Genomic DNA, 72,089 nt, shown 5'->3' on the forward strand with positions numbered 1-72,089 from the left:
CTTATCAACTGACTTGCTATAGCTAGTAAACAGTGTTTCAACAAACATTCAGTAGACTTTCAATAGCCTGTATAACAGCAAAATAGGAGCTTATCAACTGACTTGCTATAGCTAGTAAACAGTGTTTCAGCAAACATTCAGTAGACTTTCAGTAGCCTGTATATAGATCTTTATTAATTACCTACTTACATTATTGTTGAGAACATCAGTTCATTAAAATTGTTGGACAAAACAATGACTTCTGTACATTTATATTTCTTTTACATACAGTCTATGTGCTGGTTGCAATGTGGTGCTGCTATTCCTGTGTGTTATTATCAGTTTTGTTATTTATCATCTGTTGATAGTCTGTTTAAAAAATAGGAAACATGTAGCAGTCAGTTAACCATATTCCTTAGATGTTCACTTTATTTTGATGGTCCCTAGGTAATTATAGATGAACATTTGATACTACCTTAAAGTAAAGTGACTCTGTACTGATAGGAAATTCTTATGCAACAAACAGTCAGTAGAGCATTTCCAGAAAACCTTTGGGTAACTAAAGGTGAAATAAGAAAATGAGCAGCATCACTGATCAAACTGATCATGCTTAAAAGCCTGTAAGTTCTACCTTCACCAACAAACTTGTTGAAATGACTGCTCAACGCAGACCTGCGTAGTAAACTTCACTGGCATATTTTTTTAGTGCTAATTTTATTCTAATGTGTTGCTGGTTGTCTTTGTAAAGAGCACCATTCATCATTTCAATGAACTGTATACCATTGCTTTGAGGTGTTGCTGATGCACTGGACTGTATTAAATTACAAAAACTTCAAAATATTAATCTTTCATTTTGATCCATTTTATTATACTGCATGCAAGTTAGTGAGATAATATGCTCAGCCTTTGATGATTTACCTTTATCTGGTTTCATGGTCACCTGAGCTTTTTGACGTGGATGTGTACTTTTTAGCGGTGAAGTTCTACCTGTCAATCAACCGCTGTGCTAAAACAAGATTTTTAAACATTGCTGGTCGTGTGCGGCTTTGAAATCATCGAAGTGTCACAGATGAGAAGCGCACACATCTCTAAAGCTCAGTTAAGACATTTACTTTGACATTTCTGCTCTAAACATAATGTTTGCACATAGATTAAACGCAATTATAATCGGCAGAAACGTTGTGCTGCTTTTTTTGTAATTTCTTTTTGTTATACTTTTTGGTGCTTTATTATCTTGCAGTAACACACTGATGTAATTATTGATGTGTACAGTCATGAATTCAGAGACCCTCTTCTCGAAATTCAAACACAACTGGTCAAATGAGATGCATGATACCAGGTGTAAATGGCAATGGTACCTGTTTGCATGGTTAAGAGAGTGGTTAGAAACTGATGCACTAGGTTAAAATGTTTTTAATTTTAATTTTGTATCTGTCAAAATGTACAGACCGCATTTGAAATTATTTGTCAATGTTTCAGAATTTTTGGGTTAATGCAACCCCGATTCATTTTGGATTAGACAAATGATTGTTTCAATGCCTACTTGTCATGACCATTGTGCCTGCTTTACTGGATTACCGATTTTGGATTACTGTTTTGCCTGGTTGGACTGATTACCTGTTAACAACTACTTTGCCTGCTTCAACGATTACGTCTCTACCTTGCGTTTTGGATTTGTATGCTGATTGTAAATAAACTTCCTGCATTTGGATTCTACCTTCGCCTCCATGTCGAGTCCCTCACAGAATACTTCGCCACCCATGAATCCAGCAAAAGTTTCTCAGCTCCAGGCTGCATTCACTTATCAGAGCAAACTTCAAGAGTTACCAGGAGCAACTGAACAACCTAAGAGCTGCAAATGAGAACCTCACCCACTATATCCGTTCTCTTCCATCGCCACAAGCTACACCGGTAAGATTCGCTCTTCCTGATAAATTTGATGGCTCGCCAGAGAAGTGTAAGTGGTTTTTACGTCAATGTAAAATATATTTCTCCAATCAACAAGAGTCATTCAGTCAGGAATCCAAGAAATGTGCATTTATGATGACGTTACTTACCGGAAAAGCACTAGACTGGGTCTCAGCTGTTTAGGAGCGTGACAGTCAGCTTCAAACATCATTTGATTATTTCACTTCCCAGATCCATGAAGTGTTTGAATACTCAGAGGGAGGTAAAGAGGTCTCTGTTCAGCTGCTTCATGTATGCCAGGGTTTACGTTCTGCAGCTGACTTTGCCATACACTTCAGGACATTAGCGGCCCAAAGTGGATGGAATGAGATCACACTCAAGACTGTGTTCAGAGAGGGACTGAACTACAATATGCAGGCCGAACTCACATGCAAGGGTGAGGATTCAAAACTCGCTGAATTAATTTCATTGGCAGTAAAGACTGAAAATATACTACGCAACTCACCATGCTCAAAGATGAGTTCCAAGTCACAAACATTGGTCCAAAGTCAAGTCTAGGCATGCTCCAACTCCCCTGAACCTATGCAGATCGCCTATGCCAGAGTTTCTGATGAAGAACGTGATCATAGTCATAAGGAGCGACTGTGTTACTATTGTGGTGAGAGGAATCATCGAAACTCTGCATGCCCTCACAAAGGCAAGAAATATCCAGACACTAGAACTAATGTGAGTACCAAGAACATTTCATCTCCCACACACCACAGTTTCTCCCTTCCCATTAAACTCACCTTTGATAAGTTGAAATGTGTTTCAGCACTCATCGACTCGGGGGCTGCTGTGAATTTGATTCACCAAGAACTAGTACAAGAACTCCATATCCCTACTATACCTTGTTTACCCACCATTAACATCACTACTGTGAATAATGCACCTACAGGCACAGGCATCACTCACCAAACTGTTCCAGTTACATTACGGATTGGATTATTTCACACAGAGGTCATATCTCTTTATGTCATTAACACACCTAAGCATCTTCTCATCCTGGGTCATCCATGGCTGGCTATCCATGATCCCATCATCTCCTGGAACCAGGGTGAGTTAAAACAAACTTCTTCTTTCTGTCTTCTGCTACTGTGTTGTACATTCAGAAATGCTTTTCTGCATAGCACTGTTGTAATGTATGTTTATTTGGATTACTGTCATCTTCCTGTCAGCTTGGACCAGTCTGGCCATTCTCGTCTGACCTCTATCATTAACAAGCCGTTTTCGCTCACAGAACTGCCGCTTGCTGGATTTTTTTTTTTTTTTTTTTTTTCTTCTCGCACCATTCTCTTTACACTCTAGAGATTGTTGTGCATGAAAATCCCAGGAGATCAGCAGTTACAGAAATACTCAATCCAGCCCATCTGGCACCAACAATCATGCCACGGTCTAAATCACAGAGATCACATTTTTCCCCATTCTGATGGTTGATGTGAACATTTTGTAATAAAGTTTAAATATATTGATTCTATATTGATTTTCAACAACTTAAATGAGATATATATATATATATAGATAACACACACACACACACACACACACACACACACACACACACACACACACACACAGTGCATCCAGAAAGTATTCAGAGCACTTCACTTTTTCCACATTTTATTATGTTACAGCCTTATTCCAAAATGGAATAAATTCATTATTTTCCTCAGTTCTACAAACAATACCCCATAATGACAATGTGAAAGAAGTTTGTTTGAAATCTTTGCAAATTTATTAAAAATAAAAAAATGGAAAAAAAATCACATGTACATAAGTATTCACAGCCTTTGCCATGACACTCAAAATTGAGCTCAGGTACATCCTGTTTCCACTGATCATCCTTGAGATGTTTCTACAACTTGATTGGAGTCCACCTGTGGTAAATTCAGTTTATTGGACATGATTTGGAAAGGCATGTCTATATATGGTCCCACAGTTAACAGTGCATGTCAGAGCACAAACCAAGCCATGAAGTCCAAGGAATTGTCTGTAGACCTCCGAGACAGGATTGTATCGAGGCACAGATCTGGGGAAGGGTACAGAAAAATTTCTGCAGCATTGAAGGTCCCAATGAGCACAATGGCCTCCATCATCCGTAAATGGAAGAAGTTTGGAACCACCAGGACTCTTCCTAGAGCTGGCCGCCTGGCCAAACTGAGTGATCGGGGGAGAAGGGCCTTAGTCAGGGAGGTGACCAAGAACCCGATGGTCACTCGGACAGAGCTCCAGCATTTCTCTGTGGAGAGAGGAGAACCTTCCAGAAGAACAACCATCTCTGCAGCACTCCACCAATCAGGCCTGTATAGTTGAGTGGCCAGATGGAAGCCACTCCTCAGTAAAAGGCACATGACAGCCTGCCTGGAGTTTGCCAAAAGGCACCTGAAGGACTCTCAGACCATGAGAAACAAAGATTGAACTCTCTGGCCTGAATGGCAAGCGTCATGTCTGAAGGAAACCAGGCACCGCTCATCACCTGGTCAATACCATCCCTACAGTGAAGCATGGTGGTGGCAGCATCATGCTGTGGGGATGTTTTTCAGTGGCAGGAACTGGGAGACTAGTCAGGATCGAGGGAAAGATGAATGCATCAATGTACAGAGACATCCTTGATGAAAACCTGCTCCAGAGCGCTCTGGACCTCAGACTGGGGTGAAGGTCCATCTTCCAACAGGACAACGACCCTAAGCACACAGCCAAGATAACAAAGGAGTGGCTACGGGACAACTCTGTGAATGTCCTTAAGTGGCCCAGCCAGAGCCCAGACTTGAACCCGATTGAACATCTCTGGAGAGATCTGAAAATGGCTGTGCACCGACGCTCCCCATCCAACCCAATGGAGCTTGAGAGGTCCTGCAAAGAAGAATGGGAGAAACTGCTCAAAAATATGTGTGCCAAGTTTGTAGCATCATACTCAAAAAGACTTGAGGCTGTAATTGGTGCCAAAGGTGCTTCAACAAAGTATTGAGCAAAGGCTGTGAATACTTACGTACATGTGATTTTTTCTTTTTTTCTTTTTTTTTTTTTTTTATAAATTTGCAAAGATTTCAAACAAACTTCTTTCACATTGTCATTATGGGATATTGTTTGTAGCACAGTTACAAACTGTTTGAATTTTGAGGAAAATAATGAATTTAATACATTTTGGAATAAGGCTGTAACATAACAAAATGTGGAAAAAGTGAAGCGCTGTGAATACTTTCCGGATGCACTGTATATATATAACATGAGATTGTAGTTCATTCCCTCATGGAATATGTTAAGTACACAGTCTTGTACCTTTTGAACTTCTCATACGTACTCATAAACTTGCAATGAATGTAATTTTTTTTTTTCAATGAAAAATGACATAAATGTCAAGTTGTTTCTCATTAAAACCTATAGTATGCTTTCAAAATACTTAGAATATGGTCCACAAGTCAAATGGACTACTTCATACTTTATGATACTTTTAGGTCCTTTTTGAAGCTTTAAAGTGAGTCATAATTCCATATTTAAAAGACGGACAGAGATATTCACTAAAACATCTATTGTGTTCCGTATAGAGGTCTGCACGGACCTTAAAATGAAACCCGAACCCAACCCGTACCCGACCCTACACGGCTCGAACCCAACCCGAAATCGCTTACTATCTAATTTCATCTCCTAGCAAGTACTGTTGCAATAGGCTGTATTTTATGTAAGCATATAGGCAACATTCGTAACAGTATTGAAACAACAAACATACAGTTTTAACAAGGCACGGCAGCCCCTTAGTACACTAGAGCAGAAGGGTTCAAGTTCAGTTAGCTTGTTTATTTTTTCATTAATTGCAAATCCGACCTACCCTAAAGTCCTGCTCGAAAAACTGACCCAAACCTGTCCCGAAACCCGTCGGGATCTCGGGTCCTGTCGGGTCTGGGTCAGGTTGCAGACCTCTAGTTCCGTATAGAAGAGAGAAAGTCATATTTGGAGTGACATGAGGGTGAGTAATTTATGACAGAATTTAAATTTAAATCATAACTATAGTTGATCATAAAAAAGTTCTGCACCATAATTGTAGTTCATTGTCTAATACAAAGTATTCACTGCTTTTATTTTCAGTCTTCGGCTCTGGCTTACCCTTGGTCAGAATCAACTTTGACCAAGCAATTAATCCTTGCTCAAAGCTTCCTGCTTCTGCAGGTTGACTCCTTGTTGCAATTAATCAGTCTCTTTCAGTCTCTAATGAGGGTCCCTGACATCAAAGTTACCCTCTCAACCTCATTAACCTGTCTGGGGAAGAAGGACACTGATAACGGTGGTCCCTTAATCTCTTTCTCTTACCCTCTCTTCCTTCCTCCCTCCAGCATCTGTGTATAAGCAGTGGAAAAGCAGACATACTTTGATATTCTCAATGATATATTTTTTTAGTCCATATTGCTGAACAACACTAGGATGACAGGCTTTAAAGGGATAGCTCAGCCAAAAATGAAAATTCTGTTGTCATTAACTCACCCTCATGTACTCACCCTCACTTTCTTCTGATGAACACAAATTTTGAAGACTGTGCTGGTCACTCTTTTCCATGCATTACATTGCATGGGGATTGTAGCTTACAAACTTCAAAAAACAACATAAAAGCAACAAATTTCATAAAAGTTGCCCATATAACAACTGCACTATATTCATAGTTTTCTTAAGTCATATGATAGATTTGTATGACAAACAAACCTTGTAGCTTGCTAGTAGTTAGTTAGTTTAACCTGTTGATGCTCATTGACCCCACCCATGGGTTCGACTTTGTTTAAATTAATTCACATTTACCATATAGTGTGCTGTTCAAAATTGTTCATAATGTTGACAAATTATACATCTTTATAATATGTCAACATTAACTGTTTTTTGACTACACTATATAGTATATGTGAACTAATCTAAGCAAAGTTACATCAGTTTTGGGAGAGGGGAGGGGGCATGCACATCAACAGGTTAACAAATAAACTCTAATTTAGTTAAAGTTTACCAGTAACTACAAACCAACATTTGGTCATAAACTGAATTTAATAGTCTGAGGGGCCGTTTACACAACTACGTTTTCAACTAAACTTTTTATGCGATTTGGCTGTTCGTTTAACCACTTGAAAACGGGTTTCAAAGTTCAAGTTTTTGAAAACGATGCCGTTATCGTCTCCGTGTAAATATACAAAAACGCGAATTTATGAAAACGATGACGTCAGGCTCACGCGTATTACGTGTTCAGTCTATAGGCATGCGCGCGAGTATTTAAAACAATGCGCGAGACATTCAAAACTACAATGGCGGACTACAGGACTGTGTTTGTGCTGCTCAAGATTTTGAGTTTATTGACGTTTCTCCAGCAAAATGAAGATTTACTGCATCACTACTACGACCAGCGATCGTAATCTTCATTGTTTGTATTCACCGCTCTGTGGAAGAATGCTTGTGCGCAGGCGCGTAGTGTTTCTTTACAAAGTGACATTGCCAACTACTGGCTTGGCATGCAGAATACAATATTACTGAATTAAACTTGGTGAATTTTTGTTTTTTGAAATTGAATGTTAAATATATTAAAATGTATTAATATAATAATTATTAATGTAAAACTATTAAATATTAACTAAATATTAATTTTATATATTTATAATTTAGTTAAAGATTACTCAAATCAATTTGAGAGAAAATTGTTATCAAATTGAAATCTGTAAGTCTTAAAAATAAGTCTAAATAACTTGTGTGAAATCAGAGGTTTAAACTGTATTCAGACATGTTCCAAAAATGACTAAAATTCAAGATTAGACATGAAAATTCAAAATCATGCATGTTCCAAATCAACAAAAAAAAAAAAAAAAATTAAGTTTGATTAATTAAGACCTCCCAAAGTAGACAAACAACCTTTTCTGAAGGTTAAGCACCTCCTTCAACTGATACTTTGAAAAAGAACAAAAAAGTTAACCCGTTTGGTACCTTGTTCATGGATAAAAGTATTTTAAACAAAGAGAGCAATATTTAGAAAGTGCCATAGAGCCACAGTCTTTATACTCTCCAATAAGTCAGCCTGATTTATTTGTTGTTTCTGCACATTAAACTGGGGTAGGAGAAAATATTTTAACTTAGAAAAGCTTACACACTTCACATTTAAGCTGTGTTATTCAAGTTACTTTCCACACATCAATGCTCACATTCACAAAATAGGCAAAGATGTCTTTCGATGACAGCAGTTCAATGGGCCATTCGGTAGAGGTTTAAAATATGATCAGCCTTATCTAATTCCTGCCAAACTTGTATGCTGAGACTGTCAGTGATAAAGATTTGATTTTACATTTGTCTCATGTTTCACACTGTTTCTGTGTGACACAGAGGTATCTAACAGCACATTTGGATACTTTCAAATTAATCACATGTATCTCTTACATCACATACTGAAGACATGCTTCTGACAACCTATGACAGGGAACCTCCATTATCAGATCTGTTCATGCAGAATGTTATACAGTATATGACTGGTGCATATTATCCCATCTGTGAAGAGCTTGTTCTTTGCAATTGTTAAACCTATGGTTGTTGAAAAAGCAACTAAATTGTTCACCAGTTACATAGCATAAATAGCGCACGAAATTCCCTGTGCATCCAATACAACCTTTCGAGCGAGGAAACTTGCTACACGAGTAAGGTCATTCTTCTGCCTTTGCTCGTGCAAACACCTTTTAATTTTGTCAGTCCTGGGGCAGGCTCTTGCTGTTTTGTTTGTAACATCAATTATCATTGTTATGTTTTTCCGGAAATCAGGGTTGTATTCCAGAAAGCAGGGTTAATTTACCATCACATATACCCTGAACTCTTGGTTGATTAACCCATTCCTTGCTTACTCTAGGTATGTTGGTTCCAAAACACCTGTGAAGGGTTAGTTCAATCAACCTCCTGTTGGTAACCCAGAGTTAACGTGCCCGCGCGGCGAGTACTTAAAGACATTTTCAATGGATCGCCGATTTCAGGAGTCACCATGGAAACCCAAGGAGAAAAAAAAACGAGCTGCATACTTAAGCAAAGTGGAGTTGGAGGTTTTAATGCATGCTTCAATAAAAAAAAAAAAAAAGAAAATAAAAATACTTTTGCATTGGCGAAGGACAGAGAGTTGGCTTGGCAAAAAAATTATAACAATTATAAATACCATTTTCTCTTTCATTATGATTCAAAATTGAAGATTGATCCTACTGGGCATGTTGTAAAAACCAACATTTAATAGATAAGCATTTACTTTTTGCCCTCCATCAATTTCTTAACATTGTACATACTTTAGTAATGTACATTGGCTAGTAATATATTGCCTTATTTTATCAGATGTAATCTTTCTGGAGCCAAAAGAACTCTGAGCCAAGTCAATGAAACAAACATTCTCCAAAAAGGTAATATTTCCTAAACTTCTTAAACTAATGTAACCTATGTACTAATTGGCCAACTTTTTATAGTAAGTTTTCTTTCTGTTCCATGTAGCCAATAAAAAGAAGTCTGAGGCCTGTAAAATGGGTGGCGGACCACCACCACCTTCACTCACTCCAGCGGAGGAGCTGGCACTGTCCCTTAATCAAGGGCGACCTGTGGTCGATGGGATTCCAGGGGGCAGTTCAGAGTCCGCTACTTCCATGATACAATTGGCTTAGTAAAATGTAGGTGTAGCATATTAGTACTTACAATCTAAGTATTCAGTTTTTTTTATTTTTTATTTTTTTATCCTTAAACCATCATTTTTTTTTTTTAAAGCATTCTGAATGCATATACTGTCACTGTTTCACTTGTGTATTATGCATAATTAAGTTTACTGCATATGGTGTATGCTGTAATATTCCTAATTGTTTATTAGTTGTATTTGTTTGAGAGTATACATTAAGTATTTTACTGGTTGAATTTTCTTGCAGTTGCTGATGGACACATTGTATTAATGGACCCTGCTGCAACAGCACAGCTTGCCACAGTTGTAAGTGATTATTGTTTTTAGGTATTGTTTCTGTTTGCTAGACTACACATCCTTAGTAATTTGCACTGTAGGATGAAGATGAAGAGACCACTTCTGCTGTGACAGAATTAGAAAATGAAAATGCTGGGAGGCCATTTTTTTTTTTAACAAAAGGGATTAAAACTTTGTCAATGTCCTGTTACAGAATATGGCTGGGGATTCCTATACAGAGGAGGGTCCATCTACCTCTACACAGAATCTTAGCAGTGTGATAGATTTTCTGCAGTTGTCTTTATTAAAATAATTGGTCTGTATATGTATTACAGACTTTAGCAATCATATTAAATTATCATTCGGTGTTGCAAAGGATTTTGAGCTGTATAAGGTCCATCTTCAAAGGCAAATAAGAAAGTGACATGGAGATGGACCTTATACAGCTTCAAATGGAGGAGAAAATGCTGAACATAAAAAAGGCCAGACTTGAAATTAAATTGCTGAAGCATCGGCTAAAGGTGGGAACTGTATTTGCCTAGTGATGATTAATCTGTCATTTTTTGTTGAATGGTAAAGCTATAAATACAAATGTCTTTTTATTACAGGAAATAAAGAAACAATAAAAACACTTGACTGTTCACTTTGTGCATTATTCATTTAATTTAAAAGTGATTTTGGCAGATCACATCCCATACCAATCCCATACCACCCTTCCATCTCTTTGGTCCACTGGGGGTTCCTCTTGACCACCCTCATCAAGAGAAGGGGAGGCCCTCTCGCCTCTTATTGTGGCAGTGTTGTGAAGAACCACACATGCCACTGTTGTCTCATGCCCTTTCTGGACTGACCCTGAGCCCACGCAGGCACTGAAACCTGGCCTTCAGGATGCCAATGGTCATCTCCACCTTGGCCCATGTTCTGCTGTGGGCCAGGTTAAATCGTGTCTGTGGTCCAGGCTCAGGGTAGGGGGTCATCATATAGGGCAGACAGGGGTACCCTCTGTCCCCCAGCAAGTTACCACTGAAGTTTCCTATAATAGTGGTTAGTTAATATCAAATTACAAAAAAATATTAGAATTAAAAAAAAAAAAAAAAAAAAAAAAACATACAGTATTGTGTCAGGCAAAACATACCTTGTTCAAATTTGTGGCACAACGATGACTCCTGGAAAATTCTGACATAGTGTACAGACCCTGGCCATTTGGCTTCAACATTTGTGATGAGTTGGGATGCATCACATATTACCTAGTTAGTGGGGACCAGTAATGAGTGGCATTTAATGGTTTAAATATTGATTTAGCCAATATTCAAACCAATATTCTATTGTTACCTGCACATTGATGCTATGGAATGACTTCCTATTAACAGTCTCCTTCACTGACTGAAGGAGCTTTAATAGGGATGTGGGTTCCATCAATGCATCCAATGACATTTGGGAACCCTGAAATTGAAAGTTAGATGATTAGATCAATTTGAAAATGATTGTGGATGTGTACATATGTACAGTATGGATGGATAGATGAAGTAGTGCTATATGTAACTAAAAAGGTCTCATAGAATATCATAGAAAGGACGAACCCGCCACTCTGTGGAATTCCTCTTTAATGACTTTCAAATGTTTGAGGCCAGGAAACTGCACAAAAGTGTGTAGGAACCGTTTGAGTGCAAGGCATATGTACAAATGGCCCTACACACAGTTGCCTTTCCCATATGCTCTGCATCACCCACATTATACAAAAAAACTCCCGTGGCAAAAAAACAAAGGGCAATGCACAAAATGTGCCCTGTGTTAAGCGCCGATCCACGATGTGTCACATTGGATATGAAAGGTTTCAAAAGATTCGTTAAATAAATTAACGATTCTCATGAAAAATGGTAACGCTCACGCAAATATTCATTTGGATACGAAAACACATCTATACATGGTCTTATCACCATCTCACGTCGGGAAAGATTTAGTACAATCTGTGCGTCCATGTCAACTGGATCTTCTTCAAAAGGGCACGCCGTGCTCCGTCAGCTCTCTGAAACAAACTAACCCTGGAACATACGTAACCTGCTCCGGAGCTGGTTATGTTCAGAGAGTAACTACTTACATACCCTGAAAGTTACCTCTGTTTTTGGAACCGAAAGCGGAGGTTATCGGTTATCGCTTATCCGCATAAGTCGGTCGCATAACCTGCTTTCTGGAAAACACCCCAGTTGTGTTTGGCTCCCTGTTAATACAAAGAACCATAAACTCGCCTGTGTGAGAGACATGGCTTTATCAAGGGACCCTCTGCATGTTAGTCATTGTTACCTTATTTCTTGCTAATAACAGGGCTGATTTAATGTATGCAAGTACTGTGTATCTTTGGAAGACACTTTAAAAACAGGTAGGTTACTAGCTAGCTGTTGCATTCTTGTGATGTTACTATATACGGTAGAACTTAAAGAACTGCCATGTATTTATATATAATATATAATCTGACTTTTGTCATTGCAGTTGTAAGACACTTTATAATTAACTGAAAAGTTGTGAGCCCAGGATAATAAATCATAGCCTTACTAACAGGATGCTGCAAAGTGTCTGCGTCTGCATTGGTGACTTTAATCCACTGATTTCAAAGTTGCTATTAGGGGACTATCTTTAATTTGCATAATGTATGTCGTGTCAGATAAAAAATACTTTTGTAAATTACTTGTACATATAAATAAGCATGCAATATACACATTTTAGAGAAAGCATTTTTTTTGTTTTGTTATCAGCCTAGATATTGCTGTCGTTATGCGTGGTTGATTGTGTTTTATATGCTTTTCATCCCTTGTACAAGGGTTCCTACCTACACGTCACCCACAGCTATGCTTTTAGGCCAGAATTGTGCCTAAACTGTAATTAATAGCTGTAGTATACTGCACCAAAACAAATTCAATTTCAAATTTTTTTAATAATGTTTTTATGTTTAATCTTACAGTTTCTCCCATGAAAATAACATGTTGAAAATAACATGTAAAATATATTATTCCAAGGTCTGTGGCCTTCTCACAGTATGCCATGATGCTAGATAAAGATGGTGAAGTAATATCAGAGCTTTATTCCAAGACATGACCTGAGTAATCTCTTTTGAATATTTTTGGAAGATATTTGGCCCACTCAGTGTTTTATGACCGGATCAAGCAGATGATCACACAAAACTAATAATGTTAAAATAAAATGTTAAATAACCAGCAGTCTATGTTCTCTGCACACACCTCCCCTGTTGATCAGCCATCCTGCGGAGTCTCGACTTGCCACTTACTGGAGTACTACAATTTATAAAAGATAGAACAATTTATATAGTTCTACCTAACATCACAAGAATGCAATAGCTAGCTAGTAAACTTACTGTTTTTAAAGTGTCTGGCAAAGATAAACATTATATCAGCCCTATTAAATAAAATAAAAAAATAGCAAAAAAAATAAATTAAAAAAATAATAATAATGACTCACATGCAGAGGGTCCCTTGATGAAGCCATGTGTAACGAATGAGGCTGGTATCCCTTCAGCCGACCACCAGAGGGAGCCCTCTCCTGAATACTGACACTGTACCATTTCTTCTATGGTGACTTCCGGTTTGCATCATATAAATAGCCATGCTTTTCCTTTGTTACTTTGTGAAGTATTGCCAGTTTCACTTCCTTACCAAGCATTATGCTCATTACCTGTTTATTGCATACTTGTTATGACCATTGTGCCTGCTTTACTGGATTACCGATTTTGGATTACTGTTTTGCTCTGTTTGCCTGGTTGGACTGATTACCTGTGTAATGACTACTTTGCCTGCTTCAACGATTATGTCTCTGCTGATTGTAATAAACTTCTTGCATTTGGATTCTACCTTCACCTGCATGTCGAGTCCATTACAGAATACTTCACCACCAATGAATCCAGCGGAAGTTTCTCAGCTCCAGGCTGCATTCGCTCACCAGAGCGAACTGCTCAAAAGTTTCCAGGAATAACTGAACCACCTAAGAGCTGAAAATGAGAACCTCACCCACTATATCCGTTCTCTTCCATCTCCACAAGCTACACTGGGAAGATTTGCTCTGATAAGTTTGATGGCTCTCCAGAGAAATGTAAGGGATTTTTATGTCAATGTAAAGTATATTTCTCCAATCAACAAGAGTCATTCAGTCAGGAGTCCAAGAAATGTGCATTTATAATGACATTATTTACCGGTAAAGCACTAGACTGGGCCTCAGCTGTTTGGGAGAGTGATAATCGGCTTCAAAAGTCATTTGATTATTTCGCTTCCCGGATCCATGAAGTGTTTGAATACCCAGAGGGAGGTAAAGATGTCTCTGTTCAGCTGCTTAATGTACGCCAGGGTTCACGTTCTGCAGCTGATTTTGCCAAACACTTCAGGACACTCAGCTGAACAGAGACATCTTTACCTCCCTCTGGGTATTCAAACACCAATAAAGTGATTTGGTTTGATTTGACATTAGCAACCCAAAGTGGATGGGATGAGATAGCACTCAAGACTGTTCAGAGAGGGACTGAACTACAATCTGCAGGCCGAACTAGCATGTTAGGGTGAGGATTCAACACTCACTGAATTAATTTCATTGGCAGTAAGGATTGATAATTTACTGCGTAATTCACCACGCTCAAGGATTAGCTCCAAGTCACAACCATCAATCCAAAGTCAAGTCCAGGCATGCCCCGAAGCTCCTGAACCTATGAAGATCACCTATTCCAGAGTTTCTGATGAAGAACACTATTGTCGTCATAAGGAGCGGCTGTGTTATTACTGTGGTGAAAGGAATCATCGAAACTCCATATGCCCTCACAAAAGGCAAGAAATATCAAGAGTCCAGGACTATTGTGAGTAGCATGAATATTTCACCTCCCACACAACATAGTTTCTTCCCATTGAGCTCTCCTTTGGTGATACACTGAAATGTGTTTCTGAACTCGTCGACACAGGGTCTAGTACGGGAATTCCATATCCCTACAGTACCTTGTATACCCACCATTAACATTACTGCTGTGAATAATGCACCTATAGCCACAGGCATCACTCACCAAACAGTTCCAGTGATACTACGGATTGGATTGTTTCATACAGAGATCACGTCTCTTTATCATCAACTCACCCAAGTATCCTCTCATCCTGGGTCATCCATGGCTGGCTATCCATGATCCCATCATCTCCTGGAACCAGGGGGAGTTAAAACAATGGTCATATTATTGTCAGTTATATGTCACAGTTACCATGCCATGTTGGACTTACCAGCATCAAAAATCCTGAGAAACAAGCTCAAGTCCAAGTCCAGGGAATATTCTGAATTCTCCAAGGTATTCAGCAAAATCAAGACTACACAATTACCCTCTCATTGTCCATGGGACTGCGCTGTTGAGTTATTACCCAACATGGCACCTCCTAGGAGCAAAGCCTATCCATTGTCAAGACCTGAAACCCTGGCCATGGAGACTTATGTCGAAGAGGCTTTAGCTTCGGGGTTCATTCATCCTTCCACCTCACCAGCTGCAGCAGGCTTTTTCATTGAGAAGAAAGATGGAGGGCTCTGTCCATGCATTGACTACCGTGGATTGAACACTGTGACAATCAAGTACAGGTCCCACTCCCTCTTGTTCCGTCTGCCCTGAAACAACTACGTGAAGCACGCATCTACACAAAACTGGATCACCACTAGGGGGCACCATGAACACCAGGTGATGCCTTATGGCCTGGCCAACGCACCAGCTGTGTTCCAGTCATTCATCAATGAGATCTTCAGAGACCTCCTCAACAGATGTGTCATCACCTACATTGACGACTTACTCATTTACTCTCAAGATAAAACACAATGCAAAGACTTTAAAATGGTCCTCTCCCGCCTGCTGAAACGCCAACTCTACATGAAAGCAGAGAAATGTGAGTTCCATGTTACCCATACAATGTTCTTAGGGTATATCATTAGCCATAGAGGTGTTGAGATAGATGACTCCAAGATCAAGGCAGTCACGGAATGGCCAAGACCCAACACTATTAAGGAGCTCAATGTTTCCTGGGTTTTGCAAACTTCTACAGGAGGTTTATCCGCAACTACAGTCTCATCTCTGCCCCCTTAACGTCTTTGCTCAAAGAAAAATCATCCAAGCTACCACAGAGTGACTCTGCTCAAAAAGCCTTCGACATGACAAGTTTCACGACCACCCCCATTCTCAAGCACCCAGATCCTAACCAACTGTTCATTGTGGAAGTGGATGCCTCAGACTGCGGCATAGAGGCGGTTCTCTCTCAACCCCACGGTAACCCTGGAAAACTTTATCCTTATGCTTTCTTTTCCCATAAACTGAACTCAGCTGAAAGTAACTGATGTTGGAAACAAAGAACTACTCTCCATGAAGGCTGCGTTAGAAGAGTGGTGCCACTGGCATCCATTCCAAGTAATCATCGACCATAAAAACCTCAAATACATCAAGGGAGCAAAACGTCTGAATCCACGACAAGCCCGATGGTCACTCTTCTTCACAAGGTTCCAATTCACAGTCACCCACCGCCCTGGCAGTAAGAAATGCAAAGCTGATGCTCTCTCCCATCTTCATGATCCCCTTCACAACACACCTCAAAATAAATCTGTACTCCTACCTTCTGTCATAGCACCCATAAGCTGGGACATCATGGAAGAGATCTAAAGAGCCCAACAAGCAGACCCTGCACCACCTGAATGCCCTCCAACAAAACAGCATGTACCACACACTCTTCGCCAAAGAACAATCCAATGGATCCATACCTCCCTCAGCACTGGACACCCTGGCATCCAGAAAGCTATAAGCCTGGTACGTAACTCATTTTGGTGGCCTTCAATCATTAATGATGTCACTACATATATTAAGTCATGTCAAGTTTGTGCACAGTCAAAGACCCCCAGAGAACTGCCAGCCGGCCTTCTACAACCACTGCCTATCCCTCAGAGACCCTGGTCCCACCTGTCCATTGACTTCACAGATCTGCCAAAGTCCAATGGGTATACCACCATATTTGTTATCATTGATCATTTTTCAAAGTCATGCAGACTAATCCCCATGAAAGGTCTACCCGCTGCCATGGAGACCACTAACGCTCTTTTACACCAAGTTTTCAGGATCTATGGTCTGCCAGATGACCAGGGACCACAGTTTACCTCCAGAGTCTGGCAGGCTTTCTGCAAACAACTAGACATCAACGTCAGCCTCACGTCTGGTTATCACCCTCAAGCAAATGGACAGGTGGAGAGGCTAAACCAGGAGATAGGCAGATACCTCAGGTCTTACTGCAGTCGTGAACAGAGGTGGAACGACTTCCTCCCATGGGCGGAATATGCCCAGAACTCCCTCACTCACTACTCTACTGGACTCACTCCCTTCCAATGTGTGCTGTGCTACCAACCTCCAATGTTCCCTTGGTCAGGTGAACCCTCTACAGTGCCAGCGGTGGATGATTGGATCAGGCGGAGCGAGCAGGTGTGGGACAGTGCGCACGTCAGATTGCAGCGGGCCATCCGGGCACAACGGATCCAAGCTGATTGACGGAGGCATCCCCACCCCAACTACCAGACTGGTCAGAGAGTCTGGCTATCTACACGTGACCTCAAGTTATGGCTACCCTGCAGGAAGCTCAGCCCCAGGTATGTTGGTCCATTCAGAATTAACAGACAGATTGATCCTGTAACTTATCGACTGGAGCTTCCTGCTAACTACCGCATCTCTCCTTCCTTTCCTGCGTCATTGTTGAAACCTGTCCACCCGACATCTGGCCCCGGAACCACAGATCCTGAGCCTCCTCCATTGGAGATCGACGTATCACCTGCTTACATGGTCAGAAAGATCATAGACTCACGTCATCGAGGGGGCCAGATGCAGTACCTGGTGGACTGGGAAGGTTATGGACCAGAGGAGAGATCTTGGACCCATTCTGGACCCATCATTGATCCATGACTTCCACCGAGTGCACCCGAATCGTCCTGCACCACGACCAAGGGGACGACCCAGAAGAAGAACACCGGGAGTTGTTCGGGGGTTATTGCCTACTTATGACCATTGTGCCTGCTTTACTGGATTACCGATTTTGGATTACTGTTTTGCTCTGTTTGCCTGGTTGGACTGATTACCTGTGTAATGACTACTTTGCCTGCTTCAACGATTACATCTCTGCCTTGGATTTGTCTGCTGATTGTAATAAACTTCTTGCATATGAATTCTTCCTTCGCCTACATGTCGAGTCCATTACACCATGTCTCTCACGAAGAACAGGTGAGTTTGTTATGGTTCTTTATAGTAAAAGGGAGCCAATCACAACTAATTTAGGGGAAAGGGGAATAACCAATGAAATTTGAGGTTACACACAAAACACAGAGCCCGCCCCATGATTGAAAAAATTAAAAGATTTTCACATGAGCAAAGGCAGAAGAATGGTTGTATTGCATGCACAGAAGATTTTGTGCATACAAGGGTGAAAATGAGCACGCAGGTTCTTCCTATTTCCTCGTGCAGCAATGAACTACCGTGCGTGAGTGTCAATGCGCTCAAGTGTTTAAAACACGTGCAAGTAGTACCTGTTTCCTCGTGTGCACAGGAAACAGGTATGTGCACAGATTTTTGGCACCGATTTGCCACCATAGTGTCCTGCCATTATTTCTGTGCAATGCAAAAGCAAAATCTTTACAGCCCTCTTTTCCATACAACCACAGTTAAGAGCCTTTCTAAGCCAATTGGTAGTTTTATTCAGTGTAAATCTTTCCCTTTGCTGGAGCTCTCAAATCTCATTGTCCATTCCACATTTGAACTGTCGTGCTGCGTTTATCACACACAAGAACCAAAGTGTTTTGGGTGACACACCATTTTTGAATATACCTTTGAGAATGCAAACACAAATGAGATTTCAGAGCTTAAGTGAAGGGGAACATTTAAATGTTCGTTCTTTTCCTTAAAGCTATTGTATGGTTTAGAAGACTTGGAGTGGACTGGACAATGGTTGTATGCACTACTTTTATGATGCTTATGTCCTTTTTGGAGCTTGACGTTGAAAAGAGCTGAGTTCAGCAGGTAAAAAAGCAGCATGCAGGTTTATTATATATTAATATTAGAATTTATATTTTTAGGTGAACTTTTCCTCTGACTTTAATAAGCAAATCCTGTCATCAAAAAAAAAAAAAAAAAAAAAGAGAACAAGGGTTTTAGAAAATTTTCACTCCATTCAGTATGCACTTGTTCGTTCTTGTTCTGCAATACAGATACCTTTTAGTCCATCTTTTATGAATATTGTAAGTCATCTCATTAAAACTAAATTCAGTAGGGTGAATTCAGGTAAATTGGCATCGTCACTGTAAAAAAAAAAAAAAAAAAAAAAAATATATATATATATATATATTAGTGTTAAAAACTACCTGAATTCACCCTACATTTATTTTGGTGCCTTTGATTAAACCGTGCATGCAGTAGATTCTAATTGTGATAGAAATAGCAACATTATTTCAAGCAAAAGAAACAAATTAGTCTTGATTGCCTCATGGACATCCACTGTAAGGATACTTCATGTAATTTCGCCAGTTTAAGCTTCTAAATAAATGTAAAAATGTCCTAAAGTAGCCCATTATTCATAGCTTCACTTGGAAGGTAAATTTAAGGGAAATTGTGAGTATGGTAGCTGGGTACTGAGATGTGTTAGCTAGATGCAGGTATTGATTGCAGACAGCAAAAATAGACCTTGGTTTTTGTGGCTGAGGATTAAGAGAGAGAACTGAAAAAGGGAAATATATCGGAGGTCACCAGAGCAGTTTGTTTCTACTGCAGGCAGTTCAGTTTTCTTTCAGAATTGTTTCTTTGAAAAGAGTCAGGCAGCAGGTAAAGACAGGCTGGTAGAAAGACGACAAGGATCAGGCAATACTTTTGCATGCCCTTATCATATAGGACTTAATATATTGGATAAAAGACTTTTTTTTAATTTTTTTTATATAAAGTCAGGGATCATATTAGTTTGTTTTATTACAGTATTACAATCAATCAGAATTTGAAATCTGTGGCCTACGGCTTTGATTTGAGTGGATGTTGACATTTTTGTAATATTCCATAACATGAAAAACTGGTAATTAAGAAATATACCATATGTCTCTTTATTTTGTTCTTTCTCTAATTTAAATGTTTCAAACAAAACATGTTTCTTTGGGAATATTGGTTAAAAATTTTTTACTGCTTTTTCCAATAAAGTGTTCTTAATTTATGTCTTCACTTTTACTCTGTTAGTCTTTTGTAATATCCATTTTAACAAACAAAGAGTATTTTCATCATGACATCATCTTCTAGGAAGTGACATAATTTTAGCTAAAAAACAACATCACAAACATCAGTATTTGCAAATGGGATGGTCAAAATTATCCATTATTTTCATTCTGTCCAAAGTATTACTATTCTATAGGTTCCATCCTGTTTCTTGCCATTGTGTTAATAAATCAAGATGAAATTAATAAAGTTTAAGTGCCTTAGCATGACCAGAGCATATTTCTAAATGTCTAGTATACTTTCTCGGAAATATTTTCATAAATTACAAAAAGCATATGCATTACAGAGTTCGAAAACTCAAAAAGAACTACAAAACAGAAATAAAAAAAATAAAAATAAAAATGCATCAAAACAAAAGAATGCATAAAATATCTCACAAAGCATCAACAAATAATCAAATTGTGCATGCAATAGTCAATAAAAGTGAGTAAAATGGAGCAGGAGAACTGAGACATTTAATATCCACAAAATCTTTTGGATGAGACGAAAGAAAAGAGCACATTTATTTTGTTTTTTTTTTCTTTTTTTTCGCTAGCCTGAAATTTGCCGAGACACCAGTTTTAAGTTTCTTTCAAAATCAAGACAAGCATTAAATGACTTATGAAAAGCACTTCAGTTACTGTTGCCATTGTTAAAATCATCAGCCTGTCGATTTGCACAGACTTTTTGCCTATCAACTTTGAATAACAGAGGCACTAAAATAATACTATGCAATTTTTAGCCATGCCAGATTCCACTTTATCACCTAGGACATTAACCAAATGGGAACCACCTGGTGTATTCTGATCATTGGAACATTTTGTATATGTTATGAATGGAACTTTAGAAACCTGCAATTTCTTACATCAAGATATTTTGTTCAAAAGGGACACTCGGCAGTTTTGAGAGACTAGTTTCCATCTTAGGGCGTTTTCCAAAAGGCATTTTTGCACCCTTGAAAGGGACGCCATTTGAAGGGTCATTCCAAAAGAAAGTAAGAAAATTATTTTTTTCATGAAGGGCCCTTTCACAAGACTGTTAGCAATGGTATTCATACAGTTATGCCATGCCACCTTTAGAGTGCCCACATCAAGCGCGGTCCTTCTGAGTGATGGTCACTTTTGATTGGCATTGGCCCATAGTCAAAAACTGAAAACTATGGCTGAAAATACGTTCGACCAAAAACAAAACAGGCTAAAAAATAATCATGTATAACCTTGTGCAACCTCGCATCTACATGTGTGGACATCGTATTTTGGCTTCGCTATATGTAACGCATAATTTAAATGAATTTAAACCGAATGAATACTGTTCGCAAGACTCTACACTGTCATTTAAGGGTTAAACTTCTGGCACATCACGTTACATGACACAACAGCATGTCGTTGATTTCCAGGAGGTGCTACTACTGGCGCAGTGCCAACAAAAGTGCCTCTGGTAAGAAGTTTTTTGATTGAAACTTATTTGGTTGTAAAGAGTAGCGTCTGTAGTTTCGTTTGATATGCCGCTTTAAAAAAATCCATTCATTTTCACATGCTGATAAACATGATGTCCACATATGTTGAAATTAGGACCGCGTTCCCTCAAAAGTTTAAAAAACATGTTAGTTATTTTAAATATTTTTAACATTAACACATCTGCCAATTCGCTTCATTTTAAGATAAATGTTATTGTTTTAGTTTATCACTGTACAATACGGTTATATTCATGAAAATTAGTAAATGCATTCCTATACATTTACTGTGCATTTTCACATTGAGAAAAAAAAATAAAAATTGCTTTCAGAGGCTTAAATGGAGTTATGATGAAAATGAGGTGCATTTGGAACTGTTCTGAGACAGACAGCACACTGGAGGTTAAGTCATTCACTAAATAGGGAGCAAGGGTGCATCCTATAGCTTTCTATGCTGCTAAGTGCATTCACTCCTAAATTCTGACCAAAAGTTCAATTTCAGACTGCAGATGATGTTTGGATCACTCAACATGTTTGGCAGACATGGGACAATCAGCACATAGATTCAGAATTTTATAATGCAAACATTTATTTTAACATGGTTGACAGTGATTGATGATGCCGGCCATTACTTTTAATCAGAATTATTTATTTAGCTTTATAGAAAATCAGCTGTAATGTCTACAACGTCTAAAAAAACATGGATAACCAACACTCCTGTACACATAATGAACTATTTGATGAAAAAAATCTGACTGACTATCTATAGCTTGGTATTACTTAATTTCACAATTTAGACCTGCTGTCCACATATGGACATATATTTTTAGGAAAACTATTTGCTCTAGAAATGATTTATGTATTTTTGGCTTGTTTTTTAGGTCCTACTAGTTACAAATCAAAAAGGGAAATGGAAAATGCACACAGCAGTCATGCAGGAGTCTCAGGAGGATAATATATAATCAAATAATATATAATCAGTGGCTTCTTAAAAACATATTTTAACTATGCCATTTTGTTTTCTGTCTATGTCGCTATGTTTTCCAATGATGTGCATCATGTCAACAGTTTTCGGCATTGTTTTGACGTAGTTGAAATCTGAAAACAATGACTGAAAAAATTGACCGAAAGCAATGCATTATGTCCAACATAACTCCGACTATGTCAAAATTAATGCTATTTTGTTTTCTGTCCAGGTTCTGTGTGAACCTTGTTTTTGACATTGCTGCACTGGTTTCGACATAGTTGGACATGTAAAACTATGATCGTAAAGCATTCGACCAAAATCAATGCCGCTATGTAGAAAACAATTCCAACTATGTTGAAAACTATCCAGTTTTGTTTTCCGACTGTGTGAGTCTCAACAATTGCTTTTGCAACAAAAACTTTTAGGACTATGCCGTTTTGTTTTCCCTCCATGTTGCTATGTTTTCCACCTGTGTGGGTCTTCACGGTTTTCAACGCTGCAGCATTGTATTCGACATAGTTGGAAACCAAAAGCAATGACCGAAAACATGTACGACCGAAAACCATGGCGCTATGTCAAAAAATTCTGACTGTCGAAAACTGTGCTATTTTGTTTTCCAACCATGTCACTATGTTTTCCAACTAAGTGTGTCTCGACAACTGTTTTCGACAGTGTGATATTGTTTTCTGCATAGTTTGAAACTGAAACTATGACCGAAGACACATTTGACCAAAAGCAGTGGCATATGTCAAATACTATTAGTTCTATGCTAAAAACTTAAGGCATTTTGTTTTCTGTCCAGTTTGCTATGTTTTCCGACTGTGTGCGTCTTGACAACTGTTTGACATTTCAATCTAAATATTTTTGCCAATATTTTGACTTGATTCTTGCTTGCTTACATGAATATTAATCATGAAATCAGACTGTAAAGCTGTGAATTAAGTATGCAACAATGCTGGCTTTTTTGATCAATGACCCTGCATGCAGTTGTGCCATTTCAGACAAGCTTGTCTCTTGACACCCTGCTAGCACCTTTCTGGCAGGTCCAGATAGGGGAAATAATTAACTCCCTGGACAAGAAAATGCACAGTGATGTCATGGGGTCATGCTGTTGTTTCATTCTTTTCTGCAGGTACAAGAACAGAATAAGCAAACAAATAACACCTTGAAGACCTGGGCTTTGTGACCCACCGGTATACCAGAGGTCACAGATATGATTTGGAACAAAAAGGACAGCTCACAAGGGAACATTTCTCTGTTTGGTGTACCGGTTTGTTAACTGAGAAACTAATAATACGGCTTAATGCAACACTTCATGTTGTGATGACAGGCTGATGGGATAGAGACTTGGAGAGTGTTGAACTGATCTGGGATATCCGTTATAAGCCTCCCTGCGCTTTCAGTATTGCAGCTTCATCAACTCATGCTGTGCCCCACTGGAGACCCAACAACAAAGACGTTCAGCACCACTTCTTAATTACAAGGCAGATGTTAATGATACAATTAATTATGTTTCTGCTTCAGTAAATGAGTTACAAAAGAGCTGGGGTTTCTCCACTGAGATTATGGGATTTTTTATTAAGGGCATAAAATTAAAGTGACAGAGGTGTACTGCTTTCGAGGAGTGTTGACAATAAATAAGAGCTGAGCATATGAAAATTCGACTCATGGTGAATTGCTGATTCATTTGCATAGGATTTATTTCTAATTTTAAGAAACAATAATTATGTATCTCCCTTTTTTACTTTCTTAAAGGTCAATAGTTCACTCTAAAATGAAAATATATGTATTTACTCACTCTCATGTTGCACAAAATCTGTGCAACATTTTTTCTTCCATTTGAAAGTTCCTGTTCAACAAAGTGCAATTGATCAGAAATTAAATATGATTAAGCTATCAAACAAGCCAATAAATATGCATTTGAAAACAGACAAAGCACGTGGATGTGATTGAGCCAGCAATAATATCTGGCTGCATACTGGGTCATTATACTGAAATGACTGATTATGAACAAAATTAAATTTGTTTTCATTTTTCATTTGTAAGTATCTATGGCAACAACAATAGTTTAATTTTTTTTTTTGTTTTTTTTTTTTTTGTTTTTTTGTAGTCTGTTTTATTATTTTTTTATTCAAACTATTAATTTTTCTAGCAGCTACTCTGAACAATTGAACAGTGGGGAACTTTAATAGCAGAGTCATTTCAAGCGAGGTACTGAATGACAACTGAAATAATTGTATCACCATTTTATTAGCAGTTAAATAATTATCTTTTTATTCCTTATGTCACATATTCTGCTCTTTCTTATAATTATTATTCCTATAGCAAATTTCCTATGACAGTGACATATGTTCCTCACTTAAGCTTCTGAGAGTTTGTACGACTCTCAGGTCTAACCCAGTAATTTCAGAAAAAGGTGGTTAAAAACAATTTAATTGTGCTTTTTCATTAAATTGCCATTTTTCTTCCTTGGAAATATTTACTTGAATAAGTGGTATTTGGTTCCATTTGCAATGATTCATATTCATAAACACTTATAATCACTGTTACAGAGGAGACCGGGGCTAGTTGTCACAAGGGCTATATCTCAGCAACTATAAGGTTTTGAGGTTAAGGACAATTTATTTAATCAAACTCTTGAGTGTTTTCTCATAAATGTCAGGATAGGGCAAGTTGTCACCTTGATATCTCATACACTCCCACTTGTGTAATGTCATTGTCATCTTATAAATATTTATATATATATATGTATGTATGTATGTATGTATGTATGTATGTATGTATACATCATGATGGTGCCGCAGATGGCCGCCTCGGTGTGGAGCGCTTCTATTGTTTTGTTGTTTTTGTTTGTTTGTCCTGTGTTTAGTAATCTTTTTCCAGTCAGCTTTACCAGAGACAAACTGCTGAACACATTGGACAGCATATACCAGTCAATCGTTTCCCAGATTGTGAATATTCGGACGTTTGACATTTTAGTCAGAGGCGCTGTTTAAATGTGCTATGAGACGCAGGCAAGGGAGACGAGCAGGCGCGCGCTGGTCAAGCTCCATCGGCAGGGATTTCGAACAATGCTGCCGAGCATTCATCTTGCGAATCTTCGCTCTCTTCCTAACAAAACGGATGAACTACATATCCTCACCTGCACAAACAAGGACTTTTCAACCTCTACTGCCTTGTGTTTCACAGAAACCTGGCTGAGTGAAGCCATTCCGGACAGCACATTACATCTGCCAGGCTTTCAGCTGTTCAGAGCGGATCGCATCGCGGAGTTAACAGGGAAAACGAGAGGTGGTGGAACATGCTTTTACATAAATGAAAGTTGGTTACAACGTTAAAGAAGATGTGCTGTCCTAATTTGGAAGTGCTCTTTATTAACTGTAAACCTTTTTACTCGCCGCGGGAGTTTTCCTAGTTTATTCTGGTGAGTGTGTATATTGCACCAAATGTGTGTTTGAATGCTGCGCTGCAACAGCTGGCTGATCAAATCACAGACACAGAACAACAATACCCGGACTCAGTTATTATTATACTTGGGGATTTTAACACAGTAAACCTCACACGTGAACTGCCCAAATACAAACAGCACATTGCATGCCCAACCAGACACAGAAATATACTGGATCACTGCTACACAACAATAAAGGATGCATATTGCTCTGTTCCTAGAGCAGCTTTGGGACTATCTGATCACTGTCTGGCTCATCTTCCAACCTACAGACAGAAATTAAAATCTGCTAAGCCTGTAGTAAGGACTGTAAAGAGATGGACCAACGAAGCAGAGCTGGAACTACAAGCCTGCTTTGCACTGATTGGAGTGTTTTTGAGGCTGCAGCCACAGACCTGGACGAGCTCACAGATAATGTTACATCATATATCAGTTTCTGTGAGGATATGTGCATTCCTACTAGGACTTATTTAACATTTAACAATGACAAACCATGGTTTACAACTCAGGCAGCTTTGTCAGGTCAAAGAGGATGCTTACAGAGTTGGAGATAAAGTCTTGTACAATTAGGCCAGGAACACACTGAATAAGGGAATCAGAGTGGCTAAAATAAGATACTCTGAGAAGCTGAAAAACAAGTTCAGCAAACGACCCTGCATCAGTGTGGAGTGGCAAGAAACAACTTACAAATTACAGGACTCCTACCCCCAACCCTGTGGTGGACCAACAACTGGCTGATGGCCTGAATGTGTTCTACTGCAAATTTGAAAGGCCCAATCTCACACCCCACACCCACTCTGACCTTCAATTCACACAAACACCAACACCTCCACCAGGATTGCATCATATCCTGCAACATCTGGACAGACCAGGGACATATGCAAGGATCCTTTTTGTGGACTTCAGCTCGGCTTTCAACACCATCTCAGCTATTCTCCGGATTAAATTACACCAACTCTCTGTTCCCATGTCTATCTGTCAGTGGATTACCAGCTTTCTGACTGACAGGCAGCAGCTTGTGAGACAGGGGAAATTCAGGACAGTTCGGACTGCTGAGAGGATTATTTGTTGCCCCCTGTCCACCCTTCAAGAACTATACACTTCTAGAGTGAGGAAAAAGGCTGGAAAAATCACTCTGGACCCCACTCACCCTGCCCACTACCTTTTTGAACTGTTGCCTTCTGGCCGACACTTCAGAGCTCTGAGCACCAGAACAGTCAGGCACAGGAACAGTTTTTTCCCCCAGGCTATCCATCTCATGAACAGTTAAAACTGCCCCTTTGAGCAATAATTAATTAATGTACAATACACAGCTTAGTCTTTTTATATTATCCAACACATCCTACCTCTTCAGCCATTACATTCCCTTGCATTGTACATAACCAATTTGTATTTAGATTTGCACTACATGCAAATACATGTGTGTGTGTGTGTGTGTATATATATATATATATATATATAATATATATATATATAGTCTATTGTGTATTCTATATATACTTTTTTCTTTTCAATATTTATCTATTTTTTATTCAATTTTAATTATTTTTTAAAAGTCTTGTATTGTTGTGTACTGGAAGCTCCTGTCACCAAGACAAATTCCTTGTATGTGTAATCATACTTGGCAATAAAGCTCAGTCTGATTCTGATCTTCAACAATATAAAGACAGATATGTCCTATTAGTAGAAGTGCTCTATAGTGTTCTAGGAGTAGCCTGGGCTTCATTGTGCTCTTGTTGTGTGGCTTTATATTTGGTGTGCCTGCATGAGAGACCGAGTCCATGCGGTCACACTCTCCATTTTCATTAGCATGCTTTGGCTGTGGAGTAAGCTGTTGTCTCCGTCTCAACAGATTTGTTTTCATGGACATCATGTCACCCTTGACATCTCATCTCAGGCCTGGAATTACTCAGCAGCCTTCGCCTCTGAGTTCCCCAGCAGTTGCAAGAAGCATTAGCCTGCACTTCAGTTATTCACTCTTCAATACCTGCCTGCCTCTTGCCTTACTATGGACTCTATACAAGATCACAACCTCATCCTGCAATGCGGGTAATGTTCAGGTCAGGACTTACTCTATATTGAAGAAAATAAAACAATGCTCAACCTGACTTTGAGCAAGCCAAGCGAGCAAGCCAAATGTAAAAAATATTACATAGCATGGTGTTACAACTAGCACTGGGGCCCGCAGTCTGGGCCCACAATATGAGCCTGATCTCATTATAAAGAAAAATTGGTTTATTATATTACGTGGGTTCTAACACATATCGCTGCAGTTCTGGGGTGAAATATCCACTAAGCAGTGCTAAAAGAGAGTTAAATGTTCTCCCAAACAGATAAGGTTTTTAAAGGGTTCATGAAATGAGGAATCAAATGTGCCTTGATCTTTTGACATAAGAGGTTATTCTACTATAAAAACAATGTAAGTTTCAAAACTGAAAACTTCCTCCTTAATAGAAAAACAGCATTTATTTTAACCAGGCTGTTAAAATGGCTTGTTTGGAATTTGTGGAACTTGCGACATCACAAGAACCAAATACATCTGCATATGACTGCCTCTTCAGCAAGTCTTCAATGCCTATTTTTCATCATTGTACCCTTGGCTCCACCCACTAGTGCTTAGTTACACAGGGGAAGAGGAGAGAGATGGGCCTGTCATGGGAGATTCATCTTCACATTTAAGAGGACACTGGACACCATGTGCCAGTCTGGATTTTTTTTCTACACTAGATGAACAGCTTTGACCGTCTTTTAAAAGACAATGTCAAGTTAGAACTCTAAAATGGAGACCTCCTTTTTATTTCATTCAGCTACGCTGTGTCTTGCTGTTTTGAAAGCATCCTGGGACATTTTTGCACCCATCTGTGCAATCTTTAATTGTTTGTCTTTTGTTAATATGCACTAGATGGATGTCTTTGATCATTTCGATGCATTAATAGTGATGTGCTCAGCCTTTTAAAAGTGGTACAATCGCAAATTTTAAAAACGTGTCTCATTCTGCTGCTGCCACTGTCTGGGGGAAACACATGCAGTCCTGTGTGTAAACAAACACGGAAGATTTGAGATGTCGCTCCTGTGAAGACCAGCGTCTCTGCCTTGGCCTGTTGAAGCCAGTTGAAGCACCCAACATCACCATGGATTGTATTATGTTTGTGAATTCAGAACATATCAGCATGGATTGTAAGTGTGTTCGGCTCATATCAGCATGGATTTCTTGTGAAACACTATGATTCATGCTTTGTAAAGGAACTGTTATTGAAAGATGAGACAGTTAAATACTACCAGACCTATGAGTAAACGGTTTAAATTACGAATAGTTGCTGTGCTTGAGTGAACATTTTGATAAATTCAGATGAAATGTGTTAGGTGTACGTTATGTTTTAACCCCGAAATATAGTTTTATTAATTATAATGTGAAGCTTGTTAATTTGAAACTTGATCAGAATAAAATATAACTGCATTTGAGGGAAAAGGGTTGCACAAAGTTAGCCAATCAGTCTTAAATGGCCAGATAGCTTAAAACAGAGCGTTTCAGAAAGAGGGCCAGAGACAGGGTGGAAAATTATCATAGATTATTAAATTAAGACAAAAAACTTTATGCAAAAAAACTTTAATGACATTACTGTATAAGTAAACCTCAGGGAAGATAATGAAATTTGGAAAAAAGAGAACGTCATAACCCCTTTAAGGTAAATGTTCTGTGGAGTTCTCCCTACCTCCCCCCTACATGTTTAACTTTAACCTAGCCATTAGTGTCATACTGTGAAAAGCCAATATGAGATGAAAAACAAAACTGCTAAAGCAGATTCTGTGGTGTTTCTATGACACTTTTGGCTCACACATCAAATTGATTGCTCTTCAAGACTCAAACCCTAGTCCTTCAGGTTGCAAATGCAATGCTCTCAGATGAGCTACTGCACAATTTAATCTTTCTTGAACAAGTTTGTAAATGCAGTTGGTTATGTACTGCAAATATTAAAATGTTATGCCTTATAATTCATGCGCTAAAGTAAAAGTGTTAAGACAGCAATGCATGTGAAGCATCTCATCCACATTGGCCTCTACTTTAAATGTATACAGTCACATACATCTATTAAGCCTAACATATTACTTTTAATTTTGTTAAAATTATCAAATGACAGATTTTGAAATCATATCAATTTATTCAATAGTTAATTAAGGTCCTCTAATTTGATTGGACAACAGTTGATCCTGCTTTGGAAGTATTTTTGTTAGCAGAGAAATAAACAGACAAAAATAACAGGCTATATTGGTTGTAAAATTACTCAATTTTTACTTCTTGCTTATAGAACTGTTATAAAAAGAAGCAATATCACACATCGTGTTCTGAATATCAGCAGTGATTCATCCATAGGCAAAAGGCCACAGGTACAGTAATGCTGACACTCAGCACTCTTGCTTATATGTATTGCTAAATTAAGTTTTACTTGTTTATAAACCCTATAAATATGTGCGTATAATATTTGATACATGATAAAGCCTCTACGTCATCAACATAATGAATACTTTGCTGAAAATCTGTTGTATGCAATGTACTAAATGTCTACTGTCTCCTGGTGAATGTTTCTGTGCTCTTCTGGAAGTAGAAGACTTTGTTTTATCATTTTATAATGGCCACCTTCATATTGCGATGCACATGTATTTTTGCTGTGAAATCTTTGCAGATTTTGATAAAGTTATAGTAAAACTAACTTTTTTTTTTTTTTACTGATTTTACAAAATGAGTATTTGTTGAATTGTAGCAGCATGTGCTTGCTAAAATGTTTGTACATTATTTTATAGAAAATTCACATTGCATATGGTACACCAGGCTTTTGAGGTATATCTCAGACCATGTCCACACTAATTCCTGTAAGTTTTAAAACCGTTTTTCAATTTCATAACGTCATCATTTTCCAAAATATGAGGTTATGGAGAGCATTTTTGAAAGTCTCCATTTTCAGTGGTGTTCCTGTATGGATAAGGGCCATAAACGTAGTGAAATTGCAATGAGTTTTCAAATAAAAATGTATTAGTATGGACGTGGCCTCAATTATCATTACAAGACATTCATGCCTACCACAATAAAAAAAAATAAATAAAGAGCTTTGAAAATACGGATATAATTTTTATAAGGTACATTTAAAAGGTATATTTAAAGTGGGAACTGATTTATATATGCAGCCTGCTCTGTCATTTTAATGATCTCGTTGTTTTATATTACAAGCTATTATGACGTCATCTTGCTATAACCTCTTGAGACCCAGAACATTTTATTTATTTTTTTTTTAAACATCAGTTTCATGTTTGGTGCATAAAGAGCATATGATAATAACTGGTTTAATGTATTTTATTCATATCTGATGTGTAGAATTGTAATGTCATACATTTCTAAAGACCAAGGAGAAGAAGTTGCCATGGGCAAACTTTTAAACATTTAGTGACATTTGAAGATGTCTTAAGATATCCTGAGAATCTTGAATAATAAAAGTCATACAAAAATGAATTGATGGGTGTCAAAAGGATAATGATCTTTAAAAGGCCTTCTGTATCAAATATAATAAAGAAAAATTTTTTTTTTTTTTTAAATTGCATATATTTTAAATTCATTTTTGTGGGCTGTGGGGTTCACAAAGGGCCATAAAGTGTTTTAAAGTGTTTAACCTAGAGGAAAATGTTCTTTCTCAGAAGTAGCACTTTCATGAACAGTATATCAGCTTTCTCAGATGTTTCTCCTAAAATTCCCGTAGAGAAAATAAACAAGAAGCAAATAAGACAGTTGAGGTATTTAGTAAGAGTTTAGTACTATATGTGGCCAGGTGGAGATATTTCATGTAGTTTAACTCTAGTCATAAATCGGATGAGTTTTGCGACACCGTAGTTTTGCTAAACCTGTTTTTCGGCACTCTCTCATGTTAGATACGGAAGTGCAAGAGGGCATACGTGGTGCAAGAGAGCTCCCAGTTTTGTTCATCGGTTGAGAATTCTTTGGGATGCATATGGATTGCAAGTGGGGAGTTTGATCATGTTCTGCACACGTGAGAACTGGCCTCTAGTGTATTTAGTAGAACCATATTTCATTTTTGTATTTCATTTCCATTTTTTTTATTTATTTATTTATTTATTTTTTAATCAGCCATCAGTATAAACCCCAAAAATATATTTATGTATCCTGTGGTGATTTTCAACCCACCGGCTACATATAAAATTAATGTGAACAAACAGCATTGCTCAGATAATTTGATCTTGGAAGAATTTGATAAACAGTGTTTGAGTTAATTTTGAAATTTCTGACTTGTGACTGCAGACTCTGATATCTTGGCAAATCTAAATACAGTTTGTTACATTGTTGAAATCTCATCTAAAACTCTAGAGGAGACAAATGGGAGATCACTATGGTCTTTCTCAAGAGATTTAAGCAGAAGTCTCCATTTGATCTCAGTTTAATCATATCACTGTTATATTATTAGATATTATAAACTCATTTGTGATTTCTTTTCTATGTGTAGTTCGCCACTCTTCCACACTACCATGAACAAGCTAAATTTCCCCTCCAGGGTGAATAAATTATGCCTGTAATTCAGTCTAAATGGACAATCATTTATCAGCTCTGACTTGTGAGTATGAATGGAAGCCTTTACCAATGAACCAGCAGGAACTCGGACATTATGAATGAGGCTACATTTACGTTTTATGAAGTAGGAATCAGGATTGCAATTGAGCATTTGAAAATTAGCGGTAATCATTGGTGTAACTTCAAAATCATTCAAAAGACTTATAAAGGGCTTCCAGTGTTCTTATTGTTGTACAATTAAAAAAAGAATCATCAACACCTCGAGAGTTCTCAAACTCCAGACTATTTGAAAGTACAGCCTGCATGCTGAGAGCAGCCCTTGGGTTATTTTTATGAGTCTAGTACAGCATAGAAGAAACTCATGATCCAGAGCCGCCCGCTGATATAGGAGGTCATCTTCTATGCAGTCCGAAGTCTAATGAATACACAACGGGACATGGTTGTCTGCAGGACAGCAGCCTACATGGTTCATTCCATGTTGAGGTTTTACGGTACAGATCGCACAGTGCTTGACCTCCACTATAGACGCATCAGAAATTACCAAAAGAAGAAATTAAATTGGAGTGTGACAAACCTTTTTATGAATTCTCCCAAATTCAAAAACAAGGACATCGCCTAAAGGTCACAATAGCTGTTTTGTAACGTGAAAATGCCAAGCAGTTGCTATACTTCTGCAGCAACTTGAAAGGGATAATTGGTCTGCACACATGGAGTTGTGTGGTTGCACTCTGAAGTGTGTCTTACTGGTTCAGTTGTACTGAAGCAAAAGATCTAAAACAATGGCATTGCTTGACAGTATGATGTGATTATATTTACATGAAAACCATGCACAACCATACTGCATTTTGGTTAAAGGGACCATTGCATACTTTTTCTTTTTTACCTAGGTCCACTATTATGTCAGTCACGTAGCGACTCAAAGTGAGTATTAAACTGCAAAAGGCTGCTATTTAATTAAATATGTACTCCATATGTGCCTCACGTTACAACGTGAATTTGCACTCTGTTTACTGTCATCTGCTACAAACAGAGCATGCGATGCTCATGACGGTGTTTTCTCTGTATGAGCCAAGGAGGAGCCTTAAAAGATATGAGCTGCCAGTGTCAGCACAACACTGTCTCCACACATTCACAAGCGCTCACATTTGAATTACATGCAAACTATACTGTATATTTATATCATTAAATCGCAGCTTTTGCAGTTAAATAATCTCGCTAGGACATAACGTGATTATTTGGATATAACAGCCCCCTAAAGCATAATCAACACCAGCCTTTACAGTAAGTTTAACAAAGTATGACTTTATATGAGATATAGAATAGCTCTTAAGAAACCTTGTTTTGGTTTTGTTCTCTGAGAAAGTGCATTTGCCTCTTAATTTAGCTGCTATGTCATAACTGCATATTTCATGATTTGTGGAGGTGAAACTTGGTGCTCCAGTTTTGCATGTTAGATGTCATCCATCACAATGTCCGATAGTTAGAACAGATAGAGGTTATGTAGTCTATAAAGTGTAAGAATATAACGGCTGTTGGTACACTGGTTGAAAGTGAGGTCAGTGCCAGTGAGAGCAGATGCTATTGCTGCACTGAGGGGGTTTGCACTGCCCTTAAGAGGAGTAGCTTCATATGAAATTGACCTTTGACTTGATTCTAGATAAGCTATTTATGGTTGCATAGCTCTGCTTTCTTCTACAGGGATAATATGAGAGATTTTGTCATATAAAAGAGGTATTTACTGTATGTGATACAATACATAGGTATGAACATTAATTTTGTCATAGAATGACAATGCTAAAAAGATGCTTAATAAAATTTAAGAGGCCATTCAGACTGCATGTGTTTGCGTTAAAAAAAAGCTTAGATGCAGCACAGACTAATGGAACAGAATGCATGTCTCGAGATGCATTATTTATTTATTTATTTATTTATTTTTTACAAAGATCTTTTAACTTGACACAGCATCTTTAAAATGCAGCGCACCTGAGCAAGATGCTAAAAACAAAACAAAACAAAAAGACAGCGAGACAATACAGCGGTAAAAAATGTCTGTCTATTGCTTGTTTACATGGAACAATTTTTTAAAACAGCTCAGACAGAACTTTTCAATATGAGCAACCTCTTATTGTGCTTTTATGCTAATGAAGGGTAACTTTGTTATACTTTTTTCTAGTGTGTGGCTTATTGCATATTACACAGTAAACACTAAATACTTCTCCTAATAATTGTGTGTGAAACAGTACACATTATGCAATGACAAACTTCACAAAATCTTGAAGACCAGTGCCCGGTTGTATAAAGCACCTTAAATGTAATTTTCCCTTCAGATCACCCTAAAGTTTCCCTTAAACTTAAGGGTGTTGCAGGAATAACCCTTAAGTGTTACTTAATGGTTTTTATAGGCAAAACATCACAATCTCTTACGATTTCCATTAAAGCTACACTGTAACTTTTTTTGTTAAAAAATAACAAAATTGTATTAATGAGAGAGTGCAACAAAAATCCATCTTCCAAACCATGTATTTACTTTACCAAAATACACTCTGATAAACCTATAATAATAATATTATATTATAAATATTTTAGAGCTGTCGGGATGGATTTCGTGGGAAATTGCATATATATGTCATTCGCCCGTGCGTGTTCACGTCATATCCATACACAGAGAAAATAAGCTCTGGCTACTGTAGCGCTTGTGTGGGAGTAGCTGAAGCTGAAAGTTTGTTGTCACTATGAATGAGAAAAATTGACCATGGAGCATTCAAAATGGCAAACCTCCAGGGAATCACTTTGTAAAAACAAAGAAACCCCAAACAGGGCAGAGTCTACAAGCAAAAAGGGAAGGCGACAGAGTTCGTAAGGAAACCTGAATCAACATCGGCTTGGCTTTTCAGAGGTAATGACAACTGAAAGGATTTAAAAGCAACGATGGCTTTTTTCTTACTCAACAGATAAGATTTTATTGATATGGTTTATGTATAATTGTGTAATCACACACACGTCTGTGTGTAGTGAAATACAATAATTATACTGTAATCGGTGCAGAACATTTCACTTGCTAGCACATGTGTGTCTTTCTTTATAATGCTTATAAAGCTTTAAGTATTTATTTTTTTACTTAAGTGCACCCTTAAAAACTGTTACATGTTGCATAAAGCCCCATAACTGCCATTTGCCTAAGTATTTCTTAAGGTTAGGAAAACTTCACCTTAAGCATATACTGTAGGTTAAGAGTTTCAAGGTTTCTAAAAATGAAGAAATTGCTACGTTTATACAACCAACTGAAGAGTATAGTGTACCGAGGCAAATTTTTCGTGATAAAGAGAACTCAGTTTAGACAAATTTAGCAATGAAAAACTGTTGCAGGAGTACAGATTTGACGGTCATGCAATATAAGAAATCGCTAACAAGCTGTAGGGCAATCTAATAGGAACACACACAAACCAGAAATGTGCCCAGTATTATCTGCTCTCTACATTTGCGATATATCAAAATGTTTATATATATATATATATATATATATATATATATATATATATATATATATATATATATATATATATATATATATCCTACACCCCTACTGACAGAGTTGGGCTGTAACGGAATACATGTAACAGCATTACAAATTCAAAATACCTGTATTCAGCCCTCATTACGATTTCAAGCACCTGTATTCAGAATACAGCTACTTTATAAAATTTTGTTAGAATACTTTTAGAATACTTCTCTCATAATGACCACAAAATAAGGCATAGAGAAAAAATTTCTTGTCAATCAAGTGAGAAACTTTAACTGAACGGTTTTTCTGAACAGTCCAGATGCGAGCTGCAAATGCATCTTCTCACTCTCTCTCTCTTCCCCAGATCAGCAGCAGCACTTGACTGCAGCATTACCAGGGTTTCATGCCAAACTGGGCTAATCTGAAAACACAATCACAGGTTAAAATCAAAGAATTGCGGGTTGTGTTTTTGGGATGCTTTAAAAAAATAGACAACTGTCACCAAAAGGTCTGATGGTAGGCACTAAAGTATAGAAATGCAACGTCTTGTTGTATAATGATTCCCAGATTTAATATATGGCAACCACACTGGCACATCTAAACAATCAGTGCACTGTCATATGTGTAACAGTATCAGTACAGTTGGCAACATTATTTTCACAAATAGAACATTCACACGCATGATACATTGTTTCCCGCGATTGTTGCTGTGTAAATACATTTATGCAGCTGCAGATGCGGCTCACAATAAGCATTTGGTGAATCACATCCACATCAGAAACTTTCAGAACTGTTTCGAAATAGCAGTTATTAATGACAATAATAGGCTACTATGAATAGGTAAAAAATAAGAAAGTAGGCCTACTGCAAAGACTGAAATACAAACGACGAAAGAAAAACCTCATGTAAATAACAAATGTAAAATCTGTGGCTTATAGATGTATGAGGCTAGTTCAGTGTGACACATATTGTAACATACAGACATATTAATATTATTTCTCACTTAAAAATAAATAAATAAATAAAAATCTCATACAAGTGATGCACACACACACAAAAAAATATAAAACAACAATAAAAAAACAAAATAAAGGATGAGTAAAAGAACCAAAAGCACCCCCCCAAAAAAGTGTTGGTAATAAAAGAGACAGAAAAGTAAATTAATAAATTGGCCTAAATATGGAAATATGCAAGCAAGCCTAGTTAAAAATCATTAATATACTACATTATTGTCACATGAACTCACTACTTTATGGCATCCAGTTATCATCTCGAAAATTACAGTTTATTTGCATTTCTTATCTGATTTTGTGTTAAAATGTATTATTCTTTGTCAGTCCAATCAAATAATGGGTTAAGAAAAAGATTAAAATATTAAAATATTGTAGTTGACCACAAACTGCCTTATGTTTGTCTTCCACAAAGAAAAACATTAGTGTCCAACTCCACCTCTAGTTTAAAGAAACAAGCTATTCAGATTCACTTAGATCAGATAAAATTGGAGGTGTAGCACTTCAGATAAGATAACAATGACATATCACGCTAACATTAATTCCTCCAATTGTGCCTTGCCTGTATAAATATGTATTCTAAAAGTATTCTTGTCTTCTGAATTAATTACTTTTTATTTTATGTATTCTGAATACTTTACTGAATACATTTAAGAGTGAGTATTCAGTATTCAGCACAGAATACTTTCATAAAGTAATCCACCCCACCCTGCCTACTGGTCACCACTAATATTCTTAATTTGGGATGGCAATCATTTCTCTGCACAGTTATACAAGCATCTTAATGTCTTGCACCTCTTATCCAACTCTTACCGGACGCAGTCTTTCAAAGATGTCTTTCTCAAAAGGTTTAACGAAGCTGGCAGGCAATGACAGGCAGACGAAGACGATGGTGATGTGAAGAACCCAAGTGCAGTTTATTCATAAATGTGAAATCCAAAAACCGTGAATAGAAAGACTTGACCTTGACTTTGACTTTGACTTCCAAACAACGTTACATAAACAATACCTGACCATGGACAATGGCAAACATGAGGCTTAAATACATGGACAAGGGAGAAACATGACAATGACAAGACAGAACTGATAACAAGGTAACAAGACAATAAACCAATGAAAGCAAGACACATGAACATGGAGGGAAACATGAAATCACATGACATGGGGACCACATGACATGAAACAGGAACAGGAACTAAACTTTCAAAACAAAAAAACATGAAAAACATAAACAAACACACACAACCCTGACAAAAGGGCACTTGCCGGCCTGCTGTAAAAGCAGAATACTCCATTAATTGGTCTGCGTGTGAAACTCAGGACGTTTACACAGGAAAAATGTGTACACAAAAAGTGTTTTAATAGATTAAATTTGAGGATTGTACATCAGATACAAATGAAAATCCATCTGTGCATTCTCCAGAAAATGAGTTTTGAAAAAAAATGTTTATTGCAGTAATCGTAAACAACTGTGATTTGTGCATACTGAAAAGTGCTATGAAAACTAACAGTTTACATGTGACAACACCGTTTATGCACTGCTTCAGAAGAGGGTGGACAATAATTTATACATGAATAATGATACTAAGAAACTTTAATAGTCTTTAAAATTAAAACATTTTATAAAGTTAAAGTATTTTCTATGTGGTAAAATTGCATGTGCAACACCCTAAAGTCATTTCCTCAGATAAGGAGAAATCACGCTTTGAGTGTTATACTTTAGGGAAAAACTTAAGGTGTTTTATGCAACCGGGCACAGATTTTCAATAGTGACTTAAATTCCAGCCTGTTCCTTAAACATTATATTGCATATAGAATCATACTTCACTACTTCATGGAACTTTTTGTTGTTTTTTCAACTTTACATCTGAGGTTGCCATTCACTTTCATTGTATGGACAAGAGCAACCTAGACTAGAGTTCAACCGATATATCGGTTTTGCTGATTAATCAGAGCTGATAGCTACTGATTAATCAGCTACTAGCTGATTATCGGCAGAAAATGATGTTAATCGTTTACCGCTAGTTTGTAATAATATTTCCCAGTGGATTTTAGTCTTGTTTATGGTTAAAATCCTGCATTTTTTTTCTGTTTTTGGTTATTATTGAGATTTTGGTTGCACAATAAACTGCATCTGTGATTTCATTAAATGTAGACTCTGGTAGCCTAGGGCTGGGCGATAGGACAATGTTATCGGATATCAACAATATCTTACAAAGGTCCCGATGTCGATTGCGACACTCAATTGACAGACGATGATCGACAATATCGGAAAACGGCAAAACCATGGATCTTGGAAGTCAGCAAATATATTAAACAGTAGTACAAGGTGTGAAACTACCACCCACCACCCGCCAAATGCAACGAGACTGAATCCAGTTCGCAAGTTCCTCGTCCAAATGAATTTCATGTGTGGGTAATTTTGCTCATCTACCTCCAAAATAATGTTGTTATACATGCACAGACAAAAGAAAATTCTGTTTCATGCAGATATTAATATCTGAAATACCAGGAGAAACCACAAAATATTCCACAATTAATGTAGCCTACAAATTCAGCTTCATCTGGTAAGAAAAAAAGAAAAGAATAAAATAATATTTTATTAAATAATAATTGTATAATAATAATATTAATAATAATAATAATAATAATAATAATAATAATAATTATTATTATTATTAGGCTATTATTGTGAAAAGGCATATACAAGGCATATTTTATTAATAGAAACTATAAATGTTTAAGTTTAAGCCCCACCCACACCCAGTTCTATACAAATACAGAGACAAATACAGATAATTTTGTCATATGAACAGATACAGATACAAATACAGATAATGGCTTCACTGCACACCCCTATAATTATGTATTTTCACAATTAAGATTAGTGGTAATCATTGATGTAACTTCAAAATAAAATTATATTAAGTTGAATAATGAAACATAAATAATGATAGAAAAATCATTAAAACAGAATCCCAGTCAAATCGATTCATCTGAAAGAAAAAAAAACTTCTATGAATTACATACTAAACAGGCCTATTAATAAATCCATATTTAGACACCCAAGTAATCCCACGAAATCCCAATTTAACCCCTGGGCATGCAGCGTGAGACTGTCTCCTGGAACAAGTGCATGTAAAGAGTTTTCATTCTTTTTTCTCTGTTTCATTCATCTGAAAACTGTTTGCAAGAATATTATTGTCTATGAGAACTCTGCAAATTATCTCGGATCGTCTCAGGAGGTGCTGTGAGTTTAGTTCGCTTTATTTCCAGGGCCAGTTTGCAGTTAACATGCATTGTGAATGCAACTCTGCAGGTTCAGTAATATACAGTATATCTTTCTGTTAAAGAAACAAAGATGAAAGTGATTAAATCATAAAATAATACAAGAGACGTTCACCTTGAACCTACAATTGAGTTCTATATTATTTTCTTTAGGCAGCATTAACTGTATTACCAGAACACAATACAAATACAAATACAAATTTGATAAGAACACACGTTTGGCAACATTATTTTGGGAACACAAGGGAATTTATTAGGCTTTTTATTATGATTATTATTATCTTTATATTTATAATTGTCTTTAGTTCTTAACATGAATGCTATTAGTACTGGCAAATAGAGCCATTGGAGACAATAAATGTTTGGATTTGGGGAGGTGGTTAAATAAGATTTATTGATCACTTCGTTATTTGATTGCTTTTTTCATTTAGTTTAAAGTGCGGTTTTAATTTAGAAATGTGTTTTTATTTTGTGTGTGTGTGTTTCAATAAATTAATTTATTTTTTAAAACAAAATCAATAAAGCAAAAATATTCACCGACCCTCGGCAGAGGGGTCGAAGATATGATCGTATATCGGAATATTTTTTAAGGCGATTATCGATAAAATATTTTTTACTAATTGCCCAGCCATATTTTAGCCTCTGTGTCTGTGCCCTTTATGGTTAGGGAAGACAATATTTTTTTAGAAATAAAACACATTCAATAAATTGATTAAAAAAAAATATTGGCCGATTAATTGGTTATCTGCTGTTTCCACCAACTTAGCTATCATATCTGCAAAATCAAATATCGGTCGACCTCTTACCTGGATATTCTGCTAAATACCTCCTTTTGTCTTCCATAGAAGAAAAGAAAGTGATGCTGGTGATGATGATGGAATTGTCTTTTTTGGGCAAACCACCCCTGTAATACTGATTGTCTTAGTTTGTGTTAATTTCAAAGTCATTTATGCTTTTGTTTGTGTAGATCTTGAGGGAGGGATATTTATTCACTTTGCATGCCCTGAAATAGACCCAGCTCAGCTTTAAATCATTTTGTAATTGCAGTCACAAAGCTTTCTGTGTCTAGGATGTTTATTTCCACTAGATGGTACTTGTGTAACTTTTGATTAGTTTAATTTGTTTATATTTATATTTTGACTATTTCATAATACTTATTGTGATTTTTACACAACTGTCATTTATTTGAGCAAGATTTATTCTTTTTAAGAGTTTTTGGTCATATTTTATTTTATTCCCATCATGCATTCTGGACATGTCACTTCCTGTTTTATCGTTTGCATGAAGAGATGGAACGATGTTATCATCGCTACGTTTAAGGTGTTTTTCTCTACAATCATAAGCCATCCGATTAAGTATCTTCAAGATACAAACCCCTCTCTTAGCCCACAAGCAGGCAAAAGTGGTATGTAGATTTATTTTCTGTTTATTTCGAGTCTAAAGCCATATGTGTGTTTTTATGTAACTGAATGTGTGACTGACGTTTTGTATTATATACGTCTTTTTATTCAGTTCTACGGTGTTGATGTTGGTGTCTATGTCGATGAATGCATTAAACATCTGTGAGAAAAGAACCTCAGCCTTCGCGTTGTGACTAAGGGCGGCATACACTTAACAGCACCTCAGTTTGGGATCTGCTGACAGCATATAGCATGCCATTGTGAATAATTTATGTCATACAGAGTCTTTTGTGCACTGAATGCGTAATGAAAGGTTGAAGTTTATAGGCTATAAAAACAGAGAAATCCAGCAAGAAAATGAGTCAAATGATTCTTTGGGGTCATTTCAGGAAATTCTCACAAACTGGCTCAGGCCAAGAGATCATGATTCAAAATGTTTGCAACGGTTCTCTTCCACTCTCTATCACATGCAGTGCTGACCTTCTTAAAAACAGCACACACACGCGCTGCCTTGAATTAATTCAAACCATGGCCTCAGCTACTCTGTTGCTTATTTGGGTGGCGTATTTGTACAGATATTGTCCTGCGTAAGTGTTTTCTAGCCGAACTAGTAACCTCTCTCAAGTGCCAGGGAGCTTTAGTCCCACTCCGTTGATTAATTGCCCTTAGCAGGCTGCTGAGTAATCAAAACGTCTAAACCGCCATTTACCACACAGGAAGTTATGTATTAGTCACGAGATAGGGCGCTCAGCAGGGCCGAGGCATCAGGTGACCAACCTGGATGTGGATGCTATCATTAAACAGCCTCTGTCTCAAGTGTGTGTGTTGTGGGCCCATGATTCCCTCAACGGTCCACAAAAGTACCACTTGCAATGCATGCTTACATAACTATTACCTCTGTACTACACATGGGAAACTATCACTGTGACTCAAGTGTATTATTTATTTATGACATTGGGTTAAGATCTGAAAGAAAAAAAGAAAACATTTTCTTAATCAGTATTTTTTTTTTTTTCACCCAGGAAAAATATCTATACATCAGTAAAACAATATACATTTACTTGAGAAGAAAATGTGTGAAAATAAAACTTGTTTTCAGAGAATATGTCTTGAATTAAGCAAACCAGACCAGTTTGACCAGGCTGGGAGACCAGCTAAGACCAGCAAACATGGCTATTTTTTTTTTATTTTTTTTTTTAACAAGGAGAGAATAGAGGTTTGTACTTTTTTGCATACATTTATGTAATAAAGATGTGGATGTGTTATATATCTGTCTCACTGTGTGCATTATAGTTACAATTTTATGAACCTGATATAGAGCCAGTAAAAGTTAAACCTTCCTTTCACAGGCTATAGAGGTGTCAAATTCAATCACATCTGGAAACAAATGGCCTGTCACTTTACCTGAAAATCTGATTACTAAGACTGCAGTAAAATGGGGTTTCTGCATTCTGGCCAAGGACCTAAATGAATTACTTTCAATGCTTAATCTTAAACTCACAATGAGTTTGAATCAGTTGGAGTTGGATGGCGAAGGCACATTATCTCACAACAGATTGAAAAAAAGGCACTCGTCGATAAATATTGGCTTGTAAATAATGATTTCAGTGATCTCCAGTCTCAATGGGGAAGTCGATATAAATCACTTTTAGATACAAAAATCTTATATTTAGCAATGTTATAGTAGAAAATACTGACTGCAGCTATGATTGAATTCAATGAAGATCGAAAGATAGTTTCTAATTACATTAGCAATAGTGGGCATAGCAAAAAGTAGTTCCAACTTGTTCCACTTGCTTCCAGAAAACTGCAACAACTATATAAAGATAAATGTGTCCCTAAAGCATCCTCAGTAATTTAAGAAGCTTCAAGTCTGTATTTTTGTCTGTCTCTTAAAGGAACAGTTCACTTTGGGATAGATGTAGAGCAATATAAGTCAGTTTTAATAACTGGGCACCACTCTGATTGCAATTTTTAGTACCTTGCTTTAGGCATAAGTAATTTAGTTGTATGTACGGTATGTTTAATATGTTTATCCAAAGTCATGTACAGTACCCTAGTTGAAGTACATTAGTTCAAGGTTTTGAACCTTTGGGTTGTCATGTCCAACATAGTCTTATGACAGCTTGTAATAGTTTGTACAAGATGGTGAAATCGTAAGATATCATTCAACTTGGCTTGTATGAAAAGGTACAGTTTTTATCTCCATAGAGACCAACCAATCGACAAACAGAATTTCAAATCCAAACAATATTAGCATCAAACATTAGCTGACCTTCTATCCAACACTTTATTTTAAAAAAGGAAATGTCAGTGAACAAATTTGGTTACTTATTCAATATTTATTATACAATACAAATGACTGATGTATGACAATAAGCTGTAATACACTTCCCTCATCTTGTTCCACATCTTGTTTTCTTTCTTCAGTGAAAGCTTAAACCTAAGATTAAACTTAGGAAAAATCATAAGAATGTATGTTCAAAACTCTGATGTCTTCCATGGTAAACAACAGTGATTTTCCCATTCAAATAATGGTTTAGGTATAGGGTTTATGTAAGAGGTTAGACTTTTTGATTAGATTAAGATTTGGGTTAGGGGTAAACTTAGGAAAAATCGTAATAACATCATTCATCAGTCCGTTTATTTTTCTCTATGGCAGTAAATTTCGTACAGTTTCTATGATTTCGTCATCTTGTACAATTATTGTCATGAGACTAGGTTGCCATATCGGATTACTGACCACTAAACTACTGTGACAGGGTGTGGAACAGATTCAGATGTGGCTGTGACATGACATGGATCAGACTTAGTCGTGGCTGTGACATGGCATGGAGCAGACTGGGGCATGGCTGTGACATGGCATGGAGCAGGCTGAGGCGTGGCTGTGACATGGCATGGAGCAGGCTCAGACGTGGCTGTGACCTGGCATGGAGCAGGCTGAGGCGTGGCTGTGACATGACATGGACCAGACTCAGATGTGGCTGTGACATGGCATGGAGCATGCTGAGGCATGGCTGTGACATGGCATGGAGCAGGCTGAGGCGTGGCTGTGACATGGCATGGAGCAGGCTGAGGCGTGGCTGTGACATGGCATGGAGCAGGCTGAGGTGTGGCTGTGACATGGCATGGAGCAGACTCAGACGTGGCTGTGACATGGCATGGAGCAGGCTGAGGTTTGACTGTGATATGGTATGGAGCAGGCTGAGGCGTGGCTGTGACATGGCATGGAGCAGACTCAGACGTGGCTGACTCAGAAGTTGGAACCAGGATTGTGAGAGAAGGATCCTCTGTGGTGAGTGTGTCGAGTACTAGCTTCACATATACCTCCCACGTGTAGTCTCTGGAGTCTGGCAATTCCCTCCACTGCCGTGCTGTGAGTCCAATCCGGTATATGGATTTCAGAGCAGCATCATCAAAACCAGTGTGGGCAGCAATGGTGGAAAAGAAATGGGAGTACTCCCTTATTGATAAGTTCACCTGGCTTAGTTGAACAAAGAATGCTGCTAGATCCATAGTGCGGTGAATTGTTCTAGATGAGGTTGGGTGTGCCGCAGGGTTCGATGGAGGAGTTGAGACCTCGGTGGTTAGTTGAAAAAAGCTGCTGGATCGGTTTGTGACGAAGTCTTCTGTAATGATGGGTCATCAGAGTTGAGATCCATGTGCAGCTTTAATATTGATAAACGTCGTAATACAGACAGGCAGGGTCAATCACCAGCAATAGTAATAACAAAGGCAATCCAGGGTGGTAGAAAATAAACAGGCAAGAGGTCAGGGCAGGCGGCAGACAATCACAGGTTATTTCCAGGTAAACAAAGGCAGTAGTAGTAGGCAGGCAGCAACGGGTCAAAACAGGGTAAACAGTCCAGAATCATACACAGATAATGCAAAACCTCAGAGAACGCTTAGAAATGTCAGCCAGTGCAAAACAAGACTTCGCAATGATAGCGAGTGAGAGTGAAACTTAAATAGCTGCATGAATGAGAAACAGCTGAGCAAGTAATCAGTGACAGTTACGGGGATTATGGGAAATGGAGTCCAGAGAGTTAAAGTCAATCCCCAGGTGATGGAGCCCTCTGGTTGTGAGTGGGAGGAACAACAAAGGCGGGGTTCATGACAGCTACCAAAACTGTATCATTAATTTTCATTTTTAGCTATTTATTTTTTAATGAACATTTTTAACCAAGAATCCATGCGGGTAATTTTATCCCATGAATCCCATGCTGTATTGTAATGTAAACAACATGGCTGCACACATACCTGCAATCGCAATCGCAACTTTTCTATCATAATTTTTATCATTTTAAACATATTAAAATCACATTTTAAGATTGATAATATACAATCTGACCTTCAGTGTGTCTGTTGTGTAGGGTGTGAAGTGTAAGGGGAGAATTTTCTTTTAAATACAGTGTGCAGTAAAGATAATACACTTTCCTCAACTCTTTCCACATCCTGTTTTTCTTCTGTGGTAAAACTTATGATTAAACTTTGGAAAAATAATAAGAACGCTTGTTAAAAACCCTGATTTCTTCTGTGGTACACAAAATTGATTTTACTATTAAAATAAAGTTGTAGGGTTTGGGTAAGAGGTTAGAATTTATGGTTAGGTTAAGGTTTATGTAAGGGGTTTGTAGGGCATATGGGAAAAAGAATGAACAATTTCTATGCAGAATGACTTGAATTTACACTGATATTTCCTTCCAAGTTATAAAAACTAAGACACAGAGGCCCACAGTCCACAATGGAATTCCTCAGGACAATAAATTTAAAGATTCTACCAAGACGGCATCCTAAAGTCTGAATCAACCCTGTGGAAATGAGGCAAAATGCACATCTGCCTGACCTTAATCATCTTGAGAACAAAGGTAGATCTGTGGATGCACCAAGACCCCTCCTCATTCATGTTGTAAATCAGAAATGCCCTAAACATTAATGGTCAGCACATGACTGATACAGCCATCTCGGAGACCCTCACCCCTAAAGGGCAGAGGTGATGGTCATTATAATCGTCAAGTGCTAAAATCTCATTACCAAGACACAGAGCTAAAGCAGACGGCCACAAGAAACCCCTTTAATTGCAACAGACGACACATAATTCCAACAATACGACTTCTTTGTTCTGTTTCATAACCAAGACATCCTCATAATCATGAGACATCCTCTCTGATCGTTATTCTGCAAACAGCAGCTAAAAAGGATCTGTGAGCTTTGACACAATTGGAATCACTCAAATCTGACTTTACACTTCACAATGCACGTAACCAAGTTTTATATGCTAACATGCATCACATGATGCCTAACTGTGGTTAGAATAATATAATGCATTTGTTGGGCCTCATGTAGTCAGATAGAAGACAAAGGCAGGCCTAACACAGTCATAAAACCTAACTCAGGCACCCACATAAGTCATAAATTATACTGATAAAATCGCGCCAAAATCAAACAAAGGGAGTCCAAAACAGACTACAAATCCCATGAAGCCTTGCTCACTAAAGGATCAAACTCTCAACTCCTATTGGATGAGGTACACGACAGAACGCACCTCAACCATGACATCATCAGGAGTAGAAATACCTCTGAAATGCTTCCGGGATTTGCTTCCAGCAACTTTGCTCGCCCTGTATAGACGCTGCTCATCGCTGCTCTCAGGTGCAGTCTCGTGGCTCAAGGAAGTAACGTCCGACTTGAAACTGTGGCCATACAATCTCCATCTCGCTGGACGAGTTGAGATTACTGTTCAACCGAACATTCTAACGGATCAGAAGGAGACCGCTGAGCAATCCGCATCTTCATCCATTTGCCTGCAGAAGTGAAGAGATTAAAGATTTCTCTTCCATCTTCAATCAAGTCGACGTTTCTGATTTCTCCGCCAGCCCGCCGAGAATCAGCAGCCGTACCGCCCGCCGACAGATCAAGGAAATGGCCTCCAGTCATCACCCAAGCCTTGAGGAACCGAGTCTGAGTTAAAGGACGGATGAACATACATTCCACCTGCGTCCTCATGCGATTCAAGTAAGAGGTTTACGTCTGGGCAGAGATAGAATATTATAGTGTGTTATTCTTGTGTTTCAAGGTTTTTGCTTGTACAGTTAACGGACCACCATGTCCGCTCATTATTAATACCCAGGGTATTAATTATCACGAATTTGATTTGCTGTATTGTGGTCCAACCTCATTGGACTGTTGTGCATTTCCACCATCGCAGGTGAGACTGGCAAACTGAGTTTATCCATTAAAGAATCAAAGAACGCGGGACTGTTTACGAGCTGTCCATCACGTCTCTGTGTGCTAAACTAACAGCTGCTTTCTCTCCCATGATCGCGAAATCGGCTTTGGGGCCGTCACTTAATTCTCTCTCTCTCTCTCGTACTAACCACACACACACACACACACACACACGAAATCGGCTTTGGGGCCGTCACTTAATTCTCTCTCTCTCTCTCGTACTAACCACACACACACACACACACATACACACACACCTCTCACAAACATTCTGGCACACATTTTTGGCTCGTAGATAGCTTCGTGATAAAGCTCAGCTTTGACCCTAAGCTATCGTACAAGCGGATACACGCGGTAACTGGTAGACGCCATTAACTGGTTTCTCTCCGCCCACATTCACGGCCATATTCCCTGGCCGGAAGTCTCGCATGACATACTCTCCACGAGAGTCATGTCCACCATTTTGTGCGTGTCCCTCCTTACACACACACACACTCACTCTCTCACACACACACACACACACACCCTCATGTGTTATAGGATTATTTTGATTTCCATATTTAATCATATCACTGTTTAGTTTGTAGTTGTAAGTCGGAAGTTTATTGACTGCATTGTATTCATTATTAATTGATATTACTGCATAAATAAACTTTGTTTAAATTACAAAGAGAAGTGTTTTGGTTTGTTTTGCATACACCAGTGTCATGCTGATGGGATGTCAGTGCTCGGATTCAAGCCTTCATTCATTGTTTTTTTTTTCCCAAAAATCAATATTCTTCGTATGTCAATTTTCCTAAGAAAACAATCTAATATTGAGACTGTTATACTATCTGGTTATTAGTCCCTGATTCCAGGGTGGTGCCCCATCAATGTTAATCCTTATTAATATTCTGTTGATTTTGATCTTTGATGATTGTTGAATTTGAATGATCAATAAGCTAGTGTTAATTTTAATTAATGTTTCATCGATGTTAACAATTAATGATTACCTTTGATAATTGTTGATTTAAAGGATTAAAAAAGCTAACATTGATTCTCATCAATGTTCTATTGATTTTAATAATGAATAATTCTCTTTTATAATTATTAATTATTGCTAATAACCAAACCCACTCCTAAACGTAACGCACTACATTTACTGGAGCCCCATATGAGGTTTTAATGAGTTAGATTCAATTAATTAATTTAAATATTAATTAATAACTAAAGTTAATTAATTAATTATTAATTATTTCTGATAGTAACACTGATCTAAACAACCAGTAAAGCCCTACACATTATTCTGACCTTGTGCATACATGATGCACACTTATACAAAGTATAATAATGTATATTCAAATTTTAATGTGTAGTGAAGAAACCACAAAGAGAAAGTATGTAATGTTTCATATGTAAATGCTTGTCTGTTTATGTAGAGAAGGTTGATGTTAACAAATGTCATGTCTCTTGCACCGATTTCATTATATTAAAGTCAGGATAAAAAGTCATACGTTTATTATCTTTAGGGGAGGACACTTTGACCACAGGCCCTCTGAAAAGCCTCCTCTGATTGGCTTAGAGCCTTTTTGGGGTGTGACCAATCAGAAATAGTTAAAAGACCAGCCTGGACAACCTTTCTCGCTGGCTCTTCTCTGCTCTATGGCTTACACACTCTTTGACCTCTGTCCCAGGAAGTCCTGAGTCTCCCTTGCAGGAGGCCTTGCTTCCGGGTCTCTACCTGGTCATCCCATCACCCATCCATTGAACCGAGTAAAGGTCTCCATCCAGTCTGACTTCTCCAAAGATGTCGAAGTCATCGCTTCAAAGCCCAGCCTGATCATTCCAGTACCAAACATCCATGATCTTAAACAGAGGTCCAAAACATCAACGGAGCACAACCAGAACTTTCGATGGACGCAGCCAAAAAACCAAGCCAACGCAATGAAACACAAGTACACCTCCAGACTTTTACTAGAAAGTGCTGGTGTTTTATTTAAATACTCTGGGTAACAAGACTGCAAACTGAGGTATAATAAATAATCAATGGTTCTCAGGATATGATCTATAGACTCCATAAATTACATTTTCTCTGTAACAGATCATTTCCATTCCCCTTCTGTTACAGCTCACTCACCAGCCTGCTTTATGTTTGTCTATGTTTGTTAATTTAGTTTTATGTTGTAGATTAGCAATAAAGTCTTGTTTGTATTCAAAGAGAATTTGACTGTGTATTTTATCAAATCATATTGGTCCCTAGAAATCTGTCGATTCTAAAGCCACGTGCTAATAAACATTGTTGAACTCTATTTGTGATATTATTTTCAATCACATTGAAAGTAGTATTACTGTATGAATTAACATTAAGTTCAGATCAACTCATTGCTGGCCGAAGACTGTGATCTTAAGTAAATATTAATTCTTATATTATTATTCCCCAAATCAAGATTCTCTTTGAGCTAAATTCTTGGCATTATTGGTTGGAAAATGACACAGGCATAAGCTTAAAGCCATAAGCTAACCATTATGCAAATTCCCTACATATAATTGGTGATGAACGCTGGCAGTTGTAAATATACCCCGAAACAAAGTCACTAAGACCCTACATATAATGGTGGTTGAATACAGCCAAGATTCTTAAACTTATTATTTATATAAAATCCTACAGGTTAAACTTAAGAAAAATCGCAATATCGTTGTTCATTGGTTCATTTATTTCTCTCTTAATTTCCTATGATTTTGCCATCTTGTACAATTATTATGACTTGTCATGAGACCGGGTTGCCATCCCTTAAAAAAATTGAGAGTTCCGGCAAACTTGCCACAAACTTGCCGCAAATTCTTTTGTTGCAGGCCTCCACTACTGGTGAAGAGCTGCAAACTTCTGGTAAACATTTGCGGTGAATCACAAATACATTTGCATGTGAAAAAAATGAGTGGAAATTTTACAGCAAGTTTGTCAGAACTTTTGATTTTTTTTTAAGGCTATCAGAGTATTAACTGTTATGCTAATGAAACTGTATCATTAATTTTCTTCCTCTGAAAGATAATTTTTAGCTATTGATAATTTAATAAACATTTTTAATTAAAAGAAACCTTGGGTTTTGTACCCTGATCAAGAAAAATTAATACAGGATTTCATCAACTTAACCTAGAGTCATCTTGGTTACTGATGTAACCTCTGTTCCCTGATGGAGGGAACGAGACTTGTGTCGATGTAGTGACACTAGGGTTTCAATCTTGAGAGCCCCAATCACCTTTGCTTAAAATAGAAAAGGCCAATGAGAATTGGTGAGTGGCATTTGTCCAGGAGGGAGGGCACTACGGAGACAACATCCTACCGGAGGGAGGTTAACATTTGGAGAATACCTCACATGGACTTACCAATGGGGAAATTCACATATAGAATGATACCACTAGAGGACCTATCGGGTACACAGTAACAGTGGCTGAGGCAGAGAAAGCTCTGGCGAGGGGAAACACAGGGTTCACCTACAGTGAAACCAAACAGTGGAAACTCATCATATGGGACTACCAAGGGGAATCACCACATATGGAGCATTGAGCCCAAGCACACTGGGCCTGGTGCCGTAACTCCTCCTCCGAGTTCGTCACCAAACAGTGCTTAAGAATTAAAGAGGCATCCGGTGTTCACCGTTCACCGTTGTGGACAAAAGGTGCACATTATCACCTTTGAAAAAGGGGAAAGGTGCAATGCAAGCGGTACACCCAACCAGCTGCCCGGCCAACCTGCTGTTACCGCGTAACACTCTGGTCGAAACTGGCTCTATGCATAGGTTGTAAAACCTCGCAAAAGTATTTGGTGTAGCCCAACCCGCAGTTCTGCATATGTCTGCTAGAGAGGCCCCCCTTGCCAGTGCCCAGGAGGATGCAACACCTCTAGTAGAGTGCAGCCGGACTTCCAAGGGGCATGGCAAGCCCTGCGATTTGTATGCAAGGAAAATGGCATCCACAATCCAATGGGCCAGCCTCTGCTTGGAGACAGCTTTCCCCTTCTGCTACCCTCCAAAGCAGACAAAGAGCTGCTCCGAGCATCTAAAGCTCTGCATGTGGTCCAGATAGATGTGCAGGGTGCGAACTGGACACAGCAACGACAAGGCCAGGTTTTCCTCCTCTGAAGGGACCACTTGCAGGTTCACCACCTGGTCCCAAAAGGGAGTGGTGGGAACTTTGGCACGTAACCGGGCCGGGGTCTCAAGATCACGTTAGAGTGTGCCGGCCTGAACTCCAGGCATTCGCTGGTGACAGAGAGCGCATGCAGGTCCCCCACCCTCTTGATGGAAGTGAGCGCCACCAGGAGGGCCGTCTTCAGGGACAAAGTGCTGAGCTTGGCCTGCTCCAGGGGCTCGAAGGGGGCTCTCTGTAGGGCAGGTAGGACCACAGAGAGATCCCAAGAGGGAATCAGGAGTGGTCTAGGAGGATTCAACCTCCTCATGTCCTTGAGGAACCTGTTGATCAGTTCATGCTGTCGTGAGGGTCTTCCGTCCAGTGTATTGTGGTAAGCTGCTATGGCAGCTATGTACACTTTCAGGGTAGAGGGAGACAGCCATCTTTCCAGCCCTTCCTGAAGGAAAGACAGCACAGACCCAACGGCATATCTCTGTGGGTCTTCCCCACGGGAAGAACACCAGTTTGTGAAGAGACGCCACTTCAAGGCATACAGCCACCTCGTAGAGGGGTCAGACGTCAGTCCCATCCAGGAGCCAGACGTAGGGGGTGCTGGAGCATGCCCTGCCCCTGAGTGAGAAGGTCCTGCCTCAGGGGAATGCGCCAGGGAGGTGCTACTGCCAGGAGCATCAGATCCGAGAACCTAGTCCGGTTGGGCCAGTATGGCGCAATGAACAGGATTTTAATCAGCTGGACTACGAGGGGGTGGAGTATCTACTTCCCGTGGAGCATTACCTGCTGTGAGAGCGCATCCGCTGCACAGTTGAGGACGTCCAGAAGGTGAGTGGCTCGCAGAGACTTCAACGTTTGCTGACTCCAAAGGAGGAGGCGGCAGGCGAGTTGCGACATGTGATGCGAATGTACGCCGCCTTGGCGGTTTATGTATGCTACGGTCGCTGTGTTGTCGGTCCGGACCAACACATGCTTGCCCTGAATCAACATCCGAAGCCTCCTCAGGGCCAGCAATACCGCCAGCAACTCTAAGCAGTTGATGTGCCATTGGAGTTGGAGCCGTGTCCCGAGACCCAACACTGCCTGCCCATTTCACATAGTGCCCCAGCCCAATTTCAAGGCATCTGTTGTGACCACGACATGCCTTGAGACCTGCTCTAGGGGAACACCTGCCCGTAGAAATGCCAGGTCCAACCATGGGCTGAAAGTCTGACGGCACTGTGGCTTGATGGTCACACGCCGGGTGTTGTGGCTCCCATGCCCACCTCTGGACTCGAGTCTGTAGCCAGTGCTGAAGCAGTCTCATATGCATCAAACCGAGGGGGAGAACTGCCGCCGAGGATGCCATATGCCCCAGGAGCCTCTGAAATTGTTTCACTGGAGCCACTACCTTCTGCCTGAAGCACGTTCGGTTGTAAGGCGTGCTTTGAGAGTTACCAAGTCCAACTTCATACCAAGAAAAGAGATGCTCTGCACAGTTGGTCGAGGTGCTGAAGCACAAGGTCCCTGTGTGCACACAATAGATCTTGCGAGTGAGCTAGGATCAGCCAGTCGATGAGATAATTGAGAATGTGTATGCCCTTTTCCCTCAGCAGGGCCAGGGCAGCCTCTGCGACCTTGGTAAAGGCGAGAGGGGACAGGGACAGACCGAAGGGGAGGACCTTGTACTGGTATGCTCGTCCCTCGAAGGCAAACCAAAAAAAGGGAAGGTGTCGAGGAAGGATCGTTACGTGAAAGTATGCATCCACAGTTTGATGGCAGTGAACCAATCCTGATGTCGTACTGACGCCAGGATGCGCTTCTGCGTTAACATCCTGAAAGGAAGCCTGTGTAAAGCTTTGTTCAAGGCACGCAGATCCAAGATTGGGCACGACCCTCCCCCTCTCTATGGACATGATAAAATAAGATCTGTAAAAGCGCTTGCGCAACTCGGCTATCGGGAGGGGCTCTATTTCCTTTTGCCAGAAGGGTGGCAACCTCCGCCCGAAGGACGGAGGCACCCTCGCCCTACACCGTAGTGGAGAGGATGCTACTGAACCTGGGTGGGCATCTGGCGAACTGGATCGCATAGCCGAGGCAAATCGTCCTGATGAGCCACCGCGAGGGGCTGGAGAGCACTAACCAGGCCTCCAGCCTCCGTGACAGCGGCACCAAGGGGACAACTGGACTTACCGTGCCTAAGCAGGGTGGTTCGCGGCTAGGCAGAGCAGGCACCCCACCAGGAAGACAGCCCAGCGGGGACATGCTGCTCCGCAAGGCTGCAATGGTGGCCGGTGACTTGGCCGGGCGAGCAACCCCAGAGACAAAGCACACTTACCTGTTCGCCGGCTGTCTCTCGATGGAGAACAAGGGAACAGCAGGTACTCACGTTCGCCTAATTTACCGGAAAGACTTCCAGCACCTGGCCACTGCGAGTGCGCTGGCCCAGGGAATGAGGAAACTGCTCTTTCATTGACCATGTGGGTGCCGAGGCACCGAGGGCACTCAGCAATGGAATACTTACCACGCGCTGGCCCAAGGGCGATGGTGGGGCTGAAGAGATCACCCGGGCCAGACCGGTCAAAAGTAGTTGCCTCATCCCTGGGCTGCCCGTATCAGGACTGCCTCAAAGCCCGTCTGGGGTTCTTGTGGGCCGGCTGATGGGCAGGTGGAGCTGGCTTCCCACGGGAGGATCTCTTTCTCTGAGGCCAGCGTATGGGCTCTGATGGTACAGAAGCCGTGGCCGACACCACAGGGGAATGGCTCTGGCGAGAAGCAGACAGGGCACGGGACTTCGGAGGCCTGAAGCCGGCCGAGTCGTGCCGCAGTAGGATGTGCTTAATCGCCTCGGTCTGCTTCCTCACTGTCGAGAACTGAGGGCGAAATCCTCGACGGTGTCCTCAAAAAGCCCCCCATGGGAGATTGGTGCATAGAGAAAGCGGACTTTCTCGGCGTCATGCATCTCCGCAAGGTTGAGCCACAGGTGCCGCTCTTGGACTACAATAGTGGACATCGTCTGGCCCAGGGCATGCACCATGACCTTCGTCGCACACAAGGCAAGGTCGGTCGTAGTACGCAGTTCCTGCATCAGTCGGTCCTACCCTCGTGCAGATCTTTCAGCACCTTGGCCTGGTGGACCTGCAGGATGGCCATAGCATTCAGAGTGGAAGTGGCCTGACCCACGGCCTTGTAAGCCTTCGTCATTAAAGAGGAAGAGAACTTACAGGCCTTGGAAGGGAGCCTTGGTCGGTCATGCCAGGTGGCTGTGCCCTGTGGGCATAAATGCACTGCTACGGCACGCTCTACATGGGGAAGCTTGACATATCCCTTAGCCTGCAAAGTGTGTACGGGCAGAAAAAGGTGCCTTCCATGACTTTGTTACCTCCTCGTTCACTTCTGGGAAGAAAGGCACTGGGGCGGGGTGCGGCCGTAAGTCACGCTCCGAGAAACCAATCATCCAGCCACGAATGCTCAGGGCAGGGTGGAGGGTTCCACTTAAGCCCGATGTTCACAGCCACCTGGGCAAGCACGGCTGCCATCTCAGCATCCGCCTCATCCTGTGCTCTACTGCCCGTGGGCAGGAGCTCAGAAGATTTGTCCACTTCTGATAGCAGAAGCCCACCCTCCGATGCTGCGACCAAAAGATCATCCTCGTCGCGAGCCGTGAACGACACATTAAACCCGCCCTGAGGTGGGCCGCCTGCATCACTTAACAGCTCTTCCGGATAGAACGAGCATGCTGGGGGATGGGAGGTCCATGGGGGCTGATTTTATGGCTGTCCGGAGGGAGAGATATCGGCCACATCCAGTACCGCAAACGCGGAAGGACATCTTTAAAAAGACGGCAACCATTTGTGCGAGCTCTTTTAGAAGGAAATATACTCTTTTGAATATACTCTTTTAGCACCCGTAGACTCAGCCGGCGAAGCACCCAGGGGAAGCACAACACTCGACCATGTGAGGGTGACCGCTGATATGTGCCGTAAAATCCAGCAGCGTAAGTGAAGGTGAGAGGACGAACACACACGCACATGCATTCGGCTCCGAAGAAAAAATCTGAATGATTGGTGCACGCCATCTCCTTTAATACCTGTATGTCCGGGGCAGAGAGTGGCATGCAAATTCCACTCACCAATTCTCATTGGCCTTTTCTATTTTAAGCAAAGGTGATTGGGGCTCTCAAGATCGAACCTCTAGTGTCACTACATCGACACAATGTCGAGTGAGTGACAGACAGAGAACTTTAGTTTGCAAGCCTAGACCCTTAACAACTTTACTAACGTTAATTGCTTTTTGAATTGAGCTGAAAAGGAATAACCAACCTTTTATGTTCCAACACAATTAATTATTAATATCAGTAACATTCTAATGAGGCCATGCCTACTGTAATTTGTCATTGGCTACAGCTAATCTTCTATCATCAGGAAAAGTATTTACATGAATTCAGATCACATTATTGTCCCTGATTATACAAATCTACAGCTTGATATGACCAAGCATCACATTTGAAGTGAAAGACTGGAAAATGAATGGCCCTCTTTTCGGTGTGTCCTCCTTTCCCAGTCAGGTTAATGAGATTGTGAGTGGACTGTTAGCGCAGAGGTCCTCATTAAAAACAGCCTGCACGCTGATTCATCTCAGATGAGAGTAAGACTTGGAAAGCAAGGTCACATACTACAAGAATTAATCGCTCTGTCATCGCTGATTTTGGCCAAGGGCAAGCCACAGAGACTACACTTGAAATCAACTGTTGAAACACCAGGGTGGCATCAGCCATCAATTAAATGACATTTCCTGTAGATGTTTCGATTCACAATTCAACATTAGGATTTGTAAAATATTTTATAGGATATATTCTGTTTACCTTTTTATATATATATATATATAGCTCCCCATTTTGTATTTTGTATTTTTATGATTTTTTTGGTTTGTGGGATCAAATCCAAGGGTACCGGTTTTGGCTAGTTAGCTTTAGCAGTTAGCCCAGGGGCGCAACTACATATTTCCGAGCTGGTATGCAAAACTAAATTTATTCCCCATGTATCTATCAAGCGAGTGGGGGGGGAGTGTCATCTATTATAAGCATGGGGGGGGGTGGTGGTGTTGGAGGGGTCGAGGAGGCCGATTATGAGTGTTGAGCGGTGGGGGGTGATGTTGGAGGGATCGAGGAGGCCGATTGCACCAGCTTTAGTGAGCCGCTGGTGCCCCCCTTTACATGGTGCCCTTATACATTGCATACCTTGCATATATGGTTTTTGCGCCTCTGGTTAGCCCCTGCTGGTAGATGCTGTAACAACACCAAAAAGCATGTTTCTTAGCCATTAGTGATTTTAACAAGCTTTTCACACATACGATCAAACCAGTGCAATCTGCATTTGTGCTGTTGTTTACCAGTAGAGAGGGCTTTATGTTACAAACATTCAAATAATCATAAAATAAAAGTTTAAAGCCATTACCAACCAAGCTGGTTGTTTTGATGAAGCAATTCGGCAATGTTTTCTGGTTTATTTAACAGGGACAGTGCACATTAGTAAACATTGCTGTAAATGCGCCATTCTGACATCAAACAAAGAATGTAGCCTATAAACTATTTAGTCCACTTGAGCCTTCTCCCATTCTGTCTGTCACTCATTCTCATCACTTCCGGTATAACAAGTGGTACACTTCCATGACCTCATCCCTCGAGCTCTCCACGGCCTCGTCCCTAGATCCTCCCATGACTCTGCCTTCCATGGTTCCACCCCTCAAGCCTTCCTTGGCTCCACCTTCCTTTGCTCCACCTCCCATGGCTCCACCCCTTGAACCTTACACAGCTCCACCTTCCTTGACTCCACCTCCCATGGCTCTGCCCCTTGAGCCTCTCATGGCTCCGCCTTCCATGACTTCGCCCCTCGAGCCTCTCACAGCTTCACCTTCCATGGCTCCGCCTTCCATGACTTTGCCCCTTGAGCCCCTCATGGCTCCACCTTCCATGGCTTCATCCCTCGAGCCCCTCACAGCTCCGCCTTCCATGGCTTCGCCCCTCGAGCCTCTCACGGCTCTGCCTTCCATGGCTCCGCCCTCAATCCCTGGATCTTCCCCTCCTACGGCTCTGCCCATTCCACCACGCTCTCCACTACCTGTGTCTCAATACCCCAATCCTCCTGTGGCTCCGCCAGCTCCTCCTCCGGTTCCTCCCCTTGAGACCCAAATCCTCCATCCTCCTGTGGCTCCGTCTCCGGACCCATCTCCATCTCCGCCATTGAGACCTCAAGTCCATACTCTGTGGCCGCCTCCTAGCCCTCCTGATCCAGTCCCTGATCTGTGGCCACCTCCCAGGCCTCCTGACCCAGTCCCTGACCTGCGGCCACCTCCCAGGCCTCCTGACCCAGTCCCTGTCCTGCGGCCGCCTCCCAGGCCTCCTGACCCAGTCCCTGACCTGCGGCCACCTCCCAGGCCTCCTGACCCAGTCCCTGTCCTGTGGCCGCCTCCCAGGCCTCCTGACCCAGTCCCTGTCCTGCGGCCGCTTCCCAGGCCTCCTGACCCAGTCCCTGTCCTGCGGCCGCCTCCCAGGCCTCCTGACCCAGTCCCTGTCCTGCGGCCACCTCCCAGGCCTCCTGACTCAGTCCCTGTCCTTCGGGAGCCTCCCAGGCCTCCTGACCCAGTCCCTGTCCTGTGGCCACCTCCCAGGCCTCCTGACCCAGTCCCTGTCCTGTGGCCGCCTCCCAGGCCTCCTGACCCAGTCCCTGTCCTGCGGCCGCTTCCCAGGCCTCCTGACCCAGTCCCTGTCCTGCGGGTGCCTCCCAGGCCTCCTGACCCAGTCCCTGTCCTGCGGGTGCCTCCCAGGCCTCCTGACCCAGTCCCTGTCCTGCGGCCACCTCCCAGGCCTCCTGACCCAGTCCCTGTCCTGCGGGTGCCTCCCAGGCCTCCTGACCCAGTCCCTGTCCTGTGGCCACCTCCCAGGCCTCCTGACCCAATCCCTGTCCTGCGGCCACCTCCCAGGCCTCCAGATCCATTCCCAGCCCTGAAGCCGCCTCCCAGGCCCCCAGATCCATTCCCAGCCCTGAAGCTGCCCCCCAGGCCTACTGTTCGTCTTCCTTGGATCCTACCCTCCTCATCCGTCTTTGGGGCACCAGGAGTCGCCCTTTGGGGGGGTGCCCTACCCCCTACCAAACACGAGGGAATGTCCTCCATTCCCTCGTTAGCACTGTTTGTATAAATACCCTCCTGTTTTGTTCATTCAATGTCAGTTCTTGAAGTGTTATGTTGTGTTATGTTAGCATGTTGAGCTTGATCGTTTGTTTCCACTCCAGCATTTGTTTCCACTCCAGCGATTTTTATTAAAAGAATCTACTTCTGCGTCTCCTTTCTTCTTCTTCCACTCCAGACACCAACGTTACATAAAAAATATTTTATTATTGCAAAATATAATATACTATAATATAACACTGTATAATATATTTTAGATAATTTTTTTTAATAAAAAATAAAATATATATCAACAGTGTAAATATAAAATTGACCAAAACTAAAGTTGACCAAAAATACATAAAATATTTAGAAATTAATACCTTTCATACGTTTTTAAGCCAAATTTCATAATCGTGACAGCCCTACATGTGCAAAAGGGTTAAGTTTTCTAAACACCATGTATAGTTTTCTAAAGACATTAGACTAGATGTGTGTGATGTTTTAATAGTGTATCTGGTTTAAACTTTAGTAACAAAAATGCTGATAGGGTTCGATTCATTTCAGTGAATCTGTTCTAACTGTTTATTACAATGACTCGAACGATAACTCTGATTTAATGTTTGATTGGAATCATCACTCAAATAGGTTCATGGAAGATCCCATTTTGTATTTTTTTATTTTATGTATAAAAGGAATATTTCACCCAAATATTATTGATTCTCTTATAATTTACTCACCCATTTACTCACGATTACACTTCCTCATGCTTGATAAATTGATGCACGCTTTGTGCGTGTTCACACGCCATACTAAACTACATCTGGTAAGAAACCTCGTTAAGTTTTTACATTGAAATCTGTTTGAGTCAAAAGACTAGAGTCTCTAATTTCATCCAATATTGTATTTTGAAAATGTTTGTGATTTAACGTGAAATGGCATGCTGTTAAACACAGTAAATACATAAGAGGACTATAGGCATTTTTTTTTCCTTAGCACACAGTGAATATAGGATTTCTATCACTGAGAATCAACGGGTTTATCCAAAGGCTGAAAAATGTATATGGAGCTAGGATGAAAATAAGGTGCAACTGTTCTGAGACCAGTGCAAACTGACAGCTGGAGGTTCAGTCATTCACTTAATAGGGAGCATCATATAGCTTTCCTATGCAGCCAAGTCCATTCAATCCTAACATCAGACCAAAAGTTAAGTTTCAGGCTGCAGATGATGTTTGCACCACTCAAAATGGTTGGCAGACATGGGACAATGGTAATCAGTACATATGTATATTCATAATTTATAATGAATAATTTTATTTTAACATGGTTGGCAGTGACTGGATGATGCAGGCCATTAGTTGTATAAGAATTAATTATGCTAATTTCTTGTTTGACAGTGCAAAGAGAGCACATTGAGATTGTGTTGCCAAATGAAATAAAAATAAAAAAATAAATAAAATAAATAAAACATTGTAATATAAGTAAAATCAAGTCTTTTATTTTTATTATTTGTGCTTCTCCCAAAAAAAAATACTTTTATTGCTTGGTATTATTTAAAATGTCACAACTTAGTTTATTAGGGGCTACTAGTTACAAATCAAAAATGAAAATGAAAAATGCACACAGCAGACACGCTCAGGTCTCAGGAGGTTAAACATTTATTATTAAAAATGTATGTATATATAGATATTGTTGCATAAAATTTTTAATATTGTTATCCCTATTTCATTTAGAGAAAAACATGGCTTGATTATTTTTTTTTTTTTTTTTTGCTAGATTTTAACTAGATTAAATCCTTTTTATTTATTTATTTTTTATTTTTTTGGTTGAAGTGGTTAAGCCATTTCAGACCAACAACTCAAATATTCATACATATATATTGAATTTCATACAAATACAGTAGTGTGTGTTTTTCACTGATGTTTCACCTCATGCACAACCCTGGAGCAAAGAAGACTGATTGCCATCAGCCAATCTGTGTTGTCAGCGCATCACTTTCCTGTGGTTCCAGGATGCCCAATCACATGGTATTGATGGCTCGGCTGATTGGCTCAAAAAATCTTTTTAATTATTTTTAGAACTAAGTGCCCATGAAGCAAACATGGGAGCATCCAGGTTGCACAATTCCAGAGCTGTATGCTTCCAAGCAACATCTATTGAGATGAATGGGAATGATAATGGATAGCTTTCTCTAGATAAATTAGATCTTCTAAACTCTGCTAAAAAACCTTCAGGCTGATTCAGCCTGGTTTAGAACTGGTCTAGGTGCTTGAGCAGCATAGCCATGCAGTTCACCAACAAGCAAAAAAAAAAAAAAAAAAAAAAAAAAAAAAAAAAAAAAAACAGTTGACCATGGAAGTTTTGCTGCTTAATCTAGTTGGGTGGGAACGCCAGCACAAATAGCATTAACAGCACAACATATGCAGCTGACCAAGAGCTGTTTAGATTTGTCTCTCAATGTTCAGAGACCTCAAAGATTTGACATGCATCTCATGTCTGTTGTTTGTCTGAAGGTGCCGCGTTCAGTACCCAGAGGGGCACACAAACCATGTGAAAAGGGTGTGAGTGTGTAATTGAATCCTTGATCCTGCAGGCACATGGCACAGTGTGGCATCTTTCTGGATCAATAAATAATCCATTCCTCTGACCTTCAGCAAGACGAGTGAGGAAAATGACAAGACGCTCCTTGTGAAGAGAGGTTTCATCACTGGCAGGAAGTTTGAGGGCTACACAGAACCGAGATGAAAGGGAGGAGAGCAGAGCCACAAAACCAAAGCCATTCCCTTTGATCTGCCTGCCTGCCGAAAACTCGCCCTCTTGTTTTGTGGCAAACCAATGCAAAACATGACATTAATATTAATGTAGTGCTAATGTCACAACTTTTTTTTTTTGCAATTTAAATTTACCAGACACTTTAATCCAAAGCGACTTACAGTGCATTCAAGATACATCAGGGGTGTCGCTAGCCTTCAGTGACATCTGGGGCTTAGCCCACAGGCCATATTATAATATAAAAATAAGAAGAATCTTTCCTTCCATGGCTTAAAAAATGACCACCCTACCTGTCAAATAATAATTATATTAAGCACAACACTGACACTGGTTCAGAACTTTATATGAGCAAACATCAGGCGCACAATAAATGAATCAAACATGTTTTTAATTTACATTGTGGAGGATCAAAGTGAGAATTACAACTTGTAAGCTAATTGTTCATAGTGCAGAAACTAACACTAATGTAGGGCTTTACTGGTTGTTTAGATCAGTGTTACTATCAGAAATAATTAATAATTATTTCTGTAGTTATTAATTAATATTTAAATTAATTAATTGGATCTAACTCATTAAAACCTCATATGGGACTCCAGTAAATGTAGTGTGCTATGTTTAGGAGCAAGTTTGGTTATTAGCAATAATTAATAATTATCAAAGATAATTATTAATTATTAAAATCAATAGAACATTGATGAGAATCAATGTTAGCTTTTCTTAATCCTTTAAATCAACAATTATCAAAGATAATTGTTAACTGTTAACATCGATGAAACATTAATTAACGCTAGCTTATTGATCATTCAAATTCAATCAAAGATAATTATCAATTATTAAAAATCAATAGAATATTAATAAGGATTAACATTGACGGGGCACCACCCTAGAAATAGGGACTAATAACCAAATAGTTAAACAGTCTCAATATTAGATTGTTTTCTTAGGAAAATCGACATCCGAAGAATATCGATTTTCGGGAAAAAAAACAATGAATGAAAGTTTGAATCCAAGCACTGACATCCCGTCAGCATGACACAGGTGTATGCAAAACAAACCAAAACACTTCTCTTTGTAATATAAACAAAAGTTTATTTATGCAGTAATATCAATTAATAATTAATACAATGCAGTCAATAAACTTCCGACTTACAACTACAAACAAAACAGTGATATGATTAGATATGGAAATAAAAATAATCCTATAACACATAAGGTGTGTGTGTGTGACAGTGTGTGTGTGTGTGTGTCAGTGTGGTTAGTGAGAGAGAGAGAGAGAGAGAGAGAGAGAGAGAGAGAGATTATTAAGTGACAGCCCAAAAGTTGATTTCGCGATAGCTGGAGAGAAAGCGGCTGTGCTCATCACTACACGGTTTTACGGGGCTCGTAAAAGTCCTGCGTTATTTGACTCTAATGGATGAACTCAGTTTCTGTCTCACCCACGATGGCGAAAATACAATCCAATTTGGTTGGACCACAATACAGCAAAACAAATTTGTGATAATTAATACCCTGAGTATTAATAATGAGCGGACATGGCGGTCCGTAAACTGTACAAGCAAAACCCTTGAAACACAAGAATAACACGCTATAATATTCTATCTCTGCCCAGACGTAAACCTCTTACTTGAATCGCATGAGAACACAGGTAGAATGTGATTTCCTCCGTCCTTTAACTTTGACCCGGTTCCTTGAGGATCGGGTGATGACGGGAGGCCGTTTCCTCGCACTGTCGGCGGGCGGTACGGCTGTTGATTGTCGGCGGGCTGGCAGAGAACTCAGAAATGTCGACTTGATTGAAGATGGAAGAGAAATCTTTAATCTCTTCACTTCTGTAGGCAAACGGATGAAGATGCGAATTGTTCGGCGGTCTCCTTCGGATCTGTTAGAGTGTTTGGTTGAACACAGAGTAATCTCAACTCGTCCAGCGAGCTGGAGATTGTATGGCTACAGTTTCAAGTCGGACATTACTTCCTTATGCCACGAGGCTGCACCGGAGAGCAGCAAAAAGCTACATCCGTATTCGGTGAACTAAGTCGCTGGAAGCGAAATCTTTAAGCTTTTCAGAATTATTTGAACTCCTGATGATGTCATGTTTGAGGGACATTCTGTTGTGTGCCTCATCCAATAGGAGTTGAGAGCTCGATCCTTTAGTGAGCAAGGCTTCCTGAATTTGTAGTCTGTTTTGGACTCCCTTTGTTTGATTTTGGAGCGATTTTTATCAGTAAAATTTATGACATGGAATGTGTGGGGGCTGAGTTAGGTTTTACGACTGTTAGGCCTGCCTTTGTCTTCTATCTGAATACATGAGGCCCAACACTAACAATAAAGTCAGTCATTTAACAACTTAAATTTGCAATTGTCATTTATCATAATATCTTGAGGATAAAGTAAAAATTACAAGAATAAAGTCGAAGCATTATGAGATTAAAGTCCACTAACCAGGGAGATAACTTGGCTCTGCAACCAAGCTGAATTTGTGGGAAGTTTTTGCGAGCTTTCTGTTAATGAATCAGCTGTGCGTGCATTAGTACTTGAGTTCCCTGTCTGTCACTCACTCGAAGTTGTGTCGATGTAGTGACACTAGGGGTTCGCTCTTGAGAGCCCCAATCACCTTTTCTTTATTCAGAAAAGGCCATTGAAAATTGGCAAGTGGAATTTGCATGCCACTCTCCGCCCTGGACATACAGGTATAAAAGATGATGGTGTGCACCACTCATTCAGATTTGTTCTTTGGAGCCGAGCGCATGTGTGTTCGTCCCGTCACCTTACCTTCTGCTGCTGCAATTATGGCACATACCCTCACACGGTCGAGTGTTGTGCTTCCCCTGGGCGCTTCGCCGACTGAGTCCACAGATGTTAAAAGAGTATATTTCAAAAGAGTATATTTTCTCTAAAAGAGCTCGCACAAACAATTGCCGTCTTTTTAAAGATGTCCTTTTGCCTTTGTGCTACTGGATGTGGCCGTTATCTCTCCCCACCGGATGGCCACGAAATCTGTATCGAGTGCTTGGGTCGCCAACACGGCGAGGCAGCTTTTGTGGATGGATCATATTCTCACTGTGAGATCATGCCCATGAGAATGTTGCGGTCGCGGCTCTTTTTCTTCTTCATGAAACAGAGAGCCACCGTGGCTGCTTCCCGACCCGGTCCGTCCAGGGTTGAAACTCAGGCGGCTGCGTTGGCGAGCACCGCGGGCAATCTGGATGTGGATAATGGAGCGTTTCTGCCGGCTCAGTCCCCACAGTCCTCCCATCCTCCAGCACGCTCTTTCTGCCTGGTAGAGTTCATGAGCGAGGCAGGCGGTCCACCTCAAGGCAGATTTAATGTCTTGTTCGGGGCTTGCGATAAGGATGAGTTATTGGTTGCAGCATCAGAGGGTGGGCTTCTGCTTTCTGAAGCGGACGAATCTTCTGAGTTCCCGCTCTCAGGCGGTAGAGCTCAGGATGAGGCGGATGCTGAGTTGGCAGCTGTGCTTGCCTGGGTGGCTGCGAACATCGGGCTTGAGTGGAACCCTCCACCCTGCCCTGAGCATTCACGGCTGGATGATTGGTTTCTGAGCTCGGAGCGCGACACATGGCCGCGCCCCGGTGCCCTTCTTCCCGGAAGTGCACGAAGAGCTCACGAAGTCGTGGAAGGCGCCTTTCTCAGCCCATACACGCTTCGCCGGCTCGTCCACCCTAATTTTGCCCAATTCTGGATCTGCGTGCCTTGAATAAGGCCTTACACAGGCTTCTGTTCAAGATGTTGATGCAGAAGCACATCCTGACATCTGTACGACATCAGGATTGGTTCGCGGCCGTCAACCTGAAGGACGCATACTTTCATATATCGATCCTTCCTCGACACAGACCCTTTCTTTGGTTTGCCTTCGAGGGACGAGCATACCAGTACAAGGTCCTCTGTTCAAGATTTTGATGCAGAAGCACATCCTGACATCTGTACGACATCAGGATTGGTTTGTGGCCATCAACCTGAAGGACGCATACTTTCATATATCGATCCTTCCTCGACACAGACCCTTTCTTTGGTTTGCCTTCGAGGGACGAGCATATCAGTATAAGGTCCTCCTTTCGGTCTGTCCCCATCTCCTTGCATCTTTACTGAAGTCGCAGAGGCTGCCCTGGCCCCGCTAAGGGAGAAGGGCATTCGCTTCCTCAATTATCTCGATGACTGGCTGATCCTAGCTCACTCGCGAGATCTATTGTGTGCGCACAGGGACCTTGTGCTTCAGCACCTCGACCGACTGGGGCTTCGGGTCAACTGGCAAAAGAGCAAGCTCTCCCCTGTGCAGAGCATCTCTTTTCTCGGTATGGAGTTGGACTCGGTCACCATGATGGCATGGCTTACTAATGAGCTGGCCTGCCTGAGAAACTTCAGGCAGAAGGTAGCGGTGCCAGTGAAACAATTTCAGAGGCTCCTGGGGCATATGGCATCCTTGGCGGCAGTACTCCCCCTCGGGTTGATGCATATGAGACCACTCCAACACTGGCTACAGACTCAAGTCCCAAAATGGGCATGGCACCACAGCACCCAGCGTGTGAATATCATGCCACGGTGCTGCCAAACTTTCAACCATTGTTCAGATCTGGCATTTCTACAGGCAGGGGTTCCCTTAGAGCAGGTCTTGAGGCACGTCATGGTCACGACGGATGCTTCGAATTCGGGCTGGGGCACCGTGTGCAATGGGCAGGCAGTATCGGGGCTCTGGACAGGGCCCTGCCTGCAATGGCACATCAACTGCCTAGAGTTGCTGGCAGTATTGCTGGCCCTGCAGAGACTTCGGCCGTTGATTCAGGGTAAGCACGTGTTGGTCCGGACGGACAACACAGCGACCGTGGCGTACATAAACCGCCAGGGTGGCGTACACTCACGTCGCATGTCGCAACTTGCCCGCCGCCTCCTGCTTTGGAGTCAGCAGACGTTGAAGTCTCTGCGAGCCATTCACCTCCCGGACATCCTCAACCATGCAGCGGATGCACTCTCACAGCAGGTAATGCTCTGCGGAGAGTGAAGACTCCACCCCCGCACAGTCCAGCTAATTTGGGAGAGATTCGGGGATGCGCAGGTGGACCTGTTCGCCTCCCAAGAGTCCTCTCATTTCCCCCTTTGGTAATCCCTGACCGAGGCTCCCCTCAGCACGGATGCCTTGATACACAGCTGTCCTTGGGGGCTGCGCAAGTACACATTTCCCCCAGTGAGCCTCATTGCACAGACATTGTGCAAAGTCAGGGAGGATGGGCATGAAGATGGTTGCACCGTACTGGCCAACCGGACTTGGCTCTCCTGGCAGTAGCCCCTCCCTGGCGCATTCCCCTGAGGCAGGACCTTCTCACTCAGGGGCAGGGCACGCTCCGTCACCCACGGCCAGACCTCTGGAATCTCTACGTCTGGCTCCTGGATGGGAGGCAGAGGACCTAGCAGGCCTTCCGCCAGCAGTGATAGACATGATCACTCAGGCCAGAGCCCCCTTCATGAGGCGGCTTTGCGCTCTGAAGTGGCGTCTCTTTGCAAATTGGTGTTCTTCCCATGGGGAAGATCCACAGAGTTGTGCGGTCGGGTCTGTGTTGTCCTTCCTACAGGAGGGGCTGGAGAGATGGCTGTCTCCCTCTACCCTGAAGGTGTACATGGCTGCTATAGCAGCGTATCACGATACACTGGATGGGAGACCCTCACAGCAGCACGACCTGATCACCAGGTTCCTCAAAGGTGTGAGGAGATTGAATCCCCCTAGGCCGCACCTGATTCCCTCTTGGGATCTCTCTGTGGTCCTACCTGCCTTAAAGAGAGCCCCCTTTGAGCCCCTGGAGCAGGCAGAGCTCAGCACTTTGTCGCTGAAGATGGCCCTCCTGGTGGCACTCACTTCTATCAAGAGGGTTGGGGACCTGCAGGCACTCTCTGTCACCAGCGAATGACTGGAGTTCGTGCCGGTACACTCTCGCGTGATCTTGAAACCCTGGTCCGGTTACGTGCCCAAAGTTCCCACCACTCCCTTCTGGGATCAGTTGGTGAAACTGCAAGCATTCCCATCAGAGAAGAAAGACCCGGCCTTGTCATTGCTGTGTCCAGTTTGCACCCTGCACATCTATCTGGACCGCACACAGAGCCTTAGACACTCGGAGCAGCTCTTTGTCTGCTTTGGAGGGCAGCAGAAGGGGAAAGCTGTCTCCAAATAGAGGTTGGCCCAGTGGATTGTGGATGCCATTTCTCTGGATTACCAATCACAAAAACTGCTGTGCCATTTGGGAGTCCAGGAGCACTCCACTAGAGGTGTTGCATCCTCTTGGGCACTGGCGAGGGGCGCCTCTCTAACAGACATATGCAAAGCAGCACGTTGGGCTACACCCAATACCTTTGCGAGGTTCTACAACCTGTGCATAGAACCGGTTTCGACCCGAGTGTTACGCGGTAACAACAGGTAGGCCGGGCAGCCGGTCAGATGTATCACTTGCATTTGTGCCTTTCCCCTTTTAAGGTGATAATGTGTGCTATCTTTTCCACAACAGTTCCCAGCAACTGGTGAACACTGGATGCCTCTTTAATTCCTTAAGCACTATTCGGTGGTGAACTCAGTGGAGGAGTAATGCCACCAGGCCCAGTACTCGTGGTATGCCCCTTTTCAGGTGAGCCTGCGTACTTGGGCTCAGTGCTCCATACGTGGTAATTCCCCCCTCGGTAATCCCGTATGATGCGTTTCCACTGTTTGGTCTCCCCTCAGGTGAACCCTGTGTTTCCCCTCTTCAGAGCTCTGCATGGCTACTGTTGCTGTGTACCCTCTCTGTAGATAGGGTCCTCCCCAGTGGCATCATTCCATAAGTAAACTTCTCTGTCGATAAGTCCATGTGATGTATTCTCCACATATTAACCTCCCTCCGGTTGGATGTGGTCTCCATAGTGCTCTCCCTCCTGGAGAGGGAAGAGCACTTCCCCAGCGCTATTATAGCAGGTGCTCAGCGGGAAATTGCTTAATACAAAAATCAGGAAAAGCCACTGCCTGTAGCCTCCTCGGGTAAGTGCCTCCTCCCACCCTTATCGGGACCAGGGTGACACCTTACCTAACTCGCTGGAAGGTCATGCCGTGGTCGAGCACTCGCTGGGAGGCACACAGCAGCCTGCCCGTATCCGGTCCTCCGTACCTCGTGACATTGTTCAGCACCTGCGGCATTTCTTATAGGAACCCCTAGTGTCACTACAACGACACAACGTCGAGTGAGTGACAGGGAATGTCTTGGTTACTGATGTAACTTCTGTTCCCTGATGGAGGGAATGAGACTTTGTGCCCCTCCTGCCGCGGCGCTGAACCGACTGCTGACATGGCTGGGATACTCTCGGCTCCTCTCAACTCTGAATGAGTGGTGCACGCCATATACCTGTATGTCCGGGGCAGAGAGTGGCATGCAAATTCCACTCACCAATTTTCATTGGCCTTTTCTGAATAAAGAAAAGGTGACTGGGGCTCTCAAGAGTGAACCCCTAGTGTCACTACATCGACACAATGTTTCGTTCCCTCCATCAGGGAACAGAGGTTACATCAGTAACCAAGTCGTTTTCAACCTGTGGGTGCCTTTCAAGGGAGGCATGAGATATAGGCTCAAACTCAAGTGAAGCGAACAATTATATAAGTGAATTGTATAAGTCCATATCAAAATGTGGTAACATCGCCTTAGTTACAGTATTGTTTAGAGAGGAAAACCCTGCAAAAAACCAGACCATGCGTCACCCACGCCAAGTGGGACTGCGCAAATATCTGTCTGGTTCTTTCTCTTGAATAAATAAAATGTCCTAATTGCTTATTCGTATCTGTTGGGCCTCATGTATTCAGATAGAAGACAAAGGCAGGCCTAACACAAGTGTATAAAACCTAACTCAGCCCCCACACATTCCATGTCGTAAATTATACTGATAAAAATCGCACCAAAATCAAACAAAGGGAGTCCAAAACAGACTACAGATCCATGAAGCCTTGCCCACTAAAGGATCGAGCGCTCAACTCCTATTGGATGAGGCACACAACAGAACGTCCCTCGAACATGACATCATCAGGAGTTGAAATAATTCTGAAATGCTTAAAGATTTCACTTCCAGCTACGGACGTAGCTTTTTGCTGCTCTCAGGTGCAACCTCGTAGCACAAGGAAGTAATGTCCGACTTGAAACTGTAGCCATGCAATCTCCATCTCGCTGGACGAGTTGAGGTTACTCTGCGTTCAACCGAACACTCTAACAGATCCGAAGGAGACCACTAAGTCCCCTTTCTGCTTGTCAGAGTGGATTGTGAGGGAGGTTAATACACTCGGTGACCGATATGAGAGCAGAGTGTTGAGATCCTTTGAAAATCTGGTTCAACATTTTGGGATTCCAAGATCTCAGTTCTTTAGATATTTACAGCTGCGCCACCTGCTCTGTACTATATTTGGGAGTAGCATACACCCACCTAAAGCAGCAGATACTCTGGGAGTGGTGATTACTGCTTTTGGAAAAGGCCATGAGGCATCAGTGTATTGCTCCCTGCTAATACAGAGTCTGGGGGACAGAGTTTCAACTTCTCTCAAGAGATTATGGAAGAAAGATTTAAACTTGGTATTGTAGGAGTGAGAATGGGCTAGGATTCTAAAAAACATCAAGTCTGCATCTAGGGATGCAAGGGTGCACCTTATGCAATTCAAGATTTTACATAGATTCTATTGGACCCCTTCTAGATTGTATAGGCTTGGTCTTAAAGACACACCCACCTGCTGGCGATGCCAATCAGAGGATAGAGACATAACCCATGTCTTTTGGGGGTGTGTTAAGATCCAGGAGTTTTGGTTAGAAGTTTCAGAGTTTTGTGTGTGATGTATTGGGCACTCGGGTTTCATCTTGCCCCAGACTCTGTATTCTGGGCAATAGGGCGGTCATCGATGTTGAGAATAGACACATAAAGAGTTGGGTCCTAACCAGTGTCATGATCACCAGACAGATTCTTTTAAGAGGTTGGAGGTCGGCTGGAGCACCCTCATTTCAGGAGTGGTGCTCGGAGATGGGGAAGGTGGCGGCCTTTGAAGAAGAGTCATTTATAAGACTAGGCAAATGGAATTTTTTGGGAGAAATGGGGCGGGTATCTGACGTTGCTGGATGTGTGATTGTTATTATTTATTTTATTTTATTTTATTTTTGTGTGTGTCTATAATCATGTATGACCACTGGGATGTTGTTGGGGGCCAAGGTGAGGTTGGGGATTGGGAGGGGGAGGGGTGATAGTGGGGGTTAATTGTTGCTTCTGCATATATATGTTTTATTTTTGTGTTCAATATGTAAATCAATAAAAATTGTTAATCAGAAACAAATTACTTAAATTGTTATAAATGCATCTCGAAACACCTGTGTTGGGTTTCATGACTGTTACACCATTAAATATGATTCCAGGTTGTTTTTAACAAAAGCATAGTTGCAGTGCTTGATAAACGGTAATACAGAGTTTTTCCCTTTTGCTCTGGTTTGGAGACTTAAGTAGCCTACAATAATTGACAAGTTCAATGCCATTTGATTTTAAACCATTTAAAAATCAAGGCACCTAAAAGAGGCTATTTAACTCCACGCACATGACATGGAAGTGTGAACCTGCCCGGGCAGAACGCATTTACAGGCAGTGACAGTTTGATCATTTTTGTTTGACTTTAATGTGAGATTTTATCATTTTAAGACCTATGTATTGTGCTATTTAGCTGAGTAGCATTTGAGGAAATGACATTGCAATAGACATTCTTTATTTCCACGTACCGACTCCCGTCGAAAACCTGAATAACAGTTTGTGAAACCTTGCTTTAACCGAATGGTAAAAACGGTAACCGTGCACATCCCTCCTACAAATTATCAACGGATAATTATATATCCAGATATTTGGTCAGCTCACGTGTAACTTAACTAGTAAATAACTAGTTAGTAACTAGTCATTAACATGGCTACCTACTGGCATAACAATCATAGGCCTACATCATACAAATCTTATCCATGTTAAAGTTTTGTTGTATTGAAGTTATAGTTACTGATATACCTTCTTCGTTCTGATCGACTAATGCTTAATAAAGTCTGG

At 40.7% G+C, this 72,089-nt stretch overlaps 1 long non-coding RNA gene and 1 pseudogene across 1 annotated transcript; one reads left to right on the plus strand and one right to left on the minus strand.

The window, feature by feature from the left end:
• Nucleotides 1-9,143: 9,143 nt before the first annotated feature.
• LOC127432801 (uncharacterized) lies at nt 9,144-10,354 on the plus strand. The gene is made up of 4 exons (XR_007895795.1): nt 9,144-9,311; nt 9,400-9,572; nt 9,822-9,880; nt 10,065-10,354. It is a non-coding gene; the product is annotated as an uncharacterized LOC127432801 (long non-coding RNA).
• Nucleotides 10,355-10,535: 181 nt separating this feature from the next.
• On the minus strand, nt 10,536-58,324 carry LOC127432315 (putative nuclease HARBI1; annotated as a pseudogene).
• Nucleotides 58,325-72,089: the final 13,765 nt, after the last annotated feature.

The sequence above is a fragment of the Myxocyprinus asiaticus genome, chromosome 42, assembly GCF_019703515.2.
Source record: "Myxocyprinus asiaticus isolate MX2 ecotype Aquarium Trade chromosome 42, UBuf_Myxa_2, whole genome shotgun sequence".
NCBI lineage: Eukaryota > Metazoa > Chordata > Actinopteri > Cypriniformes > Catostomidae > Myxocyprinus > Myxocyprinus asiaticus.